The 70,987-nt window shown below is 50.1% G+C and overlaps 1 protein-coding gene and 1 long non-coding RNA gene across 3 annotated transcripts; both read right to left on the reverse strand.

Annotated features, from left to right (window-relative positions):
- Window positions 1-18,609: 18,609 nt before the first annotated feature.
- ALOX5AP (arachidonate 5-lipoxygenase activating protein) lies at window positions 18,610-43,676 on the reverse strand. 2 transcript variants are annotated; one of them, XM_012746553.3, is made up of 5 exons: window positions 43,441-43,676; window positions 36,082-36,181; window positions 29,094-29,164; window positions 25,376-25,457; window positions 18,610-19,073 (listed from the first exon to the last, which is right to left on the reverse strand). In XM_012746553.3, the coding sequence occupies exons 1-5, from the start codon at window positions 43,508-43,510 to the stop codon at window positions 18,911-18,913; spliced, it is 486 nt and encodes a 161-aa protein (XP_012602007.1). In that variant the 5' UTR covers window positions 43,511-43,676; the 3' UTR covers window positions 18,610-18,910. The 2 variants fall into 2 exon arrangements, with proteins under 2 accessions (XP_012602007.1, XP_075865633.1); XM_076009518.1 differs by lacking the exons at window positions 36,082-36,181; window positions 43,441-43,676 and adding exons at window positions 32,734-32,851; window positions 33,288-33,381.
- Window positions 43,677-67,517: 23,841 nt separating this feature from the next.
- LOC142874980 (uncharacterized) lies at window positions 67,518-70,575 on the reverse strand. The gene is made up of 3 exons (XR_012922564.1): window positions 70,361-70,575; window positions 69,930-70,063; window positions 67,518-69,145 (listed from the first exon to the last, which is right to left on the reverse strand). It is a non-coding gene; the product is annotated as an uncharacterized LOC142874980 (long non-coding RNA).
- Between the last annotated feature and the right edge of the window lie 412 nt (window positions 70,576-70,987).

Raw genomic sequence — 70,987 nt, forward strand, 5'->3', positions numbered from 1 at the left:
CATCCGAGCTTGAACGGCGCTCCGCTCCTTGCTGCACCCACAGGCGGCTCCAGGCTTCCAGACACTGAGCTTCCCCACGGCTTCTTGCTGGGGCTACTGGGTTCCTGGTCACTGTGGAGGCTGCCCCGCAGTTGCCATGGGAAACAGCCACTCACAAAGCGCCCTTCTCCGGGGCCCCTGAACTCCGCCCCTACTCCCTGCTGCCATGGGAACTGCCCAGGTGCCAGCACCTTCCTCCTGCCCACCCATGAGGGAGCCTGGCTACAGGATGGGGGCTGGGCTTCTGGAGGATCTAGCCACCCCACTTATAGCTGCTTTTATGGAGAAATGCATTCGAGTTCCAAAACAACCAGCCAGTAAATGAACTATTGGAGCACATCCCATGAAACAAAGCAGGCAGGGTGGAAAGCAGGAAAAGGGATCAGTTCTCCTTTACCCTGGGGCTGGCAGGGGGCGGGGGGCAAGGGTCGGCGGTCAGGGGTCTGGTCCTGGGAGAAGAGCCCTACTGAGTGTTGTCAGATTTTAGCAATTGGCTTTGAGAGGCAATCAGTGCAGTATTTCACAAATGAGGGAATGAGGCTCAGAGAAACTAACCAAATCCAGGTTCTCACCTTCTTCCTGGGTGTATATAGCCTGGTCTTCCTTGCACCTAGGAGTGGCCACACGGCTAGCCAATGCGACATGAGGGGAGGTGATGTGGGTCACTTCCAGGCCCAGTCTTAAAAATCCCCTGTGCACGTGTCCACACTCGCATCCTCTTCTGGCTGGCTGGAATGGCAGTGACCCCTGGGTGACCTTGGAGATGACCTGGTGGGGAAGATGGCTAAGCCTCCACCTGTCTCAGTCCCTGGGTGACTGTGCTGAGGAAGACTGCCCCACCAACCTCATCTGCTGCCAGGACTAGGACCTGAACCAGAAACAAACTCCTGGTGTGGTGGTACATGTCACTGAGGTCTAGTTGTCACCACAATTAGGCTTCTCTAGCTGATACATGAGGACAGTCCTCTCTAGCTTTCAGCTCACAGGTCAGCTCTGGTTCCAGAGCACCTGGCGGAATCTGAGGCATGCCGGCTAAAGTTGGGTGGGTCCAGAGAAGCTGGGATCAGAGCTGTTCTGCTCATTATGACAGCTTCTTCCTGTGGTCTGGAGGGCTTCCAAGAAGTTGGCTCTAAGAGAACATGAATTGTTCACGTGACATGTTCTCAGGGAGATTATGGATTTGCTGCATGGTGTCTGGTACTTAAAAGGTGTTCTATAAATACTTGTTGATGGATGGAAGGATGGATGGACGAGTGAGTAGATGGATAGAAGAATGAGTGGGTGGGTGGATGGATGGATGGATGGATGGATGGATGGATGGATGGATGGATGGGTGAATGGATGGATAATGCTTCTATTATGAGGCAGGGGGAGGAGACAGTGTCCTAAATATAGACATGAGAATCTAATTGAGACACTAAGAAAAAGAGACACCCCTGCTCACTCCTGTGACAACATCCTCCTGCCATATGTCACCGAGTCCAGGTGGGCAGAGGGGAGCAGGAGACCAGAAATAGATGGACCCAGGCGACAGCAAGTGTGTGACGTAAGTGGCCCCTACTGCTGGCAATGTGTCCCACCCACTCCCAACCAGGGCTGGGGTTGACACTTCAGCAAATAAAAATAAAGGGTGCCCTGTTAAATCTGGATTTCAGATAAACAATGAATCTCTGTCCATGCAATGTTTGGAACATTCTTACACTATAAAGTTATTCATTTTTACCTGAAATTCAAATTAACTGCATGTCCTGTGTCTGATCTGACAATCCAAAGCCAGCCTGCCCAGCAAGTGACCTTGTGTGGACAAATGAGGGAGAGACTGGCCTGGGCTGGCCAGAGGCCACCGTTCCAGGGACTCAAGTCCTGTTGTCAGGGTGGTTGGCCTCTTCCGGATGACGAGGAGGGTAGAGACCTCCAGCCACTTCATTTGGCCTCTTCCCTGTGCTGTGGGAGGTATTCTAAGCCTGGAAAATGGCAGGTCTATAAATAGTGGTGTAAATTAGAGCATTCAGAAAAAAAAAAAAAAAAAAAAGAACACCCTTTGACCTTCAGTCCACTGGATCTAAAAAGGAAATCCATCCACCCAGCGACTATTTATTAAATGCAAAACACGTGTTTCTTATTCATAATAAGATTTGCAGAATGGGAGCACAGGGGACCTTTCTGTTTATAACCTTTAGAAAAGGTCTGTCTGTGGTTCGAGATTCTCGAAATCAACGTCATTCACATGCAGTGACTGTCACCGTCAAAAAGCTGATATACACCCGTCGCTGTCAGCACGGGATTCTTGGTCAGCCCTGCACAGACACTGTTGTTCTCTCCCTTTGGATTCAGCACCATTGTAGCTTATTTTCTTGATAGTTCCAGGAGCCATGGGAGAACGTTCTAGAAGTTAGGAAAATTCGCCTCACCCTGTCTTCCTGCACTGATCACATTACAAGTTCCCATCAAAACCTCCAAAGAGAAAAGAAAGGTGAGGAGGCTGAAGGGCTGAGCTGGCCCCCCACTGAGTCCAGAGAAGGACGGGCCATCACCCAGCCCCACGTCCTGGCCGGTGGGTGGATGCCGTGTGCGCGGCGGGACCAAGCGCTGCACCCGAACACCCAGTCATGACGGAACCTCCGTCACAATCACCTCCCCTTCTCACATGTGTCATTTGTCATCGTCCTCTCCACGCTCACCTCTCTGTAGTCCCTGTCCCACCCAGAGCCAGAGAGGTCTGTGTAAATGCTGTCCCCGTGCTACACAGCTTCCAGCAACTGCTGTGCCCCTTAAAAAATGCCCAAAGGGTGCTAAACCTGGCCGGGCGCGGTGGCTCACGCCTGTAATCCTAGCAGTCTGGGAGGCCGAGGCGAGCGGATGGCTCAAGGTCAGGAGTTCGAAACCAGCCTGAGCAAGAGCGAGACCCTGTCTCTATTAAAAAATAGAAAGAAATTAATTGGCCAACTAAATATATATAGAAAAAATTAGCCGGGCATGGTGGCGCATGCCTGTAGTCCCGGCTACTCGGGAGGCTGAGGCAGGAGGATCACTTGAGCCCAGGAGTTTGAGGTTGCTGTGAGCTAGGCCGACGCCACGGCACTCTAGCCTGGGCAACATGGTGAGACTCTGTCTCAAAAAAAAAAGGGTGCAAAACCCTTCCTGTGGTCTGCAGAGCACGCAGTTCAGCCCCTCTGACTGCAGGTTCCCCCACAGCTCTCCTTCCTCCCCGTAGATGCGCTGCTCTCTGCTCCTCGAGCTCACGAAGCTCAGTCCTGCTCGGGGCTCAGAGTTGGCTGCTTACTGGGGGCCTGGAAGATTCCTGCTGCATGCGTTTGCCTGGCTGCTGCCTTCTCGCCCTTCCAGGAGCAGCTTAAAGCGGCCTTTCAGAACAAACCTACACAGCTCCTCCCTCCAGCTCTCTCCCCAGCTCAGCATCCATTTCATTTCAGCAACAGCACTGACCTTTACTTGCCAAGTTTTTGTTTATTTGCTATTGTCTGTGTCCTCAAGATAGGATGTAACCTCCTATTCATCCGATTCAGGCCACACCCCCGGTCCCTGGAACAGCAGGTGGCACAGGGTAGGCTGTCAATAAGCTGGAAATGAATTAATCTGTTGCAGAAACTTTCAGACTTCCTTATGTCACCAGGCATCCGATCCTCGTGGAGACAGCGTATGTGCAACCATGCACTCCTGCAACAATCACAGCAAACGCTGACCAGGGACTTTCCCTCTGAGACCTCATCAGAATGGCCTTTGCTGTCCATATTTGCATCCGCATTCTGGCCACGACCTCTTAACCAATCGCTAAGAATTTCCAAACTTTCCTTCGTTTTTTTGCCTTGTTCTGAGCCCTCACCCAGAATCACCATTAATGCTCTGCGCTGTTCACAGCACAATCTTTCTCTAGCCTGCCCCCCCAAACTCTCCCAGCCTCTGCCCTGTGACCCAGTTCTAAGCCACCTCAGGTGTCTGTACAGCAACGCCCCACTCCCTGGTACCACTCCTTAGGGCATTTTGTGTCGCTATAACAGAATACCCGAGGCCTGGTAAGTTATTAACAGAAGAAATGCATTTACTGATGGTTCTACAGGCTAGAAAGTTCAGGAAGCATGGCACTCGTGTCTGCTTGGCTGCGGACAAGGGCTTTTGTGGGAAGAGGCAAAATCCAATGGCCTCCTGGTTTTATAACAGCCCACTCTCATGGTAAGAACGAATCCATTCCTGAGAGAACAAATCCAGTCTAGGGAGAGTAAGAACTCTTTCACTACCAAGACTTTCATGGGCTCTGTAACCACAACCCACACCCCGCCCCCCAAGGTCCTACCTCCCAGCACCACCACACTGGGGGCCAAACTTCAACATGAGTTTTGGTGAGGACACGCCCCATCCATCCCACAGCAGAAAGAAGCCAGCAACAGAAGATGACATAGAAAGAAAGCAAGAAGCCAAACGAAGACAGTGTTTGAAAGAGTAGAGAAGTGATCAAACCATGCCAGGCCAATTCTCCCAGGCCAGGGAGAAAACCCAAATATCCCCCTATCCCCATTTTCAAATATTATAAATTGTTCTAATAATATTTTCACACAACTTGGTCCATTTATTGATAATCCACTAAAGAATCACCAGGGATAATTCAGATTCTCTAGGGGTAATTCAGTCTCTCCAGGAAAATTATTGAGCATTTACTTTGCACAATAAATTAAACGGATGATGAGTGAAATGCAAAAATGATGAACAGTTCCTGTGCTAGCTCCTGTCCTAGTTCCTCCGTAGTTCCTGTCCTCATGAAGGTTTCTATCTACTAGAAATATACTAGAAAAAAAATTACAGCAACCACAGAAGCTTCTGCAACATCAGAAAAAAGAAGCAATCCATAGATACTCATCATCTACTATGTTCACAGCACTCTGGCTTGTTGCAGAAAATATACAAGGGAAATGTAAGACTAACTCTGTCCTCATGGAATTTACAATTTAGTTGGGGAGACTAGAGTAAACTCAAAAGAAATATTTAGAGTAGAAATAAAGGCAAATAGGCGTAGTGGTGTGTAAATGCACCAGGCAGCTATTCATGTTAAAAGTGCCTCTTGCTGAACAGCATCAGTTCTCTGGCCTGAGATGTCTCCGTGGTTGTAGTTCATGCATGTCAGGGCTGGGGGTTCCAAGGAAGTTGGGGATCAGGCAAGAGAATGGAAAGAATCAGTATATGAGCATGACAACCTCTGAAGAAGGGTCCCCAGAGCACATTGGCACCCCACTAAGAGGAGGCTTTTCCCAGAGGCCCGGCTGAGAGATTAAGCACCCTGCAGGACGGGTGGTAGAGAGCATGAGGTCACCACGGAGCTGGTCTGTCTTGACATTGCTTTCCATTCATTAGCTTCCAGCTGCTATTTCCCCAGAAGTAACCAGTTAAAAGAAGTTTTGCATTTCAAATGTTGAGGCTTTGGAAAAATCAATATCCACACCAATTTCTTCCTCAGTTCTGATATAGTAACCCAAAATACTTCTCAGTTCTGCACACCCAAGCATTATAGTGGGAAGCTCATGAATTTTTATGTGATATAACCAAATCTTCAAACAATGTTGAGCAAAGCCTTGGTACTCACGGGAACTCTTTATAGAAGGGGCACACGATCCTCAAAGGGCAAATCAGGCATTTGCTTGTTTTAGCCTAATTTTAAAGTATGGACTGAGCAGTACTTAAAGTAGTGGATTTCTTGACATGTGTAGGTGAAATATGTTTCAATTTATTGCAAAATTTAGATACCTTTTTCCATAGAAATTTCAAGCAATTTTTAAGATCAATGTGTATAACTTGAGTAGAGAAGGGATAAGAGAAACCATTTATTTTCTTTTTGTACTAATTCTTGAAATACCATTCCATTAAAATTCAACATATCTCAGAAGGAAGACAGAAGGGAAAAGCATTTCAAAAAAATGTCCACTTCTTCATCTCACCCAACCTTCTTTTTCAAGTCAGTTTGCTTTAGCACCAGTAGGATATTTCTATTATCTTTTCTGTCAACACCATGCCAAAGCCAAAGGGAACATGATCATTTTTGCTTTGGTGCAAACCATATGGGAGTAGTTTATTTTTTTTTTTCAAATAGCAAAGGACCATAGAGTTAGAAATAAACTACAAGTCTTGAAGGTTTGTAAGAGCATTACCAGGAAAATTTCTTAAAGTCATGTTTCTCCAGCCAGGTGTGGTGGCTCATGCCTATAATCCTGGCACTCTGGGAGACTGAGGCAGGAGGATAGCTTGAGCTCAGAAGTTTGAGACCAGCCTGAGCAAGAGCCAGACCCCATCTCCACTAAAAATAGAAAAAATTAGCCAGGTGTCATGGCTTGCAACTGTAGACCCAGCTTCTCGGGAAGCTGAGGCAGGAGAATTGCTTGAGCCCAGAGTCTGAGGTTGCGGAGAGCTATGACGCTGCCCTTGCACTCTAGCCTGGGCAACAGAGTGAGACTCAGTCTCAAAAAAAAGTCATGTTGCTTTTGCAAACCAACAAGAAAATGACCTGTATTTTTGTTTTTCACAGTGTGCATTCTGTTCTCTTTGGGTCCGGTTCTAAATTGGAAAATTTGGAAAAATAAATGACAAATACACGGGATCAATTGACTTCTTATGAATGTGATTTTTCTTGCCTGACATGTTTTCCATAAATTAGGACAATGTTGCTGTGTTCTTCAGATTAGAAGACCCAGTTCAATGAGTCTGTCTGCGGAAGAGGAAATGAAACATCCTGCTCCGAGCCCCATTAGGCAGTGGCTAAGGACCGGCAGCTGTCGGGCAGCGTGTCTGGATTCCGAGGGAGCCGGGCAGACAGTGGTGCTGGAAGCCGCCTAGAGTCTGATGGCCGTCGCAGGGACCTAACCGCAACCATCCCGCCCCACCCCGGTGGAAACAACGTGAACAACCTGGGTGTCCACCCAAACACAATTTTGAGAGTAATTTCAAGGTTTTGGAGCCTCCTCACCCCTGAGGTCCAGACCCCATTCCATAACTATCAGTTCCCGTCAGTGTGATTTGGGGTGAGTTACTTGCTCTCTCTGAGGCTCAGTTTCCACCTCTATAAAAATGGGTGTGTGATAATGGTACCTGGCTCATGGGTTTGTGTTAAAGATTAAATAAGCAGATGTATCTAAGCACAATACCTCGCTAGTAATGAAGCTTGGTCATTCTGAGCTGGTTTTTTGTTTTTTGTTTGTTTTTTTTTCCTGCTTGGGCTATGAGTTTACGATACCCTGGTCAAGGCGGGGCGCGGTGGCTCATGCCTGTAATCCTAGCATTCTGGGAGGCCAAGGTGGGAGGATCACTTGAGCTCAGGAGTTTGAGACCAGCCTGAGCAACAGCAAGACCTAGTCTCTACAAAAATCAGAAAACTTAGCTGGGTGTGGTGGTGCATGTCTGTAGTACCAGCTACTTGGGAGGCCGAGACAGGAGGATCACTTGAGCCCAGTAGTTGGAGGTTGCAGTGAGCTATGATGACGACACTGCACTCTAGCCTAGGTAAAAGAGTGAGACCCTGCCACAAAAAAAAAAAAAAAAAAAAAAAAAGATGTCTTGGTCAAAAAGAATAATGTGTGTACTTTATAGTTTGCCTGTATCAATTAAAAGAAACAATCTGTATTATAGGTTATATGGAGTAACAGTTAAGAAGGAGTATGGATCTATTTACTTTTGGAGTTTCTTACAATATCCATAAGTTACCTCAAAATAGTTTGACATTGAAAATAGAATCATCAGTTTGTATTTGTTGAAGCCTCAACTCTAGGGGCACGTGGTTGTTCTAATAGAAGCTTCACCCTCCAGGACTGGTTGCTAGTATCGCACCAGAAAAACTTGAGCTCTTCAATCTCAGTCATCACCTGAGACTGTGAACATTAGCATAGAGAGTGTCAGAAACAGGTTTTGACTGGTGATATGAAAGATTTGCTAGTCAGTATGATGAATACCAAAAATTATGCTCTCAATGGGTAAGATGAAGGTATTCAAGTTTGGACAACTGAGTAAAATATTGTCAAAGTCTCCCCCCAAACCCCGACGTCCAGCAACCTGTGTGCCCGGCCCGGCTGTGCTAAGCCTGTGGCCAAGCACCTAGGAAGGACATGGTGGATCCATGACAGTCCTGTGATCGGCCACTGGCTAGGAGGATTTCTAGTTACCTATTCTGAGTCTAGGGTATCAGAGTCCTACCTGGAATATTGTTGTTTCCCCTTCAAGAGGTGGAATCCATCAGCTCACAGTTGCTCAAACTGTCCTGGGCCTGCTTTCTAAAGGAATGTTTGTTTTTAAAAAGGTCTGTATTTGTGGCAGAATTTTATCTGAGAATTGCATTCTTAATAACAAGGTTTAGACACAGCTAACTCTTGTTTAAGGACCAACCTTAAACATCTCAGTGCCATCATGTACCCAAAGGAACGCTGTGCCTGGACCTATTTGCTAAAGTTAGTTCACAACAGCTTTAAGATAAAATAGACTTGAATTAGGATCCCAGATATGCTACTTCCTAGCTCTTTGACCTTGGGCAAATGTCCTCACCTCTAAGACAAAGAAGTTAATTTTATCCACTTAATTGGGTTATTAGAGAATTAAATGAGATAAGGCATGTGTGATGATTAATTTTATGTCAACCTGATTGGGCTAAGGGATGCCCAGGTAGTTGGTAAAACATTATTTCTTAGTATGTTTTTGAGGGTGTTTCCAGAATACATTAGAATTTGAATCAGTAGACTGAGGATCTCTGCTCTCCACCATGGGCTGCATCACCTGATCCATTGAGGACCCGGATAGAACTAAAAGTGGAGGAAAGGAGAATTCACTCTCTCTCCCTCTGAGCTGGGATGTCCATCTTCTCCGACCTTTGGACATGGAGCTCCTGGGTTTGAGTGTTTGGACCCATCTAGCACTCACATCCTGCCACCGTGCCACCACCCCTCACACTCCTGCTTCTCAGGCTTGCAGGCTCAGGCTGAATCACACCACCAGCATTCTTGATTCTCTAGCCTGCAGACAGCAGATGTGCAGACTGGTAAGCCTCTGTAACTATGAGAGCCAATTCCTATCATTAATCAATCAGTCAATCAATCAATCCCTTTGGTTCTGACTAATGCAGCATACAAAGCACATAGCCCACTTCCTGGCACACGGTAAGACAGTGATAATGCCTGGTCACATGCTATCAAGTGCTTAGAATTCTTATTTCTTCCTATTATAAGTGGCTTTCCAATGTCTTTTGATTTTCATCTTCCATGATGATTTATACAGAACTATAAACTGCAACTGTTCATTCTGGGGCTTATGTGACCTACTTTGCTCTTGCATTCCTTCTACCTCTCTGACTGCTCCGTGTCCTCCATCCCAAGGCTCGAAGGCAGGAACCTTGCCTCTCATGGTCTCTGTTGATGCCCAGCACCTAGCCCCATGCCACAGTCGGGATTTATTTGTACCCCGATTCTCCGGAGCACCCAGGTTCAAAAGCTGGCATGCGCCTTGACTCTCCGTCTCTCTCCTCCACCCCTCCCGCCAACCAGGCCTGCCTCCTGTTTGCTGTTCTCTCATAACCCTCCATCTTCCAGCCTAAGTTTCCATCCCCTCAGCCACCAGGTTCATTTGGGTTCCTTCTTGCATTTGGACCATCCAAATTGTCACCTAGCAATTGTCTCCAGCTAGTTTCCTATTTCCAGTCTAGCTGGTTTGGGTCCTTAAACTGTCCTCTATGGAGCTACTGATTTTTTTCTGTTAAAACCCTGCTTTTGGCCAGGCGCAGTGGCTCACACCTGTAATCCTAGCAGTCTGGGAGGCCGAGGCCGGCAGATCATTTGAGCTCAGGAGTTCAAGACCAGCCTGAGCAAAAGCAAGACTTGTTTCTACTTAAAAAAATAGGAAGAAATTAGCTGGACAACTAATATATATATATATATATATATACACACACACACACACATATATGTATGTATAAATTAGCCAGGCATGGTGGCGCATGCCTGTAGTTCCAGCTCCAGGAGGCTGAGGCAGGAGGATTGCCTGAGCCCAGGAGTTTGAGGTTGCTGTGAGCTAGGCTGACGCCACGGCACTCACTCTAGCCTAGGCAACAAAGTGAGACTCTGTCTCAAAAACAAAAGAAGAAAAAACCCTGCACAAGTTACCTCACACACACACACACACACACACACACAATACTTCCAACAACTCTCTACTGAGAGCATCCAACAGCCTAACCCTCCTTTCGGGAAATCCTTCACCCCGTCAACATGGCTCACTCGTTGTCCCCAGCTGTTCCTAAGCACCCGCCCGTGTGCACAGTCCAGCGTCCCTCACACCTCCCCACCAGAGTCTCCCTCGATGACAGAGGACGGTGGCTGTGCTACATGGCAGGGAAGCTGCTTTCAAGTCCCGTGTTTTACAGCAAGAACCCACATGCACTTTGCAGTTCCATCACATGGCATGTTTGTGTTTGTCTTAATACATAAACATGTCAAATTGCAGCCACCCTGCAAAATCGGGCAGGTCCAATCTCCGGGGTCAGGAAGACGTGCAGGGTTAAGCCCGTGGCTTTGTGGACCCTCCAGCTCACCACAGAGCACGACTCCCCCGCAGGCCCCTGGCGCCCCCAGCACCACCGTCAGACCCACCCACCGTCTCCCCTCCTGGCCTCAGGGAAGTCCCTCCCCCCCCACCCCGTCCCTGACGATTTGGGGGCAGCAGTCACTGCCCGCTGTGGGTCCTGGAGCCCATTCTGCTGGTCCTACCCACTGCAGCTTGAACAACTGGCCGTCTTTTCACAGACGATTCTGTCTCCGCAAATAAAAGGGAGCCTCCTCGAGACAGGGACCCTCTGTCACCCCAGTGTTTATCCCTCTGGGTGTGGCACAGCGCTTTGGGCACGAACAGCCATCAACAGTGAATTCCGTGTTTCTCCTGTGCTTTAAAGTAACTCTGTAACATTTCCATATTACATTGATTTCTTTCTCCTATATTCTCCTCTTTATTTCCTGTCTCTCCTCAATGGCATTCCCGTCTCCTTCCCCGGGTCTGCGTGACCCCAAACACCGAATCTTCTCTCAGGGAGGGAGCTCTTCTGACGCCATGCTTAAAAATGCTTCAGCAGAACCAGGAAAAGCTTAAAAGGAGTAATCAATATGGGGGTGGGGAAGACTAATAAATAATGGCTCCTTTTTTTTCCTTGTTGTTGTTGTTTTTTGTTTTTGTTTTTTGTTTTTTTTTTTTTGCATTTCCTCGAGGCCAGGCCCTAGGCTCAGCATTTTATTTGCCTGGTTTCATGATAACACACCACGGGAGTCCCTCACGGATATAAAGTGGAACATTCTAGAAAAGTACACAAGCAACTCTCAACATCTGAGCAACCCACTTCCTTTCTCTGCCTGACCTCCCCCATTTAATTTCTCACTAATAGCCCCACCACACGGGAAGAACGAAGGCAGGGAACTCGCAAAAGGAAGGGCTTTGAAACAATGAGGTGAGGTTCAGGCACTCGAGTGGTCCCCATTAACCCAGGTGCTTGAAAGGGAGATGGAGAGGATGAATCACAAAAGGTCGCTGTAGCTCTTTTTCTCTCAGCAGGCACCCACCGCACATGCGCACACGCACTCACATGCGCACGCACACGTCCTTTCTCCTGACCCCTTTCCCAGCCTTCTTCTGAAGCTGAAATTACAAGAATCATGCAGCCATATGGCGTCAATCACAGCGCCCAGCAACCCTGTAATGCATCACTGGCCGATGCACTGGTAAGTTTAAATATAACTGGGTCCGGGCGCGGCAGCTCAGGCCTGCAATCCTAGCACTCTGGGAGGCTGAGGCAGGCGGATCATTTGAGCTCAGGAGTTTGAGACCAGCCTGAGCAAGAGTGACACCCCATCTCTACTAAAAAAAAAAAAAAAAAAAAAAATAGAAAGAAATTAGCTGGGCAACTCAAAATATATAGAAAAATAATTAGCCGGGCATGGTGGCGCATGCCTGCAGTCCCAGCTACTTGGGAGGCTGAGGCAGGAGGATCGCTTGAGCCCAGGAGCTTGAGGTTGCTGTGAGTTAGGCTGAAGCCACGGCACTCTAGCCCGGGCAACAGAGTGAGACTCTGTCTCAAAAATAAATAAATATAATTGGGGAGTGTTTTAGTCCATTCAGGCTGCTATAACTAAATACTATAGATTGGGTGGCTTATAGACAGCAGAACTTTATTCCTCACAGTTCTAGAGGCTGGGAGTCCAAGACAGGTGCACTGGCAGATTGAGTGTCTGGCAAGGCCTGCGTCCGGATGCAGAGATGGTGCTGTGCTGTCTCACTGTCTCGCCGCTTGGTGGAAGGAGTAAATGGGCTCCTCTTGGGCCTGTTTTATAAGGACACCAATCACATTCACGAGGACTCTGTCTTTATGACCTAATCGCCTCTCAAAAGGCCCCACCTCCTAACACCACCACCTTGGGGTTGGAATTTCCACATACGGATTTTGGAGGGACACAAACATTCACACCATAGCAGGGAGAGATTCTGTGATTGGTGGGGCATGGCCTCCTGGCTCCAGGTAAGAATAGAAATTTCCAGACAGTTGCTGTGGCCACATTCTGGTTGCCATAGCACCGATGTTGAGGACCCAAATGTGTATGCACTAAACTAAGTAATTATGTATCAAATAAATGTTCATTCTTTTGTCCTCTTGGTGATTGGCTGAGTGCCTATCTATTAGCTTAAATTCTGAGAAGGCTTACATTTCATGATATTTACGCAGTGGGACTTAATAGCAAGTCCGTTTTGCAGCAACTTCTTCAACTTATTAAGGTCAATTTCCATTAAAATTTGTTTCTAAAAATTATCAAAAAGAGAGACAGAGTTGTTGCCTTTCTTTAGACAGACCACCTGATTTTCTTGAAACCTGTCCTAATTTCTTTTAGGCCAAGTAAGAGTGTGCCAATTTGCAGAGCTGCAGTCAATTTTAATAAATATGCTTCATACAGACAATATGTGCTACCTATCAGCACGGCATCTAAGTGCTTAGCAAGGATAACAAGAAAAAAGGAAGATAAACTTCTCTTGGGACTATGGTCTATTAGTGTGTCAAACCAAATTTTTAATTTGGAGAGCAATTCTGCAGAAATGAACAGAAACTCCTCTCTAAACATTTTAATAAAAATAACCCCCCGAGCCAATATGCAATTGAGTGCATTGCTTTCTAGTAATTTCATTTATACAATAGCTCCACAAGCTGTTTCTCTCTCCATATTCAGATAACCCTAGCCTCTAGGGTGACTGTAAAAATGATATTTTAATAATGCGCCACATCTGTGATCAGAAATACTTGATGAAACACTCCCATGATCTTATGGTAACAAGCTTCAGAGAACTATTTTCCAGATTTAGGCAGGATCGGTTTATTGCTTGTGGTAACTTTCACTGGCACGTTTTGCAATATTGTCTTCAAGAAATCATATCTAGACATGAGTGCTCAGAAAGAGGTCCGGCCTTTATTTCAGCTGTGAGGCCTTGCCCACTCCCACAGAACTCACAGATCAGTGCTGTCCTACAGGAATATAATTCGAGCTGCGTGTGTCATTTGAATTTCTCTAGTAGCCACATTAAAAGCGCAAGGAAACACATGAGATTAATTCTAATAATGAGTTTTATTTAACATTGTATCCACAGTGATCACCATTTTAATGTGTAATTAATATAAAAACATTATTAATGAAATGTTTTCCAGTTTTTTGCGTTAAGTCTTCAAAATGCAGCATGCATTTTACATTTACAGCACATCTCAGCTCAGCGGAGCCACGTGTCACAGGCTCAAGAGCCACTGTATTGAGTGGTGCAGCTCTGGAGCAAAAATCTCCTGAGGCCTGAGTGTAGTAACCCACCCCTGTAATCGCAGCACTTCAGAAGCCTGAGGTGGAAGGATCGCTTGAGGCCAGGAGTTCGAGACCAGCCTGAGCAACATATCCAGACCCCACCCCACCCCCCAAAAGTCTCCTAAAAGGGTGGTCTGCAACCTTCCGCATCAAGAAAACCCTGAGAATTTTAAGAAAAACATTAATTCCTAGGCCTTAATCTTGATGTATCCCTGGGGATACTGCTAAAGAATTTGCATTTTTAAACACAAGTTCCATAGCTGAGGCTTTGCTTGCTAAAATTTGAGAACATTTTTTAGGTTCCCTGTCCCAAATTTGCTTATAGCCCATAGCCAGCACCACCACAACCACCATATGCCCCACCGTGTGGTCACGCAGACATGCAGACACAATCTTATCACCCAGTTCCTCCTTTCATACATCCGTCACATATTTATTGGGCATTGATTGCATGTGTGGCCTAACAAAATAGGCAAAGCCCCTGACCCTTGGAAGCTTACATTCTAGTGGAGGAGGCAGACAACAAAACAAGCAAAAAGGTAAACCAATGACCTAATTTCAGGTGGGACAGGTACAGAGAGGAGAAGTCAAACAAGGATAGGAGACAGTGGGCCGAGGAGCGCAGGCATGGTGTGGTCGGGGAGGGCTCCCAGAGGGGACGCATGTCGAGAGCAGACGCAGAGGAGAAGGAGAGAGGGGCCCGCAGGGGTCTGAGCAGAGCTCCGCATTGGAGGCTCCAGGTGGGAGCAGCGCCGAGGGCAGGGTGGCTGGAGCCTGCTGGAGAAGGGGAGGGAGGGGTGGGACTGGCTCTGATGGCACAGGGCCAGCACGGCCATGGCAAGCCGGGTGGGGCTCATCCTGAGAGCAGGGAGAGTCCCTGGTGGGGTTAAGCAAAGGCATGTGGCACAACATGTGATGGAGACGGCTCTGGAAATCGTACAGGGGAGTGAGAATGTTGGCCCAGGCAAGGGTGACCATGGTGGGGACAGTCAGGGGAGGGGTGGCTGTTGATGGCAGAGCTGATGGGACTCGTGGATGAATGCATGCTGGCGGGAGGGAGGAGGGGTGGAGCAGAGCCCTGTAGTGTTGGACCTGAGCAACCGAGTCACCCGTGGGACATTCACTGAGGCTATATTCACTATAGCCTGAATGTCAGTGTCCCCTAGCATGCGTGGGGAGACCTAACCCCCAGTGTCATGGGATTAGGAGGTGAGGACCTTGGGGGTGAGTGGAGCATGAGGGTGGAGACCCCTGAGTGGGATCAGTGCTTGCTACAGTTTGGATGTTTGTTCCTTCCAAACCTCATGTTGGAATGTAATCCCCGGTGTGGGAGGCGGGACCTAATTAGAGGGGTGTTGAGTCACAGACAGATTAATACCCTCCCCCGGAGGTGAGTGAGTTCTCACTCTACTAGATCCCTCCGGAGCTGGTTGCTGTGCAGAGCCCGGCTCACCCCTGCGGCTCTCTCTTCCTTCCGCTCTCACCATGTGATCTCTGCACATACCGGCTCCCCTTCAACTCCCGCAGCGAGCAGAAGCAGCCCGAGGCCTCCCCAGACGCAGATGCCCAATCTTAACCTTCAGCCAGCCGGAACAAGGGGACCAACTAAACCCTTTTAAATAAATTACCCAGCCTCAGGTATTCCTTCCCAACAACATCTCAAAATGGACCAAGACAGCGTCCCTTATAAAAGAGGCACAAGGGGGCTCATTGTGCCCGTGAACCACATGGGGACTCAGCGAGAAGGTTTCATCCGGGATCCGGAAGGCAGGCCCTGCCCAGACACTGACTCCGCCACACCTTGATCTCCCATTTTCAGCCTCCAACGCTCTGAGAGGTAAATTTCTGTTGTTCCAAAAGCCACCCAGTTTACGGTGTTCTGTTAGAGTAGCCCAAGCTGACAGAGACAGATGAGGAAGGTGTGGGTCGGGGGTGAATACAAAAACCCCAGTTCACAAGTTATCTCTTTGCAACCAGGGGGGATTCCCGTGAATTAACCCTGTTCTAGTGAACATGGAGAGAGGGAGGAGCTCGCTTGCTATGTGTCTCACTTCCTCTGTCCACTCACTGCGCCCTCCTCCACAGGGGGCAGAGAAAAGGTTAAGAAAGTTTCCTGCCCGCAGGAGGTGGAGGAAACCCTGGCCTCCTTCTTCATGGAATTCCCTAGCAGATGTTCACATGTAGGAATTTGACCATACACACCTACGCCCTTCCCTGCTTCTGCCCCAGGAGCCCCCAATATCACATGCACTCAGCTCCCTTTGGCTCTTTGGAGACTGGAAGACCAGTGATGTGGGCAGAATCCCCTATCTCCACCCCCTGTAGGATGCCCTCCCCTGGGGTGTGAGCAGGACCTGGGACATGATTTCACTCCTTTCACTAAGTTATGTCATCGGGTGAAGGTGAAGGGAATTTGCAGATGGAATTAAGGTCCCCAAGCTCACTCTGGGCGGGCCTGGCCTCATCAGGTGAGCCCTTACAAGGGGGTCTGGAGGTCACACAGAAAGCACCAGGGATGCTCTCCTGTTGGCCTTAAAGACATAAGTGGCCAGGTTATCGAGAAAGCCGTGTCAGCGAAAGGGCTTCTCCGAGCTGAGGCTGTGGGCTTCGGCCCTGCAGCTGCACAGGACTGAATTCGCCCACACCCAGGGACCTGGCAGAGAGTCCTGAGCTTCAGCCGGCTCTCCCCTCTGGCGGACGCCTGCTTACAGCCCGTCAGACCAGGGGCAGAGGACCCTGCTAGGCCGTGACGACCTCTGACTCCTGAAAACTGTCGGATAACAAATGTCTCTTGTTCTGGGCCCCTAAGTTTGCAGAAACGTGTTATGCCACAAGAGAAAACTAGTTCATTAAGATAGTAATAATGACTAACTTCTATCCAACACTTATCAACATTTTCAGTTGTTTTATCTTATTACTCCTCAGAAGGACCCCACGAGTTTGGCACTATTATTATCCCGATTTAACACATGAGAAACTGGGGCTCAGAGAGAAATATTAGAACTCAGGGAGGGCTGCAGCAGGGGTCTGGCCCCACGTCTGGAACCCTGAAGACAGAGAGTATGACCATTACTCAGTCTGCCTCCAGTGGGGGCAGGGCTCCCTCATCAGGAATTCTGCACCTGAGACCCTCCTCTTCATCATTATGAAGCCTGCTCTACCCCACCCCCTAGTGCCCGTAAGCTTGCACTCTCCCCCACCCCAGGCCCCACCAAGCAGAGCCTCTGATGGGCGTCACGATGTTTCTCCTCCTTGCCCTTTCAAGGTACGGTGGTGCCCGGGGTCAGTTTGGACAGCACAGCCTCTGGGAGCTAAGATGTCCCTGGCTCCGCTGGGCATATTCTGGCCTAGCCCACTCCTGGGGTGACTGATTCAGCCTGGTTTTCCTGGGACCACCCTAGCTTGAAAACTGAAAGCCCCATATCCCAGGAAACTCCTCCGCCCCAGGTAAGTTGGGATGATCGATCGCCCTACCACCTCTAAACCAGGCCCTGGGGCCCCTTTCCTGCTGCAACTTGCCATGCCTTCCCCATCACCAAGAAAAAGAAATGCGCAGCTTGGATAGAAGAGCCCTGCTCTGTAGACAGAGTTCAGAGTAGAGGCCACTGTCCCAAAGCCAAGGAGCTCCTGTTGGATGGGGTTTGGCAGCACAAACCCAGGAGGGGCTTCATCCTGGACCACCAGACCGGCCTGGGGCCATCTGGGGCCTTTCCCTGAATGGAGAGATCCTCCTGCCTGAGCACCACGTGAGCCACACTGACTCGGACCCCAGGCCACGCAAGGCTCTATTCTCTATCAGCTCTGCTCCCCACGCAGGCAACTCGGGGAGAGCTGGAGGGGGTTCTACATCCTTCCTAAGCTTGTGATCATCCCGACACGCACCTGGGGGATGGAGGGACCCACCTACTCTGGTTGCCTCCATTGAGAGCTCAGTCCTGACCAAGTTGACTCCCCTCTAAAAGCCGGCTTCTCTGTTGGGTGTCCTGCACTCTTAACGGCACCCTGCCAGCCTCCACGTTGTGCTCTTGGTGCCAGGTGGCACCCACTGTGACAGTAGTTGCATCGCTACAAATCTGTCCATGGGATCAGAAAGGGCTCAGATCACATATTTTATTAAATACAGCCAGCTGGTGATTCATAAGCCCATTCATTCATTCATTTATTCGTTTGTTCAACCAGTATTTGGGGGCACCTACTATGGGCCCCATTACCTCAGGCTCTCACAGGGAATTGCAGCACATTTTAAACTGCATGACGCTAGGCACAGCCCTACCGTATAAAGCAGGTGTCCTCAAGCTACAGCCCGCCGGCCACATGCAGCCCGCTGAAGACATTTATCCGGCTCTCGGGGTGTTTTTGCCGCCGCTGCCTGTCCTGCTTAGCAGCCGACTCGTCCCGGGCCCACAGTGCGCATGTGTGGAATGTGCGCCGCACTCTCCAACGGCCCTCCAGCGGTCTGAGGGACAGTGAACTGGCCCCCTGTTTAAAAAGTTTGAGGACCCCTGGTATAAAGATACAAACTTAGTCTACACGGGCACAGTGTGTGTGGGGGCAGTGCATGGTCAGTAAAAGATCCCTAAGGAGTTTGTCCATGGGAAAGAGAGCATATTTATCATCATCATTTAGGTTGTGTTCGGAAAACACACTAGTTGCATGTGACTATAGAGATACACCCACAATAACCTCACAACCCACAAAACACTCAACCATCAGCCTGAAACATGTGTCTGCATTTTATTTTGGGAAAACATAAATCTGGCCACAAAACGTCTTCGGAGAGCAGGGTAGTCGAGAAAGACGCGGAACAGATCTGAGTAACAAGTCTGGGGCCACGTTCGAGGGGGCGGAGCTGACACGAAATTTTCTTCTTCCCGGAAAAGCAAGGTTAACGCGAGCTGTGCAGCCCAGATGGCCGTGAGATTTACAGCTACCTAAAGAGGAGCAGAACCCTTTCAAGGGCTGAGTTACGATGACTTCCAGGTATTGATTACACGAGAGCACCAGCCCCACATCCCGCAGAGTCAGGGAATGAGGAGGAGCGGGGAGATGGTGGTGGTGATCGTCTTTATGTAGTTTTCAAAGTCACTTCCGAAGAAGAGGATGAGGTAATAGTTGAGTATGCCAGCGAGGGACATAAGGAACAGGAACAGTATGATGCGCTTCCCAAATATGTAGCCAGGGGTGCTGGAAAAGAAGGGAAAAGAAAACTGTAGATGCAGCACAAGTGGCACCAACTTCACACACACACAAAAAGGGAAATTTTAGACACAAGGGGTTTAAATTATAGCTCCTTTTACTCAACAATGCTCCATTTACCCATTTACTGCACGTGAAGAATGGACGTGTCTTAGCTATTATTAGTCATCGAACATATTTCAAAACCAAGCTAAAAGAGCCCACACCTCGAATCGAAACCCACTGCCGCCAGGGCTCTGCCGTACCCGTCCCACCACACTCTCCGCCCTCCGCGCCCTCCGCCCTCCGCGCCCTCCGCCCTCCGCGCCCTCCACCCTCTGCACTGTCCACTCTCCGCACTCCAGCTCCTGGACGGCCTGAGGGTGGCGGGGTCTGCTGGTCACCAGGCATTCTGACGGGGATTAGGCCCCTCCCTCTGCCGCCCCTCTCCAGACTGCCAGCCTGCAAGGCCCCCGCTGGCGGCCAAGTGTATAATGCGGGACAGTGTATAATGTGGGACCGTTAGAAGTGACCGTTCAGATGAGCCCATAAAGCCGGTGGAATCTAAAAGGCGCTCCAGCATCTCAGGGTTCGATCTGTCGTCCTGGGGCTGCCTGGGAATCGCTCCCGTCCACATCCCCGAGAGCTGGGCGCCCGGCGATGGAAGACAGGCCCCTACATTTTTGAGTGGAGGGAGAGAGACTTTTTAAATATATTTATACCCTTCTCTCAAAGGCTCTAAATCCATAGCTGCTTAGGCGGATCACCAGCTGGGGCCAGGAGGCGTCTCCCCGTCTCCCCGGTGAGATTGCACGCAGAGGCTGCCCGGCTACTACCTGTCCTCTGCAGAGCCCTCCTCTGACCACTGCGGCCCGGCCTGTCTGAATGGCACTGAAAGCCCAGTCCAACGACTTGCTCCGGCTGTTAGGAGACCCCAGCAAGCACGTCCTTTGGCAGTCAGGACTGCACAATGAGAACAGCCAACTAAGCTGAACAGGTGAGTTAACACTGCTGAATCCTGTTTCTTACTATAACCAGAGACAGCAGAATTCGGCAACCACAGGTTTAATGTAGAAATGTTAACTGTTTGAAAGGCACCCCAAATGTTCTCAATGTAATGCGTAATTTTCCCACTGCAAGAGTTTGAAAGTCACTCAAGCAGTTAAGTGTCAAGCTCCTTGCTACTCAAAGTGTGGTCCGTGGACCAGCAGCAGCAGCAGCATCTGCCAGGAGCTTGTCAGACACGGAAAACCTCAGGTCCTAGCAAATCAAAATCCGTGTTTTGACGAGCTCCCCATGGGCCACAGTCAAGTCTGAAAAGCGCTGCTACCTGACACTCCCCTGCTCCGTGGCCCTCCTTGGTTCCATGATCGAGGTCACATTCATGAAGTAAGGCGTTCTATCTCCTTATTGGGGGAATAATTGGTCCCCAAAGAGAATGTTATGGGCTGAATTGTGTCCCCCCAAAATTCATTTGTTGAAGTACTAACCCCCAGTACCTCTGAATGAGACTGTATTCAGACACAGGGTCTTTAAAGAGGTAATTAAGGTAAAATGAGGTCATGTGAGTGAACCCTAATCCAACCTGACTGGTGTTTTATAAGAAGAGGTGATTAGGACGCAGACACGCTCAGAGAGAGAAGACCATGGGAGAAGGCAGCCGTCTGCAAACCAAGCAGAGAGGCCTCAGGAGAAACCACCCCAGCCAGCACCTTGACCTGGGACTTCTAGCCTCTGGGTCTGTGAGAAAATACATTTCTGTTACTTAAGCCTGCAGTCCCCGGCCCGCGGGCCACGGCCCGGTACCAGTCGATGGCCTGTTAGGACACAGGCCACACATCACCCTCCCCCACCCACGACACCTGACCCCACCCCCAGCCTGTGGAAAAATTGTCTTCCATGAAACCCATCCCTGGTGCCAAAAAGGTTGGGGACCGCTGATTTAAGCCACCTAGCCTGTGGTTCTGTGTCACAGCAGCCCGGGCAGACCAGCACCGAGAGTCACCTGCTCGTGCTGGTGAGAGGAGTGAAAAGAAAATGAAGGCGCCCAAGGAAGGGATATTTTTTAAGCCAGAAAACAGAAGATTCAGATAAATTAAATTGTGAAAAGTCAAATATTGTGGCAGCTCAGATTTGTCACAGGAATGAGGCCACCATATGCTCATTATGGAAACAAGAAAAAGTGATTTGCGAAGCTGTTTTACACTCAAGATAAAACCGTAGTGAAAAATGGGAATGGCGGTGCCTTCTGATGAAAGACCGGTGTTCTTGGATCTAGGTGGGATTTTTCAAAGGTCTCCAGGCGTATCCCGCCCCCCCGCAGCCCCGCAGCCCCTCGGGAGACAGGACTGTGGTTCCCTAACCCCGCCTGGGCGATGCACGGGCTGTGGAAGGCAGGAACGCGGCCTCGGACTCCCTCCCCCACGGGGCTGTGAGCCGGGCCCCCAGGCCGGGCACGGCCGTAGATGCTGCATCTTTAAGTCTCTCAAGCTTGGAGAAGGGGACACGGCCCCGGGAGGCGGGCACGGCGTGTGCCGAGGGAGACCTGCCCCGGGCTCAGGCAGAGCCACCGAGAGCCTGAGATGAGGCAGAAGGGAAAGCTGGGGCCTAGACCGTGCGCACAGGGTCGTCAGCCCTCGAACCAGCAAGACATCTCTTTTATTGTTTCTAAAAGCCGACACATAATCCTCTCTAACTAGGTGGGGAAGGCCAGGACTAAATGACGAAGCATCTGTTGGAGCCAGGTGTTTTCTAACCTTGACTTCATTCGATTCTCACAGCCACTCTGTGAGGGCCTGTTATTAACCGGTTCTCTAGCAGGGGAAACTGAGAGCAGGGAGGTCGAGTGATTTGCCCAAGGTCGCATAGTTGGGAAGACAGAGTGAGAGTCCTGCTCTCGTCACCACACCGACTCCCTGAGGTCTCCTCCGCCCTCTGAGACCAGGAGTGGGTGATTAGTTTTGAAACAACTGCACCCTCCACAGGCGGCACGGAACTTGCATGAAAGCATGAAAGTGGCGTTAGGCTAGCCAATGCCCGGCTCGAATGTGCCAGAGACGTCTAGGATGCAGCGCTGCAGCGTGGCAGTTGGTGCAACTGAGCACCCGGACACCTGAGTCCCAGCCCCCGCTCAGCCCTCTGTGTCCCCCCACCCCCACCCCCAGTTCTTCATGTGCACAAAATATGAGGTAGGAACAGAAAACATTAAAGTCCCTTCTGGTTTTAAAATTCTGTTCTTTTCAGTGGGAAAACGTCACTTTAAACCTGGTGACTTCTAAAAGAAATAAAAATTGTTAGTTCTGTGAGGGCAGGATCTCGTCTTCTCTGTTCACCCACACGTCTCCGATAAATTAGAGCCTCCACAAATGTTTGTCAAATGAATGAATCGCTCTCAGAAAAGAGGCATGAATAGCCTCCAGTGATTCCCAGAAGACTCCAGCGTGCATAAGAATCACCTCAAGAAATGTGTTAAAATGCAGATTCCAGGGCCTCCCAGACAGAGATTCTGGCTTCGTAAATCCAGGTGGGGCCCAGGAATCTGTATTTTCAATAAGCACCCAGACGATTCTAATACATTTGTTTTGGCAGGGGAAACACGCTCAGGAATGTCTTACCTACCCGCTGGACCAAGAATGACACTAGAATACTGCTGAAGTGGTCAAGGCCAAAGCAACTTCAAGGAAGGAGCAAAAAGATGATCCGGAGCCCCCCAGAGAAATTTAGGGGGAAAGATCTCATTGAGCAGTAAGTATCCTTTTCAGTTAGTGAGGTCAAGGACAAAAGTAGGTTATTAGGTGTCTACAGAGTCCAGGTGTGACACAGCCCAGGGACAGAGGGGGGACCTAGAGAGGAGGTGGGCCCCCAACTGAAGAGGGTATTATCGAGAGGTTTCTAGAAGGCAGAATTGAAAATCCTCTTGCACTCAACCGAGAGCCCCTCAGGCTTGAGTCTGTTAGGCTGTATTTTGGTCTCAGGCTTAGACATTTCTTCCAGTATCTACCATTTCTACTGAGGACAACTGCTCAGAACTCTGTGTTAGAAAGGATTCTGAGGCCACGTTTGGTCTCAGCAAGAAAGAGCACCACGATTCATCGGCGATGCCTGCCACAGCTACAGGGCAGGCAGCAAGGGTCTAGAACCCACACAGACAGTGGGCTAAAGGGCTGGTGGGATCCTCCTATTATCATCTAAAAAGAGACCAGGGAGGGACTTAAGCGGTCAGGCCACTTACATTCCAATGAGGTCCAAAGAAACCTAATATTTCTTCTATTTTATTTATTTATTTATTTTTGAGACAGAGTCTCGCTTTGTTGCCCGGGCTAGAGTGAGTGCCGTGGCGTCAGCCTAGCTCACAGCAACCTCAAACTCCTGGGCTCAAGCGATCCTCCTGCCTCAGCCTCCCGAGTAGCTGGGACTACAGGCATGTGCCACCATGCCCGGCTAATTTTTTTCTATATATATTAGTTGGCCAATTAATTTCTTTCTATTTATAGTAGAGACGGGGTCTTGCTCTTGCTCAGGCTGGTTTCGAACTCCTGACCTCGAGCAATCCGCCCGCCTTGGCCTCCCAGAGTGCTAGGATTACAGGCGTGAGCCACCGCGCCCGGCCGAAATCTAATATTTCTAAGAGTTCTTCGAAGTCTATATTCTTTTGTTTATTTCTGCCACCTCTGTTCATTCCCTAATAGGGATTAGTTAGTAAAACCTTTACAAATAAAAGGGCCTTCGGGTAGGTGGACAAATTGTGTCATGCTCTGCAGGCTGTCTCAGAATTAAAGCCACTGCAGGACCTCCAGCAAGTGGTGACAGCTGAAGAGAAGAGGAGTGACTGAGCGGATCCCTGGGACTCTGGGCGAGGAAGACGGGGCCAGCCCAAGACCAGAGATGCTCTGATTTCCTTGCTAGACACTCCTCCCCCCTCACCTGGGGAAAGACACAATAGAGGCATTCCAGGGTAAAAGAGAATAAAGAATATCATTTAGGACAGAGTTGATGGGAATTAAGAGAGGTAATGGAATTGTGGTTTTGGAGAATAAATAAGAACGCCGCTAGAGAGGGATGAAGAAAGAGACGGCAAGGGACAGAATTGCCGTGAGAACTGCCATTCTTTTCCCGGAGGCAGCCCAGCTCAGGATCTGAGCCCCGCAAGTCCTTGAGCTTCGCAGGCTCCCAGCTTCCCCAGATGTATCACTCCCACCCGCCGACCTCCCCAGGATGTCACTGCCTTTGTCACCGCTGAAGGATGCTATCCAATTAGAGAGCCCATTAGCCACGGGAGAGGGGTGCTATTGTTACAGACAGGCACAGGGGGCAGCAGCCTCCCAGAATGCAGCCCTGGCATGGAGCCCCGCGCCCACGCCAGGAATTCCCATCTCTCGGGACTCAGACGTCTCTTCTGTAAGTGCCATCCTTTATTTTGCTAAAATCCAGATTTCCCAATCCAGGTGTCAGGACAGTACGGTGCTGCTCCGGAGCTCTCTGTCTGGCAACATCTATAAACAACGCCATCGGTGGCGGCTCTGTTCAGTCTCACAGTCTCACGGCGGCATCTCATTTTCTCAGCACTCTTGCTGAGGGGCCCTGGAAGATCTGTTACTCCAGAGAACTTACCGCAAGGTGCAAGCTTTGGGTCTCATTCCTCTAGACACACAATGCAATGTGTCACTCACAGGAGGCCCGGGAAGCCAGACATAAAGGCGCTCCAGCCCCAGACTCTGAAGGGTGGGAGTAGACGGTGTGGAGTTGCAAGGAATGTGCAGCTCCCTTTGAAAGTCAACACCATATGGAGGATATTTTTTTTTTTTTTTGAGACAGGATCTCTCTGTCTGCCTGGCTAGTGCAGTGGTGTCAGCATAGCTCACTGCAACCTCAGACTCATAGGCTCAAGCGATCCTCCTGCCTCAGCCTCCCGAGTAGCTGGGACTCCAGGCACCCACCACTACGCCCAGCTAATTTTTTCTATTTTTGGTAGAGATGAAGGTCTCACTCTTACTCAGGCTGGTCTCCAACTCCTGGGCTCAAGCAATCCTCTCGCTGCGGCCTCCCAGAGTGCTAGGATTACAGGCATGAGCCGCCGCGCCTGGCCAAGGAATCTTTCAATGAGAAAACTAGGCAAGTCCGCCAGTTGTATTTTCAGAGCCCTAAAAGTTCAAGGAGAAAAGGAGGAGGACTCCCTAACCAGCCTCCCCCGCCCACCCAAGGTGCTCCTACAGAGCTATAAATGCCAGTCAGAATATTTTTTTGAATTAGCACATCTCCTGCTCAAAAAGCATGAATCACTCCATGGTTCTTCAATAATCCCAGTTACCTACCTCTGAGTTCTCTCTCCCAGGTAGCCAACAAAATACTTTTGCCTCACAAACAAGTACATCAGTCCGGCAAAGGCGGCGGGAACTAAGTGGAGAAGTGAAAACACCTGTGTTAGTTTCACAGACACCAAAATATGCTGTGTTAGCACAATGTTAATACAGTTGTTATGCAAGCAACCTCAGCCACACGGTCTAGCAGAGGACACAAGTTCTGCTGGTTGAGGCTGGCATGCACTTCAGAGAAAAGCCCTAGGGCTGGAAGAATCCTGAGGACTTTAATAATAGTAACATTACCTTATAGCAGCATCATGGCAGAGTTTAGAAAGTATTTGCTTATCCATCATCTAACGTGAGTGCTTTCAACATAACCAGTACCAATATTTCTACTTCTGGATGTGGAAACGTGGGCTTAGGTAGTCAAAGGGGGGCTTGTACAAGGCTGGCAGCTGATAAGGGGGGACAGGACGTGAACCCCAGCTCTGTGGATGGTTCTTCTCGAGGCACACCCTTCACCCCCGAGCCTGCCTACAGCACGGAGCTCAACCTTTCCTGAGCCCAAGTGCTACTGTTTAGCAAAAGTCTCTAGGGAAGGAGAGTCCCTTTGCATTCTAGGTCTTTGGGAAACTGCCAGGAGCAATGCCCCAGTAACCCCATGGAGCGCAGGATGCTTGAGCTAAGAGTTAGAAAACCCAGCTCCCTGGGACTAGTGCATCTGGACAGGTACTCAATTTGTTCTGCGTCTGGACAAAGGGCTGATTACAGTTTTCCTACCATTAGAAATTAGTGTGGGGTGAAATAAGACTATAAATATAAAAAGCAGTTTGAAAACTTCCAAGCATTTTCACATACCAAATGAGCTGCCATTGACAGATACTTTACACCTGCCAGGAACTGCTCCTGGCATTTGGGGAACTTAGGTCTGCAATCCTCCCAGCTACCTGGTAAGGAACATGTGACTGTCACCATCGGACAGATCAGGAAATTTAGGCTCAGGCCAAAAGATCTATGAGGACAGCTGTCTTTTCCTAGATCATCTCCATGCCTGACATAGTGTCTAGCACATAGGTGCTTTCAAAAAAACATTTGTCAAGTGAATGAAAAAAGTCAGGCCAGTGGAGAGGTGGATTTGAAACCAGGTCTTTCTGATTTCAAAACTTTATTTTTTTTATTTTTATTTTTTTTTTTGAGACAGAGTCTCGCTTGTTGCCCAGGCTAGAGTGAGTGCCGTGGCGTCAGCCTAGCTCACAGCAACCTCAAACTCCTGGGCTCAAGCAATCCTTCTGCCTCAGTCTCCTGAGTAGCTGGGACTACAGGCATGCACCACCATGCCGGCTAATATATATATATATATATATATATATATATATATATATATATATATATATTAGTTGGCCAATTAATTTCTTTCTATTTATAGTAGAGACGGGGTCTTGCTCTTGCTCAGGCTGGTTTCGAATTCCTGACCTCGAGCAATCCGCCCAACTCGGCCTCCCAGAGTACTAGGATTACAGGCTTGAGCCACTGCACCCGGCCTCAAAACTTTATTATCACCACCATCAATAATGGCATTTACTGAGCTTCCATTGTAATTTGAACCACACGAAAGTGCCATTTTTGTGGGTTATAAACCGTTGGATATTGGCCGCTTCATTTGGCTCAATCTGATATATGCCAAGCCCTGTGTCAGGGGCTAAATGCACATTACTCCCCTTAAGCATCATAGGAACTCTGCTAGGAACTCAAATAGACCGTGGTCCTGTTTGACAATGAGGAAACTGAGGCTTAGAAAAGCTGAGCATGGCCAGGGGTCACACACCAGCAATGAGCATCCTTGGATTTGCCTCCGACCTGTCACTCCCCAAAGCCCATTTCTTTCCACAACTCCACCTGCCTCCCAAAATACCATTGTCACATGGCAGGTAAGGAAATGGAAGCACAGTAGAAACCGCTTGTGAGGTTCATCCTGTGTTCTGAAATCACAAAATTGTCACAATTCTCAATTTGCCTTGGAGAAAGTTTTTTCTACATTGTCCCATATGAATGATCCTGCTCCAAGGTACTGGCCCATTTCTCTTTGGATGGGAATTAAACCCAACATGAGCTAATAGCGATCATGGATGAATAGTGGCCACACTCACTGCCCCTCTTCAGGGAGTGGCTGCCATGGGGACCAGAGCTGCTGAGAACACAGAAGGGTACAAATCCAGGCTCTAGAATTCTGACATTCAAGCAGGCCACTCATCCCTCCGGAGCTTGGGATTCTGCTCTGCAAAGTGAAGGGTTTGGGCTCGAATGTTCTCCAGGGTTCCTTTCAACCAAAAAAAAAAAAATTCCAGAATCGACTATATTCATAAGAAATTGCAATTATCAACCAGGGTTTACTGATGTTTTTGTTCCCTGGCAATGCCAAAGCTTATTTTGACAAGAATGTACATTTTCGGGGCTCAGAAACACCTTCAAACTCCTTTTGTATTTATCTGGCTAGAGCAACTCTGCATTCATCTAGATCAAACACCATCTAAAACATAAAAGGAATCATAACTCCTTGTATAAGCATAGTTTGACTTGATTTTTCAAGTAATGCCAGACATGTTTCTTATTTAACTCAGGATAGAAAATGGAACGTAAGTGCTGAGCTCCCTGACAGCCTCCTAAGCACAGAAGGAGGCCACATGGCGTCCCGAGAGTGGTTTCCGCTGCCCTGCCTCCCCTCGGCTCTCCGTCACTGCGCCTAATTCTTCTCCTCCATGGCGCTTCTCGCTCCTGGCCATGTCTCCATTCGCTGGCCCTCCTGTGGTCCACTTGGTATGTGCTTCACTGCCCCTCTGTTTTATTTACCCCTGTATATCCAAGCACTGGGCTGGCATATAGTAGTTGCTCAGTGTACCTTTATTATATGAATGAACAAAGTAAAAAGACACTTGCAAAACACTCAGAATTTAGAGTCGAAAGACCGGGGCTCCCATCTTGCCTCTGAGTAACCTTGAACGAGCCCCATGCCAGGGGGAAATAAGATCCACTCTATCCACTTTATAGAGTGGACAGAAAAGGATAAGTATGAAATAGCTCGTCATAGATTGCCTGTGGCCATTCCACGCATGCCCTGCTGAGCCACAGGAACTGGCCACTTCATGCCAGGCCTGGCCAAGCCTGCCGATTGCTAAATCCCAAAAGGGGACCAAAAAGTGTGACTCCGGTTCCCATTTAATTTTAAATCAACTCTGGGAGTTTATCTGTTCTTCCTACTTGCTGAAGTCAAGACTGTGGGCTGCCGATAACCCAGGGGAGGCTGGGGACCTGCCGTCCAGCCTGTGGCCCTGTGGACGCATGCCAAAGGAGGGCCACCGCGCTGGAAGCTTATTAGCAGAAGAGCCAGTGACAGCAGGTCCCAGAATATCCCTCAGGCGCTCTCATTTATAATGCCCTTGTATCTGAGCTAACACTGCTTAAGGATTCTGAGTCACATTTAGCCTTAAACCACCCTTGTCAGCACAGCGGCTCTCAACCAGCCACCAGGGAGCAAGCATTAGCAATGCATTATCACACCCGCTCTGCACGGCACAGAGCATGCCTGGAACACCCTCCCCAGGGCTCTCACCTCTCCAGGGCTTCACAGATGCCAGCTGGAGGTCAGGCAAAGTCTTTTCAACAAAAAGCCTGCCCCTTGAACCTCCCTGAGATGCACATTATAGGAGAATGTACAAAGAGAAGGCCGAGTTACCTTGGCTGCAAAGTAGCCCGGCAGTCCAGAGCACGGCGAGGAAGGTGGGGTACGCATCTACACAGTTCTGGCTGTGGAATAAGTAAACAAGGAGGAAAGCGATCAGAGAACACGTCACTGCAATGTGGCCTGCAAATCACCTGAAAGCCCAGTTAACAGTCATCACCGCGCACGAGGCTCGAATCCCATTCGTGGCTCCACTCACATCCACCCTCTAAGACGTGGCAGTCGGCCGCCACGTAGGAAACAGACGATAGCATGAAGCAAACACGTGTGCAGAATCCATTAGCTCTGTTCCTACGGCGAAGCATAACGGAGACCTGGTTTCTTGATGTACTCGCTGTGGCAGGCTTCCTGCTCCTGGCCGTGCAGATGCGCTTCTTGCAACTGAAGAGCGCAAGGCAGACAGAGGGCGTGGCCACAGTCGGGCCGGGTGGCAGCGGGGAAGAGCCCAACTAAGGAAACCCAAAGCCGCCTGGGTCTGCAGGCCAGGCTGAGAGGGGAAAGGTCATCTCCAAGCACTAAAGAAACCAAGGTGAATTCAGAAAAGCCAAGGCTCAGAAAGTCAGCTTGCTGATGGCGCCATAGCTGCCTGCAGAGACAGTCCTCGCCCCCTGGGGAGTTCTCGCTCGAGCTAGGCAGGGAGCTGATGGTTTACACCCATTGTCGCCTTGAAACTCCCCGTGTTTCTGTGAGTACACTCGAGGATTGTATGAGTTTCCTCTTGTGACTGTAACAAGTGGCCAGAAACGTTGTGGCTTAAAACAACACAAATCTATCATCTCACAGTTTTCTGGGAGGTCAGAAGTCCAAACTGGGTCTCAGGGTGCTCAAGTCAATATACGATCAGCACTCCTTCTGCAGGCTCCAGGGGAGAGCCCGTTTCCTTGTCTTCTCCAGCTTCTAGAAGTCACTTGCATTCCCTGGTGCAGGACGTCCTTCCAACCTCAAATCAGCGAGGGCCGAGCAAGTCCTTTTTTCCTTTTTTTAGACTAGTCAGTGCAGTAGTGAGAAGAGGGAGAGTAGAACAGGGAGTCTGACCTGAGACTGACGTGAACAGTCAATCGGGACAACTCACTGCCTTCGAGCCAGCCACGTATTTCTTATTTTGAATCGCTCTGACATCTACCCTCCTGCCTCCCTCTTCCACATTTAAAGGACCCTTGTGATTCCGCTGGGCCCCGCCCAGGCAACCCAGGATAGCCTATTTACTTTCAGGTCCACTGGTTAGCAAGGCGGATTCCCCCTTGCCATATTTACAGGTTCCGGCATGAGGATGTGGGTGTGTTCGGGGGTGGGGGACATTACGCTGCCCACTGCAAACATTCTCATGCTTCATGAGAAATGGAGGCTTGGAAAAACTGAATAACTTGCCCAGGGTCACCCAGCCAGGGAGTGGCGAAGCCAGGATTCACCCGCTGGTCAGTCTGTCTCCAAAGCCAGGTCTGTTAATTCTTTGATTATACTAAGTTAAATTGGCGTGTCCTCTTGAGGAGTTGACAGTCCAGGGCAGCACAATAAATGTGCCCGTCCCTGGAAAACAACATAACAGGACTTGGGAGGCACAACAGGGGAAGGGCAATACAGTCCAGTGGAAAGGGCACCTGGCTAGGATTTTGTCCTGTCCTGACTTTAACTGGCTGTTTATCACTGGCAAAGCAATCTCTCCAGACTCAGTTTCCTTATCTGAGACTGGTAATGAGTCTGAGCTCCATTTGGGCTCTAAGGGTCCATGGCTAATGCAGCAGGGCCCGAAATGTGTCCCCTGGACACAATGCTCATGCCCACCTCACACCTGTGAAATTAAAAGCTCTGGGGACAGGACCCAGAAATCCGTGTCTTACCAAGCCCTCCAGGTGACTTCGATGCACGCTGACGTTTGAGAACCACTGGTTTAACGTGACTTAGACTACGTAGGTAAAAGCCAAGATGCGATTTTCAAACTGCTTGTTCAAACTGCCAGGATCTCACGCCTCAGTGGTACCACCATGAGCTCTGGGATGGCCAGCCCTTGCCCTTTTCCCTACAGAGACCCAAAGAGGACCTTCATGCCCCTCTGGTGGGCAAAAAGATCCTTCAGGAGAAAAGTCTGTGAATGTAATGGGTGAGAAACCTAAGTGTCCTATCCTGGGGTACAGGCACAACAAGAACCAGGCACAGGACAGAAAGAGCAGACCCCCTGCTGATCTTGCTAAGTGTTCTGGGTCCCCCAGATTTTACTGGGTTTACTGGACACAGTAAGACTCCAAAGGGCAGGAGACTTTTGCGGATTACCATTGGGGGTGAAATACTTAGCGAATCAACCAGGCCCCAAGTTACAGCTGCAGCAGCTGCTGAGCCCCTGTGACGCGTCTATTCTCACACATTCCTAGAGGCCCCAAACTGCAGCCTCGGGGCTGAGAAAGTGATTCATCTTCCAGCTCAAGAAAACTCGAGAAAAAATTTCCTTTTCTAGGCAATCAAATAACATTCTCTGCCTGATAGGATAGGATATCTGACGCCATCACTATTAATACCGAAGATTTCCCCTGCTCCACCCAGATTCTCATGTTTCCGCGGTGTTTGTTTGCTTGCTTTCAGTAATGCAAAAGGAAAGTCCTTAATTGTTCAAGGGACTTGCTTGTTAGAGACAACTGTCCAGCGATTTGACATTGAGTCGGTCGTTCAATAATTCTCACCTATTATTTCAAGCCACCTTGGTTCCTAGTAAAACCTGGTCTGTCTGGAGTTGAATGATACTCTCCCACCTGTCAGGGAATGGGCTGTCCCTCTGGATTTCCAGGATACGCCAGAGCCCTGTCCCTCCCTCTGGCACAAGCCAGTCCCTCTCGCGACCGAGGACTTCCAGCACAGCTTCCACCCAACGCCGCAAGCACGTGTCCCTCCTTAAGGGAGTGCTCCCACTGGGCTGAATCCAAGTGGCTTTGGCCAGTGACAGCCGCCTCCTGCCGTGGAGCCTAAGGCTGCTTGTGTGGTCTTTAAAGTTTTCATGGCCTGGGTCCAGTGCCCGGACTGCCAGTTATTGGCCGTGTGAACGTGGGTGCATTTCCTAGCCTCACGGAGCCTCAATCTGCTCATCTATAGGAGGTGAATGGAGACATTAGTAATTACCTCCCCAGACTGTAGTGAGGATAAAACGAAATAAAGCTCTGCCCGGCTCACACTAAGCATTCAATAAACAACGGCTATGATTGTTCCCATGTCTTCCTTCTTAACCGCCCCCCTCCCCCCCCCCCCCGTGAAAATGTCTTTTCCACTGACAAATTATTATCATCCTGGATTTTTCCTTTGAGGAGTTTTGCGCCATTTTTTTCCCTGCAAAACAGAATTGACAAACCCATTTTGACGCTCATTTCTTGAGGTCTGAATAGGAGCTGCTCAGCAGATCTTGCAGCAATTCGCTGCGCTATCTGCAATTGGATGCACCGCACTATCCGTGTTTTTATGGAGAAAAGGACTCGTTGCTATTTTCCCTGTCATTTTGCTCCACCTCTGGCAATAAAACATGAGAACACTTTAGTGCTCTGTTAATTCATTTTGATTAATTTAAAATAAGTAAATATCATTAATAGCAGTTACTACTAGTATCAATACTAATCAATAGGATCATTGCAAACCTATTGCTTTCAAATAAACTTACAAGTCTGTGCTGCTGGCAGTGGAGTCTAGAGTGGACGCCAAAAGGTGCAGGGGAGAAGCAACATTAGAGTGGCATTTCCCAAAATGTGTTTTGTGAAACACTAAACACTTAGTATACTCTGTAAAAAAAAAAGGGGGGGGGGTTGGGTTTGTAGTTAAGTAAGATATCCCCCTCCTGGAGAAACAAGATGCAGAGTGCCCCTCAGTACATCAAAGGTTCTCGAAAGTCTGGCTAACAAGAACTTACTCTTTCTTGTAATGCCTGTTAATACCCCATGAACTTGTAACCCATGGAACACATTTTAAGAAATTACACGTCTCCAGAGACTCCTCTCCTCTCTGCAACCTGTGCTTACCTGCAGCCCCAGGGAGGAGATGAGGATTTTTCTCCAAAAACCAAACTCAGACCAAGGCCGCTCCAGCTGTGCTCATCAGCTGGGAACAGGGCCTTGAACTGCATATTATACACGTGAACAGAAAGTCAAGGTCCAATTCCCTTTAGCTCTCAAACGCTGACTCAGCACTGCCCTCCCGAGAGATGGGTGGGGGACAGACCATTAATCAAGGTCGGGTCTGAGCTGATGGTCGCCGGCGGGGAAGTCTGTTCATCAACTGCCCCAGAATCTTGAGCCATCTCTAGCAGTCAGCAGTCGCAATTACACTGAAAAATATGCGTCAGGCTTTTCAACCCATCAGTATCATTTGTTCTTTATGCTACTTTTCCTTTATAGCCATGGTCACTAAACATTTGTGCCCCCACATCCCATCAACCAAAAGTTTTGGTCATGCAACCCTATGACAGGTATATTTATGAATAAATTCTAAACATGTACTATGGTCGATCTATAAATTACAAATGAGTGAAGCTTCATTTCTTATTTTTTAGATAGCAAGATTAAGTGCCCACTCTTTTCTTCCTGCACCTCAGTGGATCATCGTGTAACCCTTCTGGGTGCTTTTGGAGGCCCCTGGAGAAGCGAGTACTGGGGACGACTTTCTGCCGGAATGACACACAGCCCCTTCCCGGTAGTTTCCTGGCTGAGGCAGGCAGACAGGCTGCCCCGGCTTTTGCCAGCGTGCAGTCGCCTGCTGCATTGATCTTTGGCCACTTCTCACACCCCACACAGGGACATACATGTCGTTGGGCCAGGGAGGAAGTGGTCTTTGTAACAGAACCACAGCCGTGTCTGAGAAACTTTATCTTACAGAAAATGTTCCTCCCTGCCCTCCCCATTCCTGCCCCTCCATGGCTTTCTCTCCCTCCCTCTTTCCACTTCTCCCCCCACCCCCGAAGGTGAAGTGGGAAAGACCGGTGGGTTTTGAGAGCTGGGCTCTGGCACCTACACTGAGGGGACACCCAGGCAGCAACAATCGCCCCCCCATTCTCCTCTCATGCCTTCTTCCCTCTGGAACCCCACGAGACTGCAGAACTTCCAAACCACCACCCCCAAAGGACACGGCACAACCACCAGGTAAAGGGGGCTTCTGCAATTTGGAGGCCGGCCACCAAGGAGGCCAGGCGTGAGCACAATGGCTTCTCAGAAATGGAGCTATTTCATCCCTGGGGGGAAGTGGCAGAAACTAGATGGCCTGGCCAGTTCCATTTCTTCTTTACTTCTGGCAAAATGGAAACTTCTGACCAGGTATGGTGAAATTCCACTGTAGCTTCTCCAAAAATGGGCAAGCTGAGGAGTCCACAGGAACACGTTGTAACCAGTGAGAAAGTGGTCTTCTGGGCAGAGGAAGTTTCTCTTTCCAAACTGGTAGCCCAGTAGTAACATTTTCTTTGGCTTCTGTTTAGGGACAGGTTTTGACCTTGCCTCTGATGGAAAATACTTTCTTGCATGTCATGCACCTAGATTTGTCCAAGAGGGGCTCTTGCATCTCCCCCTGCAAATGGTGCAAAGAGTGGAAAGAGGTCGACAGCAATTGCATATTTTTTCTACCCCCCTTCATGTGGGTCTAACATGTCTTAAATCGTATCTTTAAACTTCTTAAATTGATTCTGAGAATTAACAAACCAAAGTCCAGATGTTGAAATAGAAATCTTCCTTCCTCTAAGTGGTTCAGCAAAGGATTTCCTTGAGATCAGACATAACCCTGGACAGGGGTGCTTGGCAGGAGGGGGTGGGGTCCAGAGCAGGTGGGGGGACGGCGGGAGGTCTGGGAGGCCCACTGCAGTGGCACTGGGAGCTGCCAGGAACGGCCAGGAAAGGCAAAGGGTGCAGAGAGCTAGAGGAGCACGCAGCCAGCCTGCGTCGACCCTGCCAGTGTGTCACGAGTGGTCCAGGCAGTGTACACAGCAACTCAGAAGCTGAGGGAGCAAAGGGGCCAGGGACAAAAAACGACAATGGAGAAGAAGACCACCCTCCAGTGCCCCGATGCCTACATCTGAGAAAATAAAAAATACCTAGGTGAGGCAGAGGACTGAAGAGAAGGTATGTCCGTGATGCAGGCCTGTCCAGTCGAGATCCCGTGACGTCAGTGTCGTTTACAGGAGGCCAACGGTGCCCCTGAAGAAGACCCCCCTCCCAGCTGCTCCCATAGGGCCCCCAGGGGCCAGGGCCTCCCAGCCCATCAGTGCGAATCCTCGTCCCTGAGTTTGCTTGTGTCACTGGGGACATCAGAGTCCCCAGCAGGCTGGAACTGAAGGCCAGCTCCCCTGCGGGCCGCACAGCATGAAGCCTTCCTGGGCGAGCAGCCTCCAGCCGGGGTGCAGATGAGCCGCCCAACACCCCACGCTGGGACGGACCCCTACCTTGAGATACCTTCTGCATAAAGCAGAAATGAGCATTTGAATAGCATCCATCGGGATTTGCATCCCAAATAGATTGCACCAGCTTCACTGAGCTGCTCCGGTGTTTCCAGACAGCTTTTTTATTCAAAGTAAAGATTGAGAGCGGGGAACACAATTGTGTAATGTCCCCACTCTTTCTGCCCTTGTTCTGGTTGCTCAAGGAGACCAGGCGTTAGGAAATGCACGGGTGTCACCTCCGGACTCGAGGCGGGGGAGGGGTGAGTTGAAGCTGTCGCCGGGCGGATACGTCAGGGCTGGTGTCCATGGTAGCACCTATGGTCTAACCCCACAGGAAATGGGTCAACTCCTCTGAGCAAATGACGCGCTGAGATGTTTCTGGAGCTGTGGAGATCACCCCTTCCCCACCCCCGATATCTCCACTTCTCTTTTAATACCAGCACGTGCCACCACGGTGAAGGGTGTCCACAGAGCCCCCCAGGCCCAGACAGCCCAGTGGCCTCAAGGGTGGGCTTTGCTCCTGTAAAGAGGCCCCATGCCCACACCCCCACTCGGGTGCTGCTGTTAGTCGGCAGCACCCGAGTTTGGACTCACTTGGCAGTGTAGACCCGCTCGAAGGCAAGTGTCCCGGTCCTCTGGAAGCTCCGCCCATTCTGGGTCTTGCTCTCATGCTCCACCTTGTGGGCAAAGAACCCTGCCGGAGGGAAAGGTTTGGGTCTGGGTCATAACCCGCAAGCTTAGGAACCTGTCATTTCACTGTTTCACCAGAATGTCAAATGTCTGCCCGACTGGACCTCAGGAACAGCCCTAAATGTCCCCCATCAACTGTCTTTTAGCAAAAATGCTCCCGGCAGCTGCTGTGCACCGATGGCTGTGTTTGGTGTTGGGAACGCAGCAGCGAGCAGGGCACGGCCCCCCAGCCCCCACACCCCGCCCAAGGGTCCCACAGGCTAAAGAAACAGACAAACGGGGAAAGCAGAAATTACGCTGCAGAGCTGCTGGTGCCAGGATGCGACTGAGTGAGTACACGGTGCTGTCAAGGTCAAAGGAGGTGGCTTAATTCAGTGTTGGGGTCACCGAAGGATTCCCACGGGCAATGACACCCCAGATAAAACCTGAAGAGCAAGTGGGAACAAGCCAAGCAGATGGAGGGGCAGGGACAACGGGGGGAGGGGGGGAATCGTGCTGCTCAGGCGGCAGGGGCTGTGCCCACGTCCGGCTTGGGGCTTGGGCGGGACGCCGCAGAACCCCAGAGAAGGCCAAAGAGGTAGGTTATTTGACCTGTTATTTTAATGACATGTGTCCCTTGTCACTTGCTACCCACCAGACACGTAGCCTGCATCCGAGAACAAAACAGGCGAGGAGCCTTGGCCCCTTAGCGGATGTTCTGGCGAGGACAGCGGAGGAGAAGACAGACCACACTCCGTAAACAACGTACATAAATTGGGGCCAGGAGCGGTGGCTCACGCCTGTGATCCTAGCACTCTGGGAGGCTGAGGCGGGAGGATCGCTCAAGGTCAGGAGTTCGAAACCAGCCTGAGCAAGGGCGAGACCCTGTCTCTACTATAAATAGAAAGAAATTAATTGGCCAACTAATACATATAGAAAAAATTAGCCGGCGTGGTGGCGCATGCCTGTAGTCCCAGCTACTCGGGAGGCTGAGGCAGCAGGATCGCTTGAGCCCAGGAGTTTGAGGTTGCTGTGAGCTAGGCTGATGCCACGGCACTCACTCTAGCCTGGGCAACAGAGTGAGGCTCTGTCTCAAAAAAAAAGTACGTAAATTGAAATCACACAGCGTTTTGTGCTATGGACAAAAGAAAACGCAGCGCGAGGTAAGGGCCCATTGGAAGTGCCCGAGAGCTGGGCAAAGAGAGCCCCAGTAAGAAAGCAAGGACTGAGCCAGGGCTTGAAGAAGGTGGTCGTTGAGAAGCGCCCCTTGGGTGTAGCCGTTTGACTGTGACCCCCCAAGAGCCATGTGAAGAACTTCGGAACTTAGTTCCATCTGAGAGCAAAAGCAGTTATTGGCGGGTTTAAGCAGTGGAGTGGCGTAATCAGAAGCCACTCTGTCGCTAGGGTGGAGGGTGCTTAGCCTGCAAGAACCAGATCAGGGGACAAGATAGCAGCTGCGGTGGGGTGTGTTATATGAGTCCCCAAGAAGACGGAGTGTGGCGGGTGTGACTAGAGACTGGATGGTGGGGGAGTGCAGGCCTCCTCCCGCTCCCCCTCCTATTTTATCCCTTTATTCCCTTTTCAAGAGTGAAAAGGGGATGCCTGTGTTTGCCAGGGATCCAACCACCACGGGGTTCCCTTTCATCAACTCCCTATTAGCCTCCTCGAGAAGACATGAAGAGGGTTGCCTTATCACGTGTGCATATGGATAAAATCCTCTCGCTTTTGTTTTTTTTTTTTCTTGTTGGCAAAAACGCATTCCTTCTGTAGGAACGAGCCTGTCGTGAGCACGTCTCCAGGGCTGGCTCCAGAGGCGGGATCTGCCACATTCTGGGCGCGAGCGCAGGCACTGGCACACATCCCCCGGCTGGCTTTGCACCCGCCCTGCGCAGGGCATGGCACTGTCCCCACGCTGCGGAAGAGGACCCTGCAGCTCAGGGAGGGGAAGTAGCTTTCTCAGAGTCAGCTGGCCTCTGGAGCGGGGAAGCCGGGAATTAAAATTCAGCTGGGCGTATGAAAATGTTTTACTCTTGCTGTCAACTTGAAGCTGCCTGGAGGATTCCATCAGCCACACAGCGTTTAGGACATCTGTCCATTCTGAATGTCTCTTCTTACCACAGAGCATGATAGAAAATTCTGATCTTTTTTTTTTTTTTTTCTAGAGCCCAGGACGGCATCTTCTGCCTCTGAGCATGTGAACTGGGCTCGCACAGCCAGGCCCCCACCCCCACCCCCATGTCTGCCGTTCCGCATGAGTGGAGTCCACCAGTCGGGGATCAAAAATAGTCAAAAAACATTTCCATCTGTATTGAACATGCACAGACTTTGCTCTTGCCCTTATTCCCTAAATGATATGGCATAACAACTATTTACAGAGCATTTATATTGTGCCAGGTTTCACAAGCAATCTAGAGACCATTTAAAGGACATGGGAGGGTGTATGTAGGTTATGTGCAAATTCTATGCCATTTTATATCAGGGACGTGAGCACCTGCAGGACTAGGTATCCTCGGGGCTTCCCCACGGACACAGAGGGACAACTGTGCTAAGAAAGTCAGAGGTTACTCGCACCACAGCAGCGAGACGTGGCTGTGCTTCTCTGCACCTGCCTCTAGGTCTGGATCTTGTCCTGCCACTCTCTGCTGCTTCTCCCACTTCTGGAAACTTCAGTCTCTTCCCTTTTTTCTTTACCCTGGAAACACCCGCAGATCTTCCCTACCCTTAAAACAAAGTGAAAGGGAGAAAGAGAAAGCGAGAGAGAGTGACACGGCTGCAGTCACTGGGAACATGCCGGCTACTTGACCCGTGTCATCTCAAGCAAGACCATCAGCAACCACATGTGGAGGTCCCTAGTAACCCCACTTCTCAGTGGGGGCAACTGAGGGTCAGGGAAATTAAATAAGTTTCTCCAAGTCACATAAAAAGACCTTGAGATTTTAGTTCACTGCAAAGCCAATATGATCAGCAGTATGACACAAGTCCCCAGAAGAGTATATAGATTATTTTAATAGAATCGGTGTCTGGATCTTAGGAACACCTGCACAGAAAACACCCATCTGCATTTTAAAAGGAACAGTGGAAGAGGAGAGGTGATCCAACGGCATGGGACTCTGGAAACCAAGTCATAAGAGAAATGACGTGTTGAAGAAGGGACAGTACAGCTGACGCTGTAAACACAGAAGCAGTAGGCACAGTGTAAGCTTTTCCAGAGAACAGGACTAGGATCACCGGAAAGAAGGTGTAAGGCAGGGGGTTTTAGCTCCACATAAGAAAGAACTTCCTTAGTTGTGAGTGCTTGAATGAATGAGTTCAAGGCAATATACATGGTGCAAGTGTCTGCTCTCTGGAGTCAGAAGTTTAGGTTTGGAATCCGGTTACACCCCCTCGTGATTCTAGGAAACTTCCAACCTCCCCATTCCTCACTTTGCTTTCCTATGAAATGGGAATAAATAATAATATATATTTCTTAGGGTGCAAGAACTAAGTGAAATAATACTACGCACAGCAGGAAGCACTGTGCTGATGCAAAGTGAGCTCTTCCCCAACGGGCTGTGAGCTCCCCTTCACCGGAGTGTGGGGTGGGAACTGGGTGGGGGGGTTCTGGAAAGAAGATTCCTGCCTTGGGGGCGTTTCACGAGTCTATGACTCTGTTTCCAGAGAACATCAAAGCCCAGGTTGCCTTGCGAGGTCTTCCAGTCTGGCGCCCATGAGGTTCCTTGCCAGTGTGTGCGTTGGGGTGGGGACAGCAGGGATGGCAGCTCCAGTTCCCTCCTTAGCACAAGGCTCACAAACCCTGGCAACGCCAGGGCCATTGCGTCTCCCTTCTTGCCATCCCAGTAAGGAGAACCTTGGAGAAGCTCGCCTCTCCTGGAGGAGAGAGGCTGACGCCAACACCTGCCACCTTCCTCCTCTGCCGTGGCTCTGCCGGCGAGGGGACCCCAGCCCCTTCCCTCAGCTCCTGTCCCCTCCCACTCTCATTCGTGTGGCTTCCTGTGAAAATCACTTTCTCCAAATACAGTGTGTGCTTGCTTCATGTCCAAGCTGTGCCTACCTGAGCACGAGAGGTTGGTGGCCTTCTGCCTGCTATTCATAGGAAGTGCATGTGTCTATACCCCCTGGGAACCAGGCTTTGAAAGCTCTGGTCCAGGTTTCTTAAAACAATGTATTTTAAACTTGTGCTCCGTTTTTCCAAATTTGCATTCTGCTGGCTCGAGCTGGAAAAGGGCCACAGGTTCAAAGATCTTGGTGACTGACGCGTGTTTGAAAGGCAGAGAAGGAAGTTGTACCGGGCAGGCTGCTCTGCCCCGGAACACCAGGCTCACAGAGTGTCCCGAGAGTGACAGCCCCCATCGTGGATGCGTGTGGAACTGTACCTCATTGTCTTGGGACACCGTGTGCAGTGCCTGGTAACAACATGGAAATATTGTTCAAAACTAACAGGAAGGGTTCAGAATGGCATTTGGAGGGGTGAGGAGGAAGAAAGGCACCGTTTTTGCATATTTTTGTGAACTCTGTAAGGTCGGTCTAGGGTTGCAACACTGAGGTTAATTAGAATTGCAAAGAGAGGCTTGGACAGGCGTTTGGATCTTTGTGATTGCCTACAAACTCGCAGCTGAAAACAAGCAGGGTATTATCTCCCAGGTCTTTTCAACGTTTGCTCCTCCTGCCCCGACAGGCACATTTAACAGTTACAAAAAGGCCTCCTAGGTGATCTGGACCTCACCTGGGGAGTTCAGGTCTCTCCCCAAGAGGACAGCACGGCCTGTCCTAAGCCACCAAGAGGTACAGAAGGGGCTCTTCTGTGGCTTCAAAGGAGTGGCAGGAACTCCCTTCCCCAAGCACAAGCACGAGTAGGACAGCCCTGTGCAAAGTCACCCTGACCACACATTGCCCCAGCGGGCTCACGGGGGGCTGGGGAGGGACGGAGGCGGTGACGTGCGGGCCATGATGTCGGCTCTGCCACACACCCCAGTCATCTGTCTGCCCAAAGTGACAAAGTCTCCTGCCCAAAAAAGTAGCTCGCTGGGGGTCTACACTTGTCTCTCCCGGACCAGGAAGCCTCCATCACACCCGCCACTCCCGGAGCTGTGTGAGTGAGGCCACGGCGATCTTTCGTCAGTGGTCTGTGAAAGGTCTAGATCTTCAGATTGTGGCCGTCCAGGCCCAGACATCTTTAATGCCACCTCCTCTCCCCACTCGTGCCACCAAAGACGGCTTAATCCTGTCTGCCAAAAATAATTGGAAATCTTACCATCCGCCTCCAGTCCGGTCAGGGCGTGCTAGGCCACTGTGGAAAGGCCCGGGGTTTGCTGGACAGACCAGGGCGGGGCCCCTGCCGAGTCTCGGGAGAGCTGAAGGGACTCTGGCCTCACAGCAGAGAGCCCTGGAGGCGCCCAGCCCGGCTCCGAAGTGAGAGGGAGCCGGGGAGGGTGCACTCCGGCCCCCAGCTGAGCTTGGCTCCCATTGCATAGGCAGGGAGAGGGCACAAGGTCCCCTGTCCACCGATGTCACTCAGTTCTATTGAGTGGTATGGGGGGAAGAGCCGGAGGGGACACCCCACCCACCCACCCATGCTCCTGCCTCCGAGGGGACTGGAGAGGTCACTTCAGGTCACCTTTCCTTTCCTTGAAGGCAGGACCCTAGCTGTCATGTGCACCTTTAGATCCCCATGTGCCCAGGGCCCTGCCCGGCACAGAGCAGGCTCTCTGTCGGTGTATGCAGTTGAATGAAGGAATCCCTGGCCGATTTACAGAGCCAAGGGAGCTCTGTGTAAAATAACAACGGTTTAAAGAAACAACAGCCTAAAGAAGCCATTTGTTGCCTCCCCGAGCGGCCACTCTACTGTATGTGGCCTGGTATAAAAATGTTTGGGTCAGAAGGCTGAGAAGCGTTGCTCCCAGTAGGGGACGTACTTGGCGTGGGCAGAGGTGGCCTCTCTGGTGCGGAAGGCCCAGGGCAAGCCCAGCTCTGTGCCCAGAGCCCACGTCACCAGCATCTGTCCACACTCAAGATGAGGGGAAATATCAGAACATCCCAAAGTGATTGAATACTCAAAGTGCCAAAGCGTGACAGTGCCAATGTTCAGTAATTACCACTAAGCTATAGCAGCTGCCCTCGATAATTCTCCTTTTTTCCCCCTATCTTCATAAACTATAAAACGCAAAGCCACTAGAGATACTTATAAAAACAGCGTGAGCCAGTCCTAACTCAGAACTTGAAGGAGACAATTCTGCACAGTTCTGCCTTTTGCAGATCCGGGTACCCCGCTTGATGTTTAAACTGAGAGCAAGTGTAATGGAGACACAAACTCCTAAAAAGAAAATTTTCTGCTCTCTCTCTAAGTACCTAATGCGTAGGGAAAATGCTCCAAAAATTATACATTGCTGGAGAAAAAGAAGATGTTACAAAACACATGTTTCTCCAAAAGAAAGAAAAAAGCAATACAGAGGAAAAATAAGGTGATTTTCCCTCCAAACCTCCCAAATTCGCTTTTTTTTTTTTTTAGCCTACAGACGACCAAATGGTGACCTCACTTTCACTACAGATAAGTTAGTAAAGCCCAGTGTCTGACGAATGTGTATCCACTGTTCCCTTCTCTTCCTAGGCTCATTACCTCCCACTCCTTCCCTGGCCACAGTAATTAATAGTCAAAATGCTGATGGTGGCCGGGCACAGTGGCTCCCGCCTGCAATCCCAGCACTTCGGGAGGCCGAGGCAGGAGGGATCGCTTGAGGCCAGGGGTTTGAGATCAGCCTTGGTAACACAGCAAGAACCCACCTCTACAAAAAAATTAAAAATTAGCTAGTGTGGTGGTGTGCACGTGTAGTCCCAGCTACTCAGGGGGCTGAGGCAGGAGGATCGCTTTAGCCAGGAGTTCAAGGCTGCAGTGAGCTGTGACTGCCCCACTGCACTCCTCCCTGGGTGACGGAGTAAGATCCTGCCTCTAAAAATAAAAATAATAAATAATAACTTAAAAGTGCTGATTGCAGGCACTTCATTTGAGAGTTTTTGCAAAAGCCTTCAAATTGTTGCCCTGGCTCTGCAAATGGGACTAGCCGTCACCACTAATGGGAAAGAAAGACCGGGAGGAAGAAAAGCCCAGATTCAGATAGAAATACACACACCTCTATACATTCAAATAAAAAGGAACAGATAGAGACAAGGCAAAAGCGTGTATGCATACAGACACCCCGACACACGCACACATACCCCTAAGCCTGACCTGCAAACAGCCATCAAACAAGATCTGCCCTCTGTTGCTTCGGGGCGAGGGGCTTCCCTTACCATTCTGGACCACGCTGATGAGGGTGACGATGGCCAGCAGGACAACATTGCCCACGGCGTCCTGATCCATGTTAGCTTCAGGCTCTCCAGAGAGGACTGCCCTGGCTCCGGCACTGCGACCTGCCCTGAGCAGGAAGGGGAAGTGATCTGTCTTTCTTCATTAGAATGTCCACAGCTCCCCAGCACAACTGCCCGGTGCCGCCTTCTTCTTCTTCTTCTTTTTTTCAAATAGCCACAGAGTGCCCTGCCTGTGGATCTGCGTGGCCTGCCGGAGGAGCAGGGCTGGGGGGAGGAGCGGGCAGGACCGGCACACCCCGCTGCCGGCCTTGTCACCGAAGGCTGCCCTGACAGTCTCCGGAATGAATCCTGGACCCGAGACCCCGACCAGCACCAACCCAGGGCAGGGACCAGAGAATCTGGGGGCCACTGTCATCTCTGACATGAGCAAAGAGAAAGAAGGGAGAAAAAAATGAAAGTTTGTTTTTTTTTTACTTATAAAGCACCAAAATGATCCATATCCTGAGAACTATCTTTCTTTCCTTGAATTCCAAGAAAGAACTGAGCACTGAACCTATGGCAGGGCCCAGAGCGGCAGCCACATAGGCTCAAAGGCGGGAGGGAAGGGACGGTGATGGGAAGGGGACAGCTGGCATCTCCACTTCTGCAGAAAAGTGGTCATGAAGGGAATGAGTGGCTTAAACCGAAGAATTAAAAGCAAAACCAAAGAATCCAGGTAAGGGGTCGAATGGAGTGGCAGGTGACCTCTGAGGAAAACTTCCAATCAATCAGGGAGTGATTGATTGGAAGTTTCTCTTCCGAGAAAACCGTAGAAACACCTTCCCTGAAATTCTTTTAAACTTAATAATCACAAGAGCAGGGAGGCTCTGCTGTCTCAGTGTGACCTGCTCTGTGGGCCAATTTCAGCGACCCCTGTATGTTTTGTGACAATCCTCTCCCTTAACTATTAATAACTACTTGAACTTTCAAGCTGTTTCCCAGAAGTGGCGGGTGTTCCGCAGGCAGAGGGGCCGAGACGCTGGCAGCCGTCCTCACCCGGATTCCCCAGCCCCACAGCCCGCCCCGCGGCACGTGGCTGCTCTTTTAAAAGCCAGGGAGACACGTTTGAGGCATCTTCTCCCCTTCTCCCAACAAGGCGACTGCCATATTCAAAAGTTCCTTTCTTCCTTGGCGATCCTTGGTGTCGCAATAATTGGGGCTTTGTGAGACGAGCAACTGGACCTACGCTGAGACCCTTTCGCAGTCTCGGAAACACGAGCAGACGTGAGAATGGACCCGCCGGGTGGGCTGGGTGGTCGGTCGCCTGGCATTCTACCGGACAGTTTTCTCAGCGCGTATGACAATCCCAGCACGAGACGCCTGCGATCTCTGTCCCAGACTCTCCTATTCGGCCTTGATGAAGAGACGCTTTTGTCAAAACCTCGCCTTGAAAGAGAACGAGGGCTGCTGTGCTCCGTGGCGGCAGGAAGACGTGTCTCAGCACGGTCCGTGGGGGAGGAGGGGTCACGCCCTCGTACTCGGGGCAGCGGAGAACAGCTGGAGTGTCCTTCCTGGGGAGGTCAACCAGGTGGCAGAAGGATGAAGAGCCTGCTAGTTCCCACAGTCGTACGGTTGAGGGGACCGGTCCCTAAAGCAGAATTGGGAGAGGGAGTGCTGAGTACCTACTATTGCCCACCTCTTAAATCCCATCTTAAAATGTCCAGTTTTTAAAGAAGTTTCCCTATCCTACACCTTGCTGCCTTTAAAGCTCATCCCAGCCTCCGTCCTGCGCTAGGGTTTATGTTTGCAGTGCGCAGATGTGTGCCGCCTCTGCCAGGACAGAAAACAGCACCCCCAGCACGCGACGGGGCGGCCCACAGCACCCCTGGAAATCCTCCCGGCTGCGTGGAACGCAGGGCCCCAAGCCTCTGCGGCCCCCGCCCCCCCACACACACACACAAGGGTGAAAAGGTGCAGATTTTGCACTTTAGAACCCCCAGACGGAGCCTGCAGGAGGTTCAGGGACACCCCGCTCCGAGCTGGGTCGTGGGGAGCACGTGCGGAGACAGGGCTGCTGCAGCCGAGCCCACTTCACCGGAGAGGAGCCTGTTAATAAATAGTCAGCCGAGATGGCCATTAAATTACAGAGTGCACATTAGGATTCTGGCTGCGGCTGCGGAGGAACACTTATCAGAGGTGAAGCCTCTGGAAATGCCATTCATCTCAATAGAGAGCTGCTGAGACAGAACAAAAAGACAAGGGGCGCAGGGGAGGGGTGGATGGCGGAGGGGGTGGGTAGAGGAGCACAGCCGGCTCGGATTCCCGCACAAGGTGGCCCTGGGCAAGCCGGACAGCCCGGAGCAGCCCAGCGTCCGGAGGCAACTGGGCGGCTGGGGCTGAGGACCTAGGCTGTGCCCAGCACTGTGCCCAGAGCTCCATGTGTGCTCCTACATGCAACCCTCTGGGGGACAAATTACTCTCCCTTGTTGCCCAAAAGGTGAAACTGAGGTTCAGAGAGGTTTGAAAATGTGGTCAGGGACACGCAAGTAGCAAGGAGCAGAAGAAGGGTTCAAACCCAGGCCTGTCCAGCTTCAAAGTCCAGGGTTTTAACCACCCTAAGTGCTGCTGCTGGCATCGTTTCCAGAACTTGGGACTCCCTGGTCCTTCTGCGCCCGCGCTTGGCAGTCCCCTCACAGGCTAGCCAACTGAGCAATGGCCCCACGGCCCCCTGAAGACAGGTTTGTAAAAAGGAAAGAAAGGAAAACATATATACTTTGCAGGAAATAACATAGCCCCAAGACACGAAGGCTAGGAGCCCACCCCCTCCCTCCCACCCGACCCTGCTCCCAGCTACCCGGTGATTATGCATATGCCGTGCTGATCTGCTGTGACAGGTTAGTTAGACAAATGTGCTGGGAGTAGGGAAGAATAATTAGCACATTCATTAATTAGAGTGCTGTTAGTGGTTTGACTGTGAAGGACAACCATTTGTCAACAGAGATCAGGACAGCTGGGGCCAAGTAGCAGCTCAGGGGGGCAGCAATTCAGGGACGGCGGTGGCACTGACCAGCTGCTGCTGAAAAGCATGGGAGCTGCTCACGCACTTGGCGGCAACGTGCTTCCGTCACCATGGCAACATGGGGCCACGACTCCGGGCTGTCAGGCAGCAACATTCACGTATCCTTCATCCTCACCCCGGGGTGCATGTTGCCATTTCAGGACACGTCTTCCCTCCACTTCTCACTCCAGGTTGCCCTCAGCGTTCATGAGGACAAGGATTTACCTGTGCACAGGTGGCGATGGAGTGGGGCCGTGAGGTGGGGCCAATGCCCAGCGGGACATGGAGATATAGCACAAATACCCACAGTCACTACAGGCACAAGCCACAGATGGTTACAAAACGGTTTCTTTTCGTTTCGGTTAGTCTAAAGAATATTCAGACCAATAATGACCTCAAAGACAAGTGGTATGAACAGAGATACCAGGCATGGTCTCTTCCAGGTTTCACATGCCGATAGTCCCCGAGAGAAGCAAGTGGGCCTGGTTGAAGTGTTATTTCCCCTGCCCTGGCCACACTCACATGGCCTTTCCTCCCATGAATAGGCCATGATTCTGAATCGAATCGAGCTAAATTGAGATGAATCCTTACGCCTTTCTATAGACGAGGAAACAGAGAGGCAGTGAATTGGCTGTAACCTCAAATGCTATTGATTAAATTGCACACACGCTCAGGGCACTGAGCTAGGTGCTTTAAGGACCTAGCTTTTTGACCTCCATCCTCTGGAATCCTAAGTTGTAAGTTGGTCGTATCAGTGCAGAGCAAACAAAAGAGGAAGTCCGCAGCCCTTCACACAGACAGACAGACAGACAGACAGCAGAAACCAAGGTAGTAGCCACAAGAGCTCTTCCCTTTCCCGTGACAGACACACACAACAAAGTACATTGATTTTTTAGTTTATAGGAAAATGATGCAAATGACTCCTAAGAGCGGAAAACATCATGCAAGTGTTGCGTGCAAAAACGAAGGTTAGACATGGATTCTCTTGCTCTAGTCTTAGCTTCATCTGTTTTGTAGGCTCTCTCTAAGACCAGAAGGCCAGTCGTGGGCATGACTTTCTAAAAAGACAGTGACAGAATCATGCTTCCATCTAACATAACACACTTTCTCTCACCCAACAGAAAACATACTAACCCTCTCCCGAAAAGAAAATACAAATCTCTTCATTCATCTTTGAGTGATGTTCATTTTGCTTGTAACTGAGTCACAGTCCCTTTTTGATATATTACAACTTAAAAATTGAGATATAAAGTTAACGACTATTAACACATATTATGTTATATAGTACGGAAACTGAGTAGAGGAATAGGAAAAAAACTGGTTAATATATGTGCAGATATATTTATGTCAAGTTTAACAAATTCAGTGCTATTATAGTCTTGATTTCTAAAACTGGTTATGTGGATGTTAACTAATATTTATAATCACTTTCTACTACTCATTCTATATTCCCTTTGTCCCTCGGCAAGTGCCTGAGCAGGTCCAAGCTCCTCACGTGATGAGACGACCCAAATCCTCATTCCTGTAGGGTTCGAACAATTACCAGTCCTCCATGTTGCCATTTTCCTTTGACACCCATCACAGGACATGGGGTACGCACTCCTCACCCCACAGTGTCATGGCAGCCCAGTTTCCCCTGGGTGCCTAGGATCAGCCACCCCAGGAGGGAAATGAACACCCTTCTTTGCCTGTTGGTTCACTGGCATGAGGAGATGGCAAACTCACCTTTCATCTTTATGGAACCATGACTGTGTTTCCTGATGGAAGCATTCACCCCATAGAAACTAAGAATTCTGGACTAGCAGAGCACAAGGTTGCAGAGAAAGGAAGGAGAAATCATTACTAGAACACCAGGGGTGACAGTGAGAAAAGCCACTCCCGTTTTCAGCCCATGATTCCTGGACCCAGGAACCCTGACTGTGGGAGAAAGCAACAGCATCAAACATTGGTCACAGACTTAGAGCACATACTGCATCCTGGAGGACTTAACCCCTGGCTGGCGAGGTGTTGTCATGCAGCTGGTGCTATAAGTGAGCCTTTAAAAACACATTCCACTCTTCTGCTCAGACCACCTGCTTCACTGTGAGACCAATGAAGTCCATGATCATGAGCCCACTGATGTACTTCGTTTGCTGTACAATTACTTCCTTGGTCAGAAGCAGTGGTGGATGGAATTAAGTCCGTGGAAAGTGGGTTTGGCAGAAGCACTGTAGTCAGGGAAGACAGATCCACACCAGAGAAAATGTCTCTTCCAGTGACTAAGCACTGCCCCTTCCATGATGGAAGTGGTCCAGTGTAATCAACCTGCCGCCAGGTAGCTTTCTAGTTGCCTCACCTAACCCAGGGAACAGTGCCATATTGGTGCAGATTTCTACTCTTGGCAGGTTGAGCACTCAGCACTGGCTGGAGTCAAATTAGCCTTGATGAGTGGAAATCCACATTGCCATGTCTGTCCCCAGCCCTGCCCCATGGCTGGCATACTCACTAGCCCAGCGGACAAGGACCAGGGTGGCTGGGGAAAGAGGCTAGCTGATGCTGTCAGGACGGATCATCTTGTTCACCTTCTTATTAAAATCCTCCTCTGCTGTGGCTGCTTTTTGGTAAGTATTCCTATGAGACACCCATTGTCACATTTTGTGTGTACTTAGGTATAAATCTAACAAAATATGTGCAAGATCTAGATGAGGAAACCGCAAAGCTCTAATGAAAGAAATCAAAGAAGAACTAAATAAATGGAGAGCTATTCCATGTTCCATGGATAGGAAGATTCAATATTGTCAGGATGTCAATTCTTCCCAACTGGATCTATACATTCGACTTGATACCAATCAAATCCCAGCAAGTTATTTCATAAACATCAACAAACTCATTCTAAAGTTTATATGGAGGCTGGGTGAGGGGGCTCACGCCTGTAATCCTAGCACTCTGGGAGGCCGAGGCGGGTGGATTGCTCGAGGTCAGGAGTTCGAAACCAGCCTAAGCAAGAGCAAGACCCCATCTCTACTATAAATAGAAATTAATTGGCCAACTAATTTATAGAGAAAAAATTAGCCGGGCATGGTGGCGCATGCCTGTATTCCCAGCTACTCGGGAGGCTGAGGCAGTAGGATCGCTTGAGCCCAGGAGTTTGAGGTTGCTATGAGCTAGGCTGATGCCACGGCACTCACTCTAGCCTAGGCAACAAAGCGAGACTCTGTCTCAAAAAAATAAAAAATAAAAAAACAAATAAAGTTTATATGGAGAGGAAGAAGACCCAGAATAGCCAGCACAATATTGAAGGAGAAGAGCAAAGAGTATTGACACTAGCTGACTTCAAGATTTATTATAAAGCTACGGTAATCAAGACACTGTGATATTGGTAAAAGAATAGACAAATAAATTAATGGAACAGAATAGAGAGCCCAGAAATGAACCCACATAAATACAGTCAACCAATCTATAACAAAGGAGCAAAAGCAATACACTGATGCAAGTATAATCTTTTCAACAAATGGTTGTAGAACAAGTGGACATCCACATGCAAAAAAATGAATCTAGACACAGACCTTACATCCTTCACAAAAATTATCAACATATCAGTTTCTCTGCATTTTCTGCTTATTGTATCTTCAACAATGAGTCATTGGATCTGAAATAAATCATGATCTTACAGGATCTTCAACGTGGCAACTATTTTTAGATATATGCAGTAAGAAGAGTCCCAAGTAACTTGTTGGAAGAGTGGTCCAAGGTCTTCCACTGACCAAGGAATCATGGAATTAGATACAGTTCCACAGACCCAGATCCTAAAGAGCCTCAGATGACATCTGGGCAGGAGGACTACATGTTATACATCCTCTGTGTTCTTTCATTTATTTATTCATTCATTCAACAAATATTTATTCAGCATATATACCATGTGCCATGCACTGGCTTGGTACTAAGCAATAGACCCAGTTAGTGTTAACATTGGTTAGAATTCAGTTCATTTTTATTTAAGCCAAAAAAAAAAAAAAAAAAAAACAGCAAACAAAATAACAATGGCTTAAATGCATAAGCATTCATTTTTCTCTCGTGTAAAGGAATCCCAGCGGTAGGCAAACCAGAGCTAGTGTGGTCCAAGGTCATCGTGTTGCCAAATGCAAGTTCAGCTACCGCCTCCTGAGAACCAAACATAAGAGCCAAGCGTTGGTGAAGGAAAGTGGTTCTCGTTATCCTCTGTTTACTTAGCAACGTATAGCGGAAAAGGGTAAAGGGGGTTGGTGGCAGAAAGCAAGCTTTGTGCAAGTCCTCTTGACTTGCTCAATGGTTATCAGCAAACAGCAGGCCATCTGGTGGATCTTGTCATCAGCCGCCTGCAGAAGTTAGGCCTATTCGGGACTCTTGATGTATTTTTCCTCATAGTCACTGTCTAATCATAATACTTGGCGGCTTGTGCGTGCAAGCGGGCAACGGGTTGATTCTAAACTAAGACAGAACAAGCCGGAAGCAAAATGGTAGCTGGCCCGGCGTTGTCGTCGGAAGGGCCTGGGCGGTGGGGGTGTGTGCTCACCGTCGGGGACAGAGGGGCCTTCCCTCTCCCTGTCCCCATCATAAAGTGTGCTCCCACCTTAACAGCCCCAGATTGTCTGAGGTGGCTTCTGACGTGTGTGCCAGCTGTCCTGCACTTCAAGAAGCAGGAAGGAGAAAGAGTAAGAAGTGAAAAGAGGAATTGCCCCAGCCAAGAGCTTTCCTGGTAATCCCACCCTTCCACTTCCACGGCTACATCACCGGCCGGCCTGCCGTCGCGGGCCTCTGCCAGCTCCGGAAAGGGCCGGGGATGCACCTTGCAGCCAGGCACCTGGCTGCCTTGCACGGAGCCCAGCGTGCACAGGACAGGGACGCCTTTCAGGCAACTCTCTCAGTCTCCTTTGCAGGGGACATCGGGAAGATCCTCCCCAGGGCCTGGTGTCTTGGCAAAGACGTGAGGAAAGAGGAAATGGTATGTTCAGAGATCCTGAGCAAGAGAAAGTCAATGCAGAGTTGAGGAAGTGAAAAAAATTATCTGGAAACCAGATTGAAAAGATGGTGCTTGGAGGGGGTTGGGGAATCATGTCACAAAAGGCGCTGCCACGCCTGTCAGAGAATTTCGAAATGATCCCCAGGGGCAAAGAGAAGCCACTTGAGGATCTAAGAGGAGGCCTCTCAGGGTTGGATTTGCATTTTAGAAGCTCACTGGGAGCAGGGGCTGGAGAGAACAGCGTGGAGCCAGGGAGAGCACCTGGGGTCTGTTCCAGAGAAAGGACAGTGGACTAGACCGGCGTGGTGGCCGTGGCATGGCCGTGGCATCACGCACAAGTTGGTGGATCTGAGGGCCGTTTACTACGACGACGTAGCAGCTCCGAGGTTTAGTGGGGCGTGGGGCTCAGGAAGAAGAGTCAAGAACAGTCTCAGATTTCTGACTTAAACAGCTGGGTGAATGTAGGAGCCACTCCCTGAGAAGTCCCTTCAAGACCCTTTTCCTATCAAAGTTCTTACAGGACTTGGTCCTGTAAGACCAAGGGCTGGGTCCCAGGGCTTGGCTGACTTTGGCTACTCTTGAGTGACTGTATGACAAGCACCATGGCCCCTAGGGAGCATCTGTTCCCCCCAGAGGAGTGTAGAGAAAAATTAGAAAAGTGGCTGTACTCCCCGGAGTACGCCCTCAGGGACAAGAAGAGGGAAGAGAAAAGCTCCTTTGTCTTGTTCAGTCTTTCTTGTATTGACAGAAATTGTGCAACAGGCCAGGAAATAGAATACTCAGATTAAATGACTGGGCGGTCAAATATTCCAAAGTTAAGTCTCTTCCCCCAGCAAAATTAGCCTGACCACATAAACAGAGAATATATATAGCATTAAAGCGTTTTAGTTCCCATTTTCCTTTTGAATAAACTAGCTGAAAACATTATTGTTTGTGGTGTTAAATGGATTTCATAACCAATACAGGATGTGGCTAAATTCATATTACGGTGATAATTTTAATTGAATTTCCCGGCTCCTGCATGTTTAATTGCCAACTTTTAACACTGCATTAAACATAAGGTTCCAATGTTATTAATATGAAATGCTCACATTCCCTTACAGTTGTGATTATATTTTGTTACCGTTCCTGAATGTTGTATTAAGTCATTCAAAAGATATCCCAAGAGATCCTCATATGTTTAATGCATTTGAAGAAAAACAGATGTTCTCACATATCCTGAGAGATAATACAATTTACATTGCGTATGAAACTTGTTGAGAACCACTTAGAGATCTTTTTAGGGGGCCAGAGGGTTTAAGTAATCCATAGCATTGATAGTGTATGATATTAGAAAATTAGGGGAAAAAAATGCCAATCACATTTCCAAATGCAAACACACACTTAAAAATTATCCTGGAGGGGAGAAAAAGAAAAACAAAGCATTTGAACCACAGTCCTATTGTTCTCAGGCTGAGCTAGAATCACACTCAGGAATGAGAAGGACACAGTTTCTCAGCAGAACATCCAGAACAGTTGGCTCGCAGCCCTGGAACTTGTCCATAGCCTCACTTTTCTAGAATAAGCCAACCAATTAGGACAAAGCAAAATGTGACCCTGAGCAAGCAAATTAGATTTAACTGAGAATAGTCACCAAACAGTATTTGCTTCTTGGAAATGCCCTGAAGAGCCTGGTCATTTTATAAAGGATCGAAGTCCATCCCTACAGCAGATAACAAGCAGAAAGTAAACAGCAATGAGAACAAGGCTACGGGAACCTCTGATGAATGCAACTGAATGCAAGCAACCTCACACACATTATTTACCTTCATAACAATCTTAGGAAGAGATGTTCTTGCCCCCATTTCACAGATGAGGATACTGAGACTGAGGAAGGTCACACAGTGAGCAAGTGGTGAAGCTGAAATCCCAGCCTAGAGTGATCACAATAATAATAATCACTGACATTTATGGAACGTTTTCTCTGTATGCCAGATACAGCATTTTGTATCCATTATCATCCGCAACTCTTACAAAGGACTTTAAGCCAGCTTCCATGATTGTCTCCACACCCTAGATGAGTGAATTGAGGCTTGGAGAGGTGCGGTACCCTTCCCGCCATCGCAGGACTAGCTGACAACAGAGACAGGCACGCGGGTCAGCGTGACTCCCAAAGGTAGTCGTGACCTCAAAGGTCAAGGGTTTTACAGGAGGCTGGAGGAATAGGTCTGGGGGCTGCACTAGGAAGCCAGGGATACCCCGGTCCCACCTCCTGATGTGACCTCATCCCCCGGTGTAGACCCCACCTTCTTCTTCTGAGGTTCTGGGATGCAGAGAATAAAAAGCCTTGTTTGAGAGGGTTGCAGGGATGGCAGTTCCCTGTGATGGCAAGAGATGAGGGGAACACTCAGAGCAGAGGCCGAGGTCACTGGAAGTTTGTGGTCCATGGTGTGAACGTTCCAAAGGGCACTGGGGAAGGGGTGGGAGTGGGGAAGAGGGTGGCGGAGGGGGCAGGGTGGGGCAAAGACACAGGGAGAAGAACCCAGCAGTAATAAGGCAGCAGGCCGTGGAGAATTTAACCGTGCCCCAAAAGGGGTCTGGCTTCTGCCCTCCACTTCCTTCCGGGAGGTGATCTCTAAGCCCTTGGAATGTCCTGCCTAGCAGAGGTGTCTTTGCTTGCGTGGGGGCCCTGGGTCTAACAGCGTGGGATGTAGGGTAGGGACTGAGTGTCATGTGGATCGGCTGAGGGTCTGGGAACAGATCGGCCAAGTGGGTAGACAGCCATGGAGCTTCAGCAAAGACTGATGCCAGAGGCCCGGGTGAGCGTCCCAGCTGGCACCAGTCCCTGCGTGTTGTCACAGTCCCACGCTGGGAAAGCAGCACGGCCCACGGCTCCGTGGGAGGGGACCATGGGAACTCTGTGTCCTGGGTGCTTCTTCCCTTGGCTGATTGTATTTAATAATCTGTATTTTCTCCCTGTAAGAGATCATAACCACGGATAGAGCAGCTTTTAGTGAGTTCTGTGAGTCCTTCCAATGAACTGTGGAAACTGACAAATGGTTTGGGGAACCCCCTGAGCTTGCAGTTGGTGCCAGAAGTCAGAGTGGTCTTTCGTGGACGGCTTGTTCCCTTAACTTCCAGCTGGCTAAGGTCCACAGGCTGTCACTGACTGCGCAAGGGAAGATGGTTAATCGGAGGGGCTGACGTTTTAGGCAATGACTGAAGAACACAGGGATGCTAATGCAATGCCTCTCAAACTTTAACGTGCGTGCAAATGACACAGGGACTTTGCTAAAATGCAGATTCTGATTCTGTAGGCCCAAGTGGGTCCTGATCTGTATTTCTTTTTTTTCTTTTTTCTTTTCTTTTTTTTTTTTTTTTTTGAGACAGAGTCTTGCTTTGTTGCCCAGGCTAGAGTGAGTGCTGTGGCGTCAGCCTAGCTCACAGCAACCTCAAACTCCTGAGCTCAAGCGATCCTCCTGCCTCAGCCTCCCAAGTAGCTGGGACTACAGGCATGAGCCACCATGCCCGGCTAATTTTTTCTATATATTAGTTGGCCAATTAATTTCTTTCTATTTATAGTAGAGACGGGGTCTCGCTCTTGCTCAGGCTGGTTTCGAACTCCTGACCTTGAGCAATCCGCCCACCTCAGCCTCCCAGAGTGCTGGGATTACAGGCGTGAGCCACCACGCCCGGCCTGATCTGTATTTCTGACACACTAATGCAACTGCTTCACGGAGTAACATGGTCTTACATCCGTGGTTTCCAAACTTTCTTGTGCATTAAAACCATCTAGGGAATTTTTTAAAATCTTTACTCCCAGACTGCACATCATATATATAATTTCTTGGGGTGGGATTCAGGCAGCGGTAGTTTTGAAATTGCTCAGACTACTCCAAAGCACAGCCGAGCTGGAGCACCGCTGTCTTACGGACACTTGGGCCTAACAGAACCCAGGTGCCACCTGGAAGGAAGACCCTGCAGCAGTGGTGTGGGGCCAGGTGTCCCTGTCCCGGGTTGCAGGTGTTGGCAGGTGTAGTAAATCAAAGCATGGGTCCAGGTGAAGCTGTGCTGTTGATTAAAAACCCAAGCCAACAACAGAGGTCGATCGGTTCCGTCTTGTCTGGCCAAGAAGGTTTGGAAATACATTTTAAAAAGCCCAAACCCTCTGGCCCTGACGAAGGAGCAGGTGTCTCCGTGTGGGATTCCCCTTGCCCTGGAAGATCTCTCCCTTAGCGTGTGGCCGCCACTGTCACCACTCTGCCACACCCCCAGTTACTCAGACCCCTCGAAACAGCTCAGCTCTGCAGCCTCAGTGGCGGGCAGGCAGGTGTGACCCCAAACTCAGCCCTAAGTGATGTTCTTATCAGGCCATTAAGTCCTGACATTCCTACTTGACTATGACCCTATTTTCTTAAATCACTTTGAATGCTGAATTTGGTGGCCAGAAGGGGGTCACTCTAGAGGTCAAAGGGCCACTTGCCTGAACTTAAGTTTCTGATAAACAACCCCAAGTTCCCAGGGGATGCTAATGTGGCAGAGGAGGAAGCTCGACAGAGGGCTTTGCAAAATGCCTGGCGTCTAGCACGTCCTCACCAGTGGCCCTGCTCAGCTCGACAGTGGCCTCCACTGGGCCTTCACCCTGGAGGAGCCACTGGGGCGGGGCAGCAGCCAGCGGCCTGGGCCACTCCCCACCCTGTACGCCATGTCCCTGCCTCCCCCAGCCACCTGCGGGCCTTGGAGCCTTGGAGCTCACCACCAGCTCTCCGCTGCGCCCGGTGGACAGAGGCGTCCAGCTCGGGAGCACGCACCACGCACAGTGCCCCAGACGGCCTTGCCACCCTCACTGTGGCCGCTGCAGTGCGGCAGAACTGTGCGCATGAGGTTAGCTAGAATAACAAGAAAACTAACACATATCGAGTCCAGTAAATATGCCAAGCACTGTGCCAGGTGCTCTGTATCCCGTGTCTCATCTAATATGGGCAAAAAGCCAGTAAGGCAGAGATGATGATGATGATGATGATGATGATGATGATGATGATATCGCCCTTTTTACAGGCAAAGCGAAGCTCGGAGAGCCCCAGTAACTTGTCTGCAGGCACACAGCAAGTTGAAACATGGAACCCAAAGCCAGAGCCGTCAGCCTCCAAAGCCAGTGAAACCCGGCTGTTCCATGATGCCCAGGGGCCTTGGGCAACCGGTCCAAGGCCGCATCGGAAGGCGCAGGCGGCAAACCGAGGAAGAGGGCAGGCCTCCTGCACGTGCGGTGCGTCAGGACCAGTCGAGAAACGATCCGACAGCAGCAGTGCCCCCTCCCTGGCCGAGGTCGCTGAGAAGCTTGGCAGGAGCTCAAAGGGGAGGACAGCGCCACACTTCAGAGAGTAGTAAGGCTGGTGCCAGGAACAGAGTCACCCGAAAAGGAAAACGGACACTTTGGCAAGCCCTGAGTTTCCTAACAGGAACCAGAGGCTGTGAGCTAAGAGGGGACATTCAGCAAGTGCCCACGGTGCGACAGGTAGCTTGGGAGGGCGGGGACCGCTGTCTTCTCAAGGCCACAGAGGCCCCAACATGCAGCCCTACCAATGCTGCCCTCGTGCAGGGCCTTCCCCTCTCTGAAGCACCTGCGAGCGCCACCCGCAGGCTGGAAGCCACGCGCTGGGTCCCGGGAGTGCTCCTTGGGCCCGCGCACAGCTGGCAGCCTGGTGGGAACCCCACGCAAGCTTTCTTGCCAGCTGGCCGCCTCTCCCGAGCAGGTGCCAGGGGAAGGCGGGGAAAACGGGAAAGAACGCAGGATGCCCCCAGAAACGGAGCGTCTGCCCTGGATGACGACGGGCTCTCTCATCCCCCTGGTTCCAACGGAGTAGATAACACCCTGCACTCACTCCTTAAGTCTCCCCGCCCTGGTCCCTACCCGCTCCACCCTCGGACCTGGAAAATCCTCTCTGGGAGGGGTGAGAGTACAAAGACTGCCTGGCATCTTCCAAAGGAACAAAGATGTTCTCAGCTATTCAGGAATCTCTGAACACTCGGCTCGGGCCTTTTCTTTGAAGGTCAGCGCATCCATCCATCACTTCTCCTGGTGCTTATTCAGCAGCTGTTCTACAAAGAGCGGGGCCTGGGCGTTCCCTCCGCACAGCGTCTTTCAGGGAGATCACAGTTATTTAATGCAAGGCAGGGAAGAATCCCTTAGCAGTTTGCTAGGACTCTGACCCCATAATTCAGATTTATGGAACAAAACTTCAGAAGAAGTAAATGGAGATGGAAGTAGATCTTGGGACCGCTCCAGCTGCCCAGCACGGCTTCTTGGAGCCTCTGCTCTTACAGCCACTGCACGAGGCCCTGGGGCCCAGAGCGGATTTGTAGAAGGTGTGGTAGAAGACACGTGCACGCGCACACACACACACACACACACACACACACACACACCAGCAATGATGGCTTATATGTTCCCAAGTCTCCCCAAGGTGCCTAAAGATTTCCCAAATTCGGAAGTTTTCCAAGTCTCCTGTGTATTCCAAGGAGAGCTGTGGTTAAACGTGAGCATTTTTGTTTCTGTTGACTCCCTGGGGTGGGACAGCGCCCCGGTTCACAACGAAGCCAGCTCCGCGTAGCTCTCGCAGGACCCAGGACCGTCTGGACACGCCAGGCTCCTCCTCTGTGCAGAGCTTGGCTGCGAGAGGGCAGGGGGGAGGGAAGGAACGAGGAAGTGCAGAGCCACCTCGCACTGGGGCCCCGCCAGCCCAGCCCGGCGCGAGTTGTTACACCTTCACCCCACATGTTCCGATGACGGAAAGCGGTTTCTGCCCCTTTTCTTAGAACCTCTTGCCTCACCAGCCTTCCAAACACACCCAGGCAAGAAGGGGGCAGGCATGGTTTCTGCCTGTGGGGTCAGGGGCAGTGCCAGGTGCGGGGACCGGAAGTTGCAACATTGTCACCCGTGTTCGTTTCCCTGTACTATGCAGGGAGGAAGCCTGTAGAGCCAGGTCTGTGGAAGGGCACGTCCTGTGTGGACACGTCTCCTTTCCTGACCTCTGCGTCACCCACTTGATCTATCTTCTACCACAACCCTCTCCTCCAGGTCCCTGCGCAGCCTGGTGTCCCAGCACCTTCCCCTCTTTAGGAAACGAATCCTCCCCCTCCTCCACCACCAGCACTCCCCATGCCCAGCCCCAGCGGATGTCCCTTCTTGGACCTTGGAAAATCCAGCATCTTAGACTCTGCTCAAATGCACACAGAGCTTCTCCTCAGCCCAGCCTTCGCCAACTCAGGATTGGAGAAAACAAAAAGAAGACAGGCAGATGTGCGAGCTCTGTACCCAGCGTGGCCGAAGGGAAGCTGGCCGTAGGCACCTCCAGAACCAGGACCCAAAAGCCCGCAGGAAGCTCCCTGCCTGCGCCCTGTCTGAGGGGGGCCGCTTCTCTCTCTGCAGCTGGAGCGGGCTCCTGTGCAAGCTGATGGAGACAGTGGCTGTTTCACCCCAGCGCAGACTCTACAGCAGTGACAGCTGCAAGGGACATCTTCACCGTCACCTGCAGAAGCAGTCCAGTGTAGTCGGACATGAAGAAAACATGTTCCTCCTGTTGACATAGCCTACTTCCTGGACCTTATGAAATGATGATCCTGGCACCTTGGGCCTGGCTCATCTTAAAAACTCCAGGGCGTGTCTGTCTGTCTTAGCTATTATTGGTTGAATTGTGTCCCCAAAAGATATATTCACATTCTAACCCTGGAACCTCAGAATGTGACCTTATTTGCACACAGGGTCATCGAGGTGGGGTCACACTGGAGTAGGGTGGGCCCTTCATCCAACACGACTGATGTTCTTATGAGAAGAAACAGAGACACACTGGGAAAGTGCCACGGGACGACGGGGACAGGGCTAGAAGGGGCATGTCTGTAAGCCCAGGAACGCCAAAGATTGCTGGCAGCCAGCACGGGTGGCACCAGCTCAAATTGATTCTTTACAGCCCTCAAATCTCCCTCTGACGGAAGACGCTTGTGTTTCACTTCATCACGCCAAAATGGAAAACTGTTTTGGTGGAGGCCTGCTGTGCTCGCCCCTGGTTACTGTCACTCAACTCGGTATCTTCTAGGAGCAAGGATGAGAGACTCCTCAAGACGAAACAAATGGCTCAGCAGCAGGCAGTGTAAATGGATTCACAAGCACTGCAGGCAGGAAATGATACAATAGGCACACTGGAGACTTGAGCAAATGCCTGTTTTGCAACATGGTAAGGCTTTTACATCAGTCAGCCTGCTAGGGTCCTTTACTCTGTCATTAAACAAATGACCAGAGCAGGCTCTGAACTCTACACCAGGCTCAGGGACATCTCTGGGACCCAAACATCTGCCACAATGTTTTCTCTGGCTTTGAGTTTCTAAAACATTGATTAAGTTAAGGCAGGCATCCTCAAACTACGGCCCAAGGACCACATTCAGGCCACCTAGCACATTTATCCGGCCCTCCGGATGTTTTTGCTGCCACTGCCTGTCCTGCTTAGCAGCCGACTCGTCCCAGGCCCACAGTGCACATTCTCCAACAGTCTGAGGGACAGTGAACTGGCCCCCTGTTTAAAAAGTTTGAGGACCCCTGATTTAAGGTATCAAGGAGATCGGTCCTGTTCAGAGATTCAAAAGCTGCAAATGTAATCAGTGCTCTGAACGAGAGACTGCTGCTTATATTGCAAGTAGGATTGACCAGTAAAATACAGGGCACCTAATTCAATTTTAATTGCAAATGAAAAATGAATCATTTTTAATGTATGTCCCAAATACGACATGCATTTTTTTCCATTTTTTAAAATTTCAGCATATTATGGGGGTACAAATGTTAAGGTTACATATATTACTCATGGCTCCCCTCACCCCTCGAGTCAGAGCTTCAAGCGTGACCATCCCCCAAACGTTGCACATCTCACTCATTATGTTTGTATATACCCATCCCCTCCTCCTCCCTCCCACCCACCTGTCACCCGATAAATGTTACTCCTATGTGTCCACTTGGGAAACAATGGTGATATAGCACCTCTTGTATTTTCCTGGATAAAGCTGGAACCCATTCTACCAAGCGGCATGCGTTTTTATTCTCTAGACCTGGTGCCCCGATCTGCAGGGCCACTTCTGAGCCCTGACGCTGCACACTCAGAGATGTCACGAGACCCTTCACGGCACCCTCTGAAAGAAAGGCCACATTTCCAATGGCCAAGGAAAGGCTGCCTCACAACCTGTCACATAATCACAGAAAGAGCTGGGCGTTCTGATGTGCTCACGTGTGACAAAGAGCAGAGCGAGGAGAGACATGCTCCCCTGCATCACACACACACGCAAATTATGGAAACGTTGACACCCACGTCCCTGTTCTATTCTCTTTGGCAGTAGCATGACACACAGAAATCACAAGTTTTTCGTCAAGACAGAATACGGGTAATATATGGCTTCTATGCGTATGTATGAACTCTCTTACGATTTTTTTTTTTTTTTGAGACAGAATCTCGCTTGTTGCCCAGGCTAGAGTGAGTGCCGTGGCATCAGCCTTACTCACAGCAACCTCAAACTCCTGAGCTCAAGCAATTCTACTGCCTCAGCCTCCCAAGTAGCTGGGACTACAGGCAGGCGCCACCATGCCCAGCTTATTTTTTCTATATATATTAGTTGGCCAATTAATTTCTTTGTATTTATAGTAGAGACAGGGTCTTGCTCTTGCTCAGGCTGGTTTTGAACTCCTGACCTCGAGCAATCTGCCTGCCTTGGCATCCCAGAGTGCTAGGATTACAGGCGTGAGCCACCGTGCCCGGCCTCTCTTACAGTTTTGCTGACTCCATCTGCAACAGCAGGTCTGGCTTTGAAAAAAGGCCCAGAGGGGTGGGGGCAGCATCGTGGGGGGGGGGCTGTGCACTTTCCCTCATGAGAGTGAGTGACCCTTGCCAGGCTGGGAAGCACTGATCTAGAATGAACTGGAGAAGTAAGAGACCATAAAAAAAATACATTCTGGATGATTCTCTCTGTCTCTCTCTTCACTTCTATTTTAAGAATAATCTGGGGGTTGGGGGAAAGTTGGGGCGGGGTACAGAGCCGGTCTCCTCTGTCCCATTTCGTAGCTGCCACACTGTTCAGACATGATTGCCCCGCCTGCTGCGAGCTAACAGGTAAATCTGTCCCCTTGTCACAGTAAAGGTTCTTTACCACATTCAGCGCATGGCAGTCCTCTGCAACGTGCCACCTGGAAAATATTCCTCTCCCCAGTTTCCATTGCCACCAGGGGGTGACCAAGTGACGGATTTGGTCAATGCGACGTAAACGGAATTCTGGCGGGGGCCTCTGGGAAAGGGTTTCGCTGTTTGATTTTGTTTTGGTTTTATTAAATTTTTTCTGAAAAAAGGGGCAGATTCAGCAGAGCCATTAGCCTGTTCCCTTCTTCCTGCCAGGAGCTAAAATGAGATGCCCAAGGCGAAATAGCCATGTTGCTAGCACCTGCTGAAGGTGTAGGACCCAACAGAAAACTGGAAGGAGCCTGGGTCTTGATGACTCCCCCGAACAGCTTCCCCAGCCCTGACCCACCTATCTCTGGAAAATAACAGTCATAGTTATAACCCTATCTGATTCAGGAAGGAGAAGATTGGCATAAAGGTAGCCAAAAAGATCAATAGAACAAGTAGAGAGCCTAGAAATAGATCTATGCTGGCCATAAAATTAAAATTTGATCTACTGGACTTCATCAAAATTTAAAGTTCCACTCATCAAAAGACATTAAGAACATGAAAAGGCAAACCACAAGCTGGGAGAAAAATATTCACAGTCCATTTATCTGACAGAGGGCTTAAGATCCAGAGAATAGACACTCTTATAATTACAAAGTAAAAGACAAATAAAGAAAAAGACAAACAACCCAGTATTTTTAAGGAATGAACAAAATGCTAATGGACATGTCACAAAGGAAGGTATGGAAATGGCTGATAAGCACATAAAAAGATGCTCAATGTCATTAGTCATCAGAGAAATGTAACGATCGCCACCGCAGTTCACATCCGCTGGAACAGCTGCAACCTTTCAACCGGCAACACCACGCGCTGGTGCGGGCGTGGAGCAACTGGAACTCTCCTGCGCTGCCATCCGGGGGTAAAATAGAGCAACCGCTTTGAAAAACTCTTGTGCACTTTCTTATAATATTAACGATGCACACCTGTTATTACCCAGTAAGTCCATTTCTGGTTACTTGCCCCAGAAAAATGGAAATATATGAAAGACTTGTACAAGAATTTTTTTAAAAACAGCTTTATGTAGATTCTCCCAAATCTACATCTCGAGCCCAGCCCCAGTTGAGGCTCCAGCAACAAAATCCTGCCATGGTCCGTCTGAGCCCCACCATGCAGCTGCGACTTACGTGGGGCTGTCACACCGTTGGTGATGCAACCTCACGTGCTGATCCCAAAACATTCTCCAGCTTCCCTGCAGTTCCCAAGGGGGAAAACCCCACAAACTTCTAGTTAGTCCTAATGCCTCCTGCAGTTCACAGGGCAGCCACCAGGCAAGTGGTTTTGATGACAATGCTGGTGGTGGTGGTGCTGGCCCAGATCATATCCAAAATGGAGAGATGGAGCTTCACTTTTTTTTTTTTTTTCTCCTTTTTTTGAGGCTTTGCTTTAGAAACTGTGCCCATCATCCTTCAGCTCAGAAGCCGCAGTAGCCAGGCTGTCTCTGGAAGGGAAGAGAATGGCTCTGGCTAGGGGATCGTTCCCATCATTTCCTAGAGGGGAGAAACTTCCACTCCCCATCAGAAATGTCCCGACGGAGACGCTGGCTTCTCGTTCCCTGCTCTCTCTCACACTCGACCCTTTGGAAGAAGACTTGACTCGCCCAGCTGGCGAGACTGGGAGAAGAGCCCATCACGTGCAGCTCAGTCTCCCCCAGCGCCCTCCTCAAACTGACTTGTTCCAGGGTGTACATTTCACCTGCCTTTCCTACCAGGTCACAAGCTGCAAATTAAATGCAAATCTTCAAAACCCAGACATTCCAGGGGACCACGTTAGCTCAGAGTAGCAGATAACGTTGTTTTGCTGAACCATAATTCTCAAGCCACCAAGGGGGTCCTCAAGGTACCGGGTCTGTGTCATTGGTATTCTTGTTTCGAACTGCTGTGACACCTTTATTCGTACAGGCCACCGAGAAGCCACTTGGTCTTCACTTGACACAAAATGCTTTGTTAGGTACTAAATCCTTCTCTTGACTTTTTTCATGAGCCCACAACCACTTGCGAAAAATACCACCTGGCATCAAAATAATTATAAACACTTCTGTGCATATGGGTCCCGAGGTCACAAGATGGTCCTCCTCTATGAGGCGGCCGTCTGGATGGCAGAGAATATGCTTATCTGAATCTGTTTATTTTATCATAAAAATGAAAACACAATTTAAAAACTCTTGCAGCCAACTCTTCAACACTCTGCAACTGCAGTCACGGCTATTTCCCAGCCCCAGCCTTGTCCAGGGACTGGGGACCCCACCTGAGATCTGCTCCCCCTTTCTCAAGTTCCCCTGCATGCTTTCTTGCTTTGCCCCAAACCAGGCTCCATTTGGCACAACAAAGCACGTGATGAATCCCAAAGAGTTTTTGCTCAGACCCATTCTAGGATCTATAAAAGCCGCGTTTGTGTCCTGATGCTTTCCTGACATTCCCTGGCCAGGCATCACCTTCGGGCTGTATGTTGCCATCATACAAGGCAATTACATGAGACACTTCCTTCCACTTGGGATACACAAACCAGGATTTTGTTAGCTTCTGATTCGCACCGAAGTCGGAAGACCTCAGCAGTCGGAAGGCTGAATGGGAGCGAGACAGAGGCTTTCCCTAAAACTCGGGGTCTGACTTCATTTTCTCCATCCGGCTGGCCCTGCAACACGCTCTCACCTGCCGGCCCCAGCGAGCGCTCCCTGCTTCGTGATCACCAGCTGTCAGCTGAGAACTAGTTTCAGGAGGTGGATGCTGCTCTTTAGTCTCCGAAAGGCCACATGCTAAAAATATTGATGGCAGAGACTGTCACTCGAGGAACACTTGGCAGCGTGGAGGATGTGCTGTGGAACGGAGCAGCCCTATCCTTCAGGGAGAGACTTGTCAACCAGCCCAGGCTGCCAGTGAGCCTGGTGCCCCTCCCTCCACCGGGCTCTGGACGCAGGCGGCTGTCTCCGTGGGGACAAGGACGTCTCCTCTTGTTCCCAAACGGGTGCTGCCTTCCATGTGTTCTCTTTTGATAAATGAGATCTTGGCTCTCCCGTGTTCCTAGGCTCAAAACCGAGGCGTCACCCTTCGAGGCTCCTTTGCACTCACCGCCCACATTGGCGTCTCATGGGTCTCTGCCCTGTGGTGCCTCCTGCATTCCCACTAAGTTCACTCTCCCGGTACCTCTTGCCTACACACTATCGCAGGGGCCCCTTAAATTACTCCCTGCCTGGAGTCTTCTCGACAACCCCCAATATGCACATGTCAGTATCAGCATCCTTAACTGTGTGTCTTTTAAAAAACATTGGCCCCATTGCACACAAAACAAAGTGCAACTCCTTGAAAATCAAGGCCTTTCCCAAACTGTTCCACAACCCTTCCTCTTTCTGCAATGGGCATCTATTGCTGCATACGTTACCCCAAAAGTTAGTGGCTTAAAGCAACAACACAGCATTCATTATCTTATTTATTCTATGGGTCAGAAACTCAGGAAGATGTTAGGCTGGGCTTGTATCACTCGGGGCCTCTCATAGGTTCCAGGCAAGACGTCAGGTGGGGCCATGGTCATCTGAAGTCTGACCTAGTGCTGGAAGATCCACTTCCAAGACGGCTCGCTCACTTGGACAGCGAGCTGCTGCTGGCTGGTAGCAGGACACCTCAGTCCATCCCCAGTGGGGCTCTCTCCCTGAGCTGCTTGCGTGTCCTCAGGACAAGGCGGCTGGCCTCCTCCAGAGCAGGTGGCCCAAAAGACAGTAAGGGAAGCGGCCACCACTGCTACGACCTAGTCTCAGAAGTCACGCACTGTCACTTCCACCATATGCAACTGGTCACACAGACCAACGCTGATACAATGTTAGGGGACACTGTGCAAGAGCATGGATACCAGGAGGCAAGGGCCATCGAACACCAGCTTGGAGGCTGGCTGCCACAGGTTTTTTTGTTTGTTTGTTTGTTTGTTTGTTTGTTTTTGAGACAGGGTCTCACTTTGTTGTCCAGGCTAGAGTGAGTGCCATGGCATCAGCCTAGCTCACAGCAACCTCAAACTCCTGGGCTCAAGCAATTCTCCTGCCTCAGCCTCCCGAGTAGCTGGGACTACAGGCACGCACCACCATGCCCGGCTAATTTTTTCTATATATATTAGTCGGCCAATTAATTTCTTTCTATTTATAGTAGAGACGGGGTCTCGCTCTTGCTCAGGCTGGTTTCAAACTCCTAACCTTGAGCGATCCTCCCATCTCGGCCTCCCAGAGTGCTAGGATTACAAGCGTGAGCCACCGCTCCTGGCCTGGCTGCCGCAGTTTTCCACCTGGGTCCTTACCCTCCCACCCTGCATGCCCCACATTGTAGCAACCGGAAGCCGTCCTCCTCCCAATTCTAGCCCACCGTCCTGCCAGAGCTCACCCTGCTGGGGCCTTCCAGCCCCTATAAGCGTTAATGCGTTCCTCCTCTCCTGGCTCTCTTAGCACTTCTACTGCCATTACTGTACTTACCACACTCTGCCTTGTATTGTGGTTGGGTGCAGGTGTGCCTGCCTCCAAAGATTGCAAACTCAAGGACAGAAACCAGGACTTCCTCATGTTTTCACCCGATCCTTGGCAAAGCACCTGGAGAAGAAGATGCTCTATAAAAGTTTCCTAAATTGAATTAAATGTGCCTTCCTTTCCATCAAGGCCACTGGCTGGACTGACCCTTGAAAGAGAAGAGAGTACTCCATTTAGCGTTCCCGCTATGTGCCAGCTGTTGGGCATGAATGTAGTCCTTGTCTTTATGGAGTTTTCAACCTCCTGAAGCATTTGTAAATTCTCACAAATGGCTGGCCAAATGACACCACATTTAAAAATCTCTATTCTGTCAACTCAGTGCATGAGAATATCTTGACAGTATTTTTTAAAAAATATTTTACCCATTTTGAAATGAAACGCAGGATGGGAAAAAATGTATTTTACCTGGAAGATTTTATGGTCTGATCTTTCCACTTTCATTTTAGCTTTTTGTGATGGTTCCCATTCATTCATTCATTCATTCACACACTCAACAAACACCGACTGAGCTAGTCACTGTGGGGACTCAAAGATAAACAAGATGAGGTTTCTTCCTTTAAGATATTTGCAGCCCAGTGGAGTTGATAAACGGGCACGCAAATGACTGCAGTGCCACAACCAGCACAAGGAGGGGGACTCGCATGACACTAACGGGTTCCAACAGGGACTTGGAGGACGCGCTCCTCTCAGTCTGGCAGGGTGAGCGGCGGGGCCCGTCCTTCCGCCGTGGAAGCGGCTGAGAGCAAGCGTGAACACTGCAAACTACATCAGGGAAAAAGAGCCGCGTCTTTTTTGGCCAGCAAGAGCTGGCACCATCCCCTGATGCTCCAAACTAAACAATCATCCTTGCCAACAGCTCCCTCTTTCTAGGCAGGAAATTGAAGAGCCGAGAAAGAAAATAAAAACAGCGGTGCTTTGAAGCCTGCCAGGTGAGGAGCCTCAGCAGGATGGGACCCCTCAAACTGGAGCAGTCCTCCTCTGAGACTGCCCCGGGGCCATCCTTCCAGACTCGGGACTGGAGGCCACCCTGGAAAAGACAGGTGTGCTGGCGGCTCAATCCTAGTGACTCTGTTGAATCTAGAACCTGCTGATCTTCTAAGAAGAAGGGGGACAAATAAAAACATGCTCAGATATTAATTCCCAGGGGATCAGCGCTATTCCCATAGTAACCGTTCCTTTTTTGAACCAAGAGTCAGAACCTGCGGGTGGCCCCATTGTTTGGTACATGCGTCCAATAACGGAACAGAACGTTTTACTTCAGTGCTGTCTTACAACCCTGGGACATATGACTGCTAAAACAAAGCTCATAAATGCTCATTTATTTTTAATGCAAGGGTTTTCATGCATGTGAAATATAATATCATGCACATAAAAAAGATTTGTAAGATCTAGGCACAGTTTAAAGCTTAATAAAAGGAACACCCAGGTACCCACCACCCGCCCAAAAGATATATGCCAGTTTATTATTAATAATAACGCTTAGTATTTGGGGGCACTTTTTATGTGCCAGGCACTGTGGTAAGCACCCCACGTATATTATCTGATTGATCTTCACCACAGCCATGTGGGTCGGGTGCTGTCATCACCACGTTACAAACAGAAAGAGAAGGCTCCATTGATTCAGGCGCCTGCTCTAGGACACACAGATAATAAACAGTTGAGCTGGGTGGAGACCCAGACCACCGGCTCCAGAGCCAGCAACGCAGTCGCAACGGGTGTGGGGCAGACTCTTCATTGTGCAGACATTGGGACAAATCGACCATAAAATGAAATTTTGTAGTTCCATTACAGTGTCTCCAGGGACTCCTACCGCTCCAAGGAGGAGGACGCCACAGGCAGAACCGGAGAGAGGCAAGGGGAGGAGTGAGGAGAGGAGAGAGGGGCTGAGCACACGGCAGTGACACATTCTTCCTCTCCTCCTGCGGCGGTTCCATGGCCACCCCATCCTGGGGCAGTTGTTCAGGGACTATGTCCCGTCTCTTACAAACAGGTGAGCCTGATGTTTCGTGGTTCAAAAGGCCTGTCAAAGTTATCCCACAAGCTTTCCACGGCCTCACCACCAGTCCCCTCAGTGCTGCGCACCCGCCTTTCCTTGGCCACCACGCTGCTTGCTTCCGTTTATAAGAACAGGGGGACTCCCACGTTCACCTTGGTGAATAAAAACGGAAAATTACGTTTTGCCAGCGTGGCCTGTTTCCTTCTGTCTGCGGGCTCATAGCACAATGCGCGGCGATGCAACAGTACCTCCTCGCCCACCAAAGCGCGCCCAAGCTGGGCTGCAGCCGCGCATTCGAGCCGCAGTTTTTCTCCACATTTTTCCTTCCACATACGCCCTTGCAGTGATGGATGATAAATATTTATTTCAGGGGACTTGAGCCTCTCAATTCCGCTGCTTGCAGAAATCACCTTGATGGGAAAAGTCAGACACTGCAGTTCCTAGAATGCACAACAACATCCCGGGAACGTGGCAAGGCCGCTCTCCAGGGTGACCAGGGCCCACCAGAACAAAGATTCTTCCCTCACCGGATTCCCTTGGGTGACCAAAGCAAGGAACAGTGACGGGAACTTGCCACTGAGCCCCCAGATCATCTGCCCCCTTTGGGTCTTCATGCCAATGATTTGGGGAACAATCAGGATGTCTGGATAACTCATGGACTGGCAGGAGGCCATTGCTTGGGGAAGTGACGTTCTAATCATCACCAGGTGGCAGGGGCCAGCCTGGGTCTCAGTGACCGGCTGCACCCTTCTGCGTGAGGGGCTCTCTGGGTTCACAGAAGCCACCGACCGTCCACAAGGAGGAGAAGCCCAGGGCGAGGGAAGCTCTCAGCGGAAAGAGGGTGCTGGAAAACATTCCCCGGGCCGCCGGAGGAGGACTCACTGATGAGGAGGGAGGCCAGCAAACCAGGCTGCCCGGGCGGCCACGTAATTTCCGTGGGTCCCTGAGAAGAAGAGGTTCACAGCCGTTTTAAACTTTCAAACTTCCCTGGGAGACATTTTGACAAATGAGGAGTCAGCGACACTTTATAAAATGTCAATGAAAATGTTTGTTCAGGTTTCCAGTTGGGGCACCAGCCAAGGGAAGCTCGAAAGATGGCAGTGCATGTCACGGGCACCTCAGGGCAGGGGTTACAGCAACATGGCCCACACAGCGCCAAGGTCCAACCAGCCTTTGATCTTATAAAAGAAACTCGTAAGAAACCGGACCAGGACTGTGGTTGCCAAACACCAGCAAATGAAAAGGACGGAAAGTCAGAAACACAGGGCAAAAGAAGATACAGTGATAAAAAAAATCTCCTTAGCACACATAAACAGACATATATGCATCAGGGCTATTTTTGCATCGAATTGCAAATTTTATCTTGAAAGAGCCCAAAATGATGTTAGAGGCAGAGCAACCACGGGAATTTTTAACTCTACAAATAAGTTTTAAGGAAAAAAATAACAGTTTCAATTGACGTTTATTTTAATCTTAGTAGGGCAGCATGCCAGGGTCTTGACCTCTTTTTGGCAAATGTCAGAAATCAGAGTATGGGTGGAAAGAAAACAAAAGAACTATTTAAATGAGCCAGATTTAGAACAGTAAACTAGGGCCAGACGTGGAGGCTCACGCCTGTAATCCCAGCACTCTGGGAGGCCAAGGTGAGAGGATCGTTTGAGGTCAGGAGTTCGAGACCAGCCTGAGCAAGGGCGAGACCCCATCTCTACTAAAAATAGACAAATTACCTGGGTGTGGTGGCACGCGCCTGTAGTCCCACCTAGTTAGGAGGCTGAGGCAGGAGGATCACTTGAGCCCAGGAGGTTGAGGTTTCTGTGAGCTATAATGACGCCACTGCACTCTAGCCCAGGTGACAGAGAGTCTGACTCAGAAAACAAAACAAAACAATAAAAAAAACTGCAAAAAAAAAAAAAAAAGAACAGTAGACTAAGTCAAGGAATGGACACGATTTGAGCTTTTGTGATCCCAGCAGCCTCTGTGCACTCCGTGGCCAGGCTGGAATTGGAGCCTGAGCACACTTCACTCCCTGCTCCTCCTCCCACTCCTGCCCCTCCCACGCCAGGCAAAGTTCCACTGCCTGAGCTCTATCTGTCTTTCCCGCCACACTCGTTCTGAGAATAACCTTCCACTTCTGGCACCAAATCCCTCACCCATCTACCTTGGGGACTCTTAGAGAGCTGGTGACAGCTGGTTGAACACCCCCAAGCACTGGGCACATGTGCACTCGGGCAGCTTTGCAGGGCACAGATATGAACCAGACTGGTCTTCCTGGCCTCGGGCAGTTTCCAGTCTAGGAGAAGGAAGCTGACTGGAACCCAGACAGAGCGGGCTAAGGCCGAAAGACACAGAGTTACCAATGTGAGTGGGCAGGCACAGTGGGGAGCCCATCTGCAGTCAAGGAGGGCTTCCTGGGGGAGGTGGTAACTGAGCTGAACCTCTGAAGGCTTCCCAGGAGAATGAAATTTGGAGAACAGACCTGCATATCTTCAAAGAGGGCCGTCTCCCTGGTGCTGGGGGCCAAGAGGAAGGATTGCTGGAAAATTCCAGCACCTACCTGCACAGCTGCAGGAGCCCCAGCTCCACACACCACTGTGTCCCCTGCCCCCAGCTGTGCATTCTCCAGGGTACCTGCCTAGAGGTGCGGCAGCCACCGGCCCATCGCTCTGAGGGAGGCCACCAAAAGGAAGGCAGAGAAGGCCTTAAAGACCTTCTCTTCCCCAAGCTGGAATTAAACATCAAATCACACCCAGGCCCCCTGTGAGTTTCTTACTTGCCCCAGGCTGGT

Source organism: Microcebus murinus, chromosome 13 (genome assembly GCF_040939455.1).
Source record: "Microcebus murinus isolate Inina chromosome 13, M.murinus_Inina_mat1.0, whole genome shotgun sequence".
In the NCBI taxonomy this organism is placed as follows: Eukaryota; Metazoa; Chordata; class Mammalia; order Primates; family Cheirogaleidae; genus Microcebus; species Microcebus murinus.

Excerpts from the sequence above, each read along its gene's own strand:
- ALOX5AP (XM_076009518.1), bottom strand. The coding sequence starts at position 33,366 with ATGGCTCAAGATTCTGGGGCAGTTGATGAACAGACTTCCCCGCCGGCG. Across the intron at positions 29,165-32,733 it reads ACTGCCAGCAGCACAGACTT|CCAGAACTGTGTAGATGCGT; the intron begins GTAAGTTTATTT and ends CTTATTCCACAG. Across the intron at positions 19,074-25,375 it reads CTGGGAGAGAGAACTCAGAG|CACCCCTGGCTACATATTTG; the intron begins GTAGGTAACTGG and ends CTTCTTTTCCAG.